We start from the raw sequence: 72,089 nt of genomic DNA, 5'->3' as shown, positions 1-72,089 counted from the left end.
AACCCCAAATTTATTAGTTTGAAGAAAAAAAAAAGATAACATGCCCCTCAATACTGTAACACGTCTGTTCTGACTCTACCGATGTGAGTGTGAGTGTTTATGTTAAAATGTTTAAGTGAAATATAAAAAAATGGTCAGCTTGAAAACGCGAACCAATACCGTGACGCTCAGTATTTTGATGTGGTAAGAAGAAATGATACAATACACAAAGAGGGCTTGTAAGTTCACATTTCAGTCTGTCTGCATTGTAATGGTAACAACGCAAAAGCATAGGGATTATTATGCCACACAGTCCTAGAATAAAACAATGCATCACCCGTTGTAAGCCATTTCATTGGCTATACTTATTTTCTTACCGCGTTCACTTCGAATTGACTTGAGTTGCTATTCACACAGTGACGAGAATGGCAATGCTTTACTGGGTCTATCCTATAGGCGATTTATATAAAAAAATATTTAAAAAAATTAAACTAATGCACGAACAATGGTACCATGGGCGATCCCATTGAAATTGTGTCCGTCTTATTGCAAAATACATCAACATTTAATTTAACCGTGCAGATCGCTAGAACAAACCTCTGATAATATACATTTTGAAAAGTGTTGTGTGACACGGATCGCCATTGTCGCTTGGTGTCTGCTTTCTTGTTCGAAAAGAGATCGTTTTGTCTTGACTATAAAAAATTAATTTGACTAAGTTTTACGCACTACTCGAACTCATAAATTTACGTTGTAGGTGTAAGCCGTCGTTCTCAGTTTTCTGGAAGTTCGTTTTTGCGTTTCTCAGATGTGATACTATTTTTTATGGACCGAACGAAATTTCTTTTGGCGTGAATTAGGACTCGTGGTTTTGTGGCATAAATGGAGAGCATTTATGAAAGCTCAGTTATGTCGTCTTCGAAATCGTTGACACGGATTTGAACTAACACTTCAGGTTTTGTGTGAGGCGATACGGTAATCGTTGCCTTTTACTTTCTTAATGAAATCTTTTCATCGTATTGCAAAATTACATTTGACTAGGTTTCATACGCAGCAGGTCCCTCTATATAGGGAGAGTGTCTTAGCGTCAGAGTATTCATTCCACTCTCAAACGATCAAGAAGATGGAAGAGTCAGCACAGATCGACCTGCTGGTCAAATATTTGCTAAAAGTCATACGAAAGCATAATTCACAGGTGAAAGTGGCAACAAAACTTACTCTTTTGGTCGTTGATTTGATGAGAGTCATACGAAAGTGTGTAAGTGTTAATGAAGTTTGCTATATCTGCAAAGGTAAATGGGTATTTGTCTCCAGAATACCTGCTTCGTCTAAGAAAGAGAGACAAAAGTTAAGATACCTAATATCGTTGTCGGGAGAAAGGACACTGGGATTCAGAGTGCCCTACGAGAAAAGAGAAGAAACAGAAACAAGACGAAAAAGAGAAGAGGGATTCAGAAGAAGAAGAAATTGAAGACGAGGAAGAACTTGTGCCAGTGAAGACATGGAAATGAAAAAAAATTGACAGTGTTAGCCGATGCATTGGCCCTGATGTGAAATTTCATACTACCTTCTAAAAGAGAATAGACCAGAAAGAAAACGTAAGTGTCTCGTGTCTTGACATTGTATAATAAGGATAGCGTGTTTTGTTTTTACTCACACTTTATGAAATTGTGCTCTTTCACCTCTCTCTATCCCTCTGGATCATGTTTTAGTTAGACTTGAAATGGAAGGATGTTTTTCTTCACGCACGCTCTTTAGGCATGCAAGTCGGTAAACAATAGTCAGTCTGTTCATCCATCATTTTGTGTCTTGATGTTTCCTAAATCACACACTGATGCCATAAAATAACGGGTTAAATGGGTTTTGTAGTGTTGGGGTGGGGTGGGGTGTAGGTGTTTCGCAGAGTTGGTCATTGCAGGTGAGGGCTTAGGTGCTTAGGTGCTTTTCTTCTTCACTCTGTGTTGATGGAATATAATGGGTTATTTTCTTCACTCTCTGTTGATAGTATATATAAAGGGTCATTTCTTCACTCATTGTGGATAGTGTATAATGATTTTCTTCTTCTCTCTGTGTGGTTAGTATATTATGGCTTTTTCCTCTTCCCTCTTTGAGGATAGTGTATATTGGGTTATTTATTTCTTCTTTCCTCTGCGTGGAGTGTAGATATGGGGTTTATTTTTTTATATCTCACCTACGTGTGGTTAGTAGGTATGGGATTTGTATTCTTCCTCTTCCATGTGCAGATAGTATATTTGGGGTTTGTATTGTCTCCCTTCTGTGTGGATAGTATATTTGGGGTTTGTTATTTCTTCTTCACTGTGTGTGTGTGTGTGTGTGTGTGTGTGTGTGTGTCTTCGCGTACGTTGTGTAGATCGTATATTTGGTTGTTTTTTTTCTTCTTCCTCCCGAGTGTGGATAGTATATTTGGTGTTCGTATGCGTTAGCGACGTTGTGTGGATAGTATATTTGGGGTTTATACGCGTTAGCGACGTTGTATGCATAGTATATTTGGGGTTTGTATGCGTTCGCGTACGTTTGTGTGGATAGTATATTTGGTGTTTGTATGCGTTCGCGTACGTTTGTATGGATAGTATATTTGGGGTTTGTATGCGTTCGCGTACGTTTGTATGGATAATATATTTGGGGTTTGTATTATCTCCCTTCTGTGTGGATAGTATATTTGGGGTTTGTTCTTTCCTCTTCCCTCTGTGTGTGTGTGTGTGTCTGTGCGTGTGTCTCTGTGTGTGTGTGTATTCGCGTACGTTGTGTAGATCGTATATTTGGTTGTTTTTTTCTTCTTCCTCCCGAGTGTAGATCGTATATTTGGGGTTTGTCCGCGTTAGCGATGTTGTGTGGATAGTATATTTGGGAATTGTATGCGTTCGGGTACGTTTGTATGGAAAGTATATTTGGGGTTTGTATGCGTTCGCGTACGTTTGTATGGATAGTATATTTGGGGTTTGTATGCGTTCGCGTACGTTTGTATGGATAGTATATTTTGGGGTTTGTATGCGTTTGCGTACGTTTGTGTGGATAGCATATTTGGGGTTTGTATGCGTTTGCGTACGTTTGTGTGGATAGTATATTTGGGGTTTGTATGCGTTTGCGTACGTTTGTGTGGATAGTTTATTTGGGGTTTGTATTATCTCCCCTCTGTGTTGATAGTATATTTGGGGTTTGTATTTTCCTCTTCCCTCTGTGTGTGTGTGTATGTGTGTGTGTGCGTGTGTCTGCGCGCGTACGTTGTGTGTGTGTGTGTGTGTGTGTCTTTGTATTGGTCTCTGTTTGTCCCTTTAAAACTCACTTATCCCTATCAGATACAGTCTACCTGTTGACACTGTTGACACTTATCCCCTAGTGTTCAGTACAGTGACGTCACTGACGCTGGAAATTTCGAGACTATAAATATGGACTTGGGGATTTCCACAGGTTGTAGCTATACATATGTACTAGAGTGCATAAACAGGAACGTCACTCAAGCTGAGGCTATAAAAAGATAGTGGGGTTTTCCAAAGGAATAACCCACAAGTTGTAGTATAAATAGATAGTGGGATTTCATAGGAATTTTAGCTGATTATAGCTATAAATAGATACATGGGTGTTTTTCCTTTAAATTCTGGGACAATTTCGTCATTTTAGTGTTACTTTTATTCACATCCATTTTGTCGTTCAGCATTTCCTTGATTATAGCTATTTATAGCATCATTACAATTATGCAACTTTTTGAACACCCCAGCAAGATTTCACGTCTTGGTAATGCTTTATATATAAATCTCACGCTTGTACTAGTGTATGTATGTCTCTGTCTCTGTTGTGTTTGACCCTCTACCATCATTGTCCCTAGACAATCCCACCATGTTCAATTCCCCTTGACGCTATACAGACCCACCATGTTCAATTTCTATATGTTAAATTCCCCTTGACGCTAGACAGTCCCACGATTTATTCCCATGTTAAATTTCCCCTTGTCCCTAGACAGTCCCACGATTTATTCCCCATGTTAAATTCCCATTGTCCCCAGATTGTCCCATGATTTTTCCCCATGTTAAATTTCCATTGTCTCCAGATTGTCCCATGAGTTTTCCCCATGTCAAATTTCCATTGTCTCCAGATTGTCCCAAGGGGTCCTATAATGGTAATTCCCATTGTCGCTAGGGTATCCCACTTCACTACTTACGTATGATGGTAATTATATTTTACTTATGATCGAAATTAATGATACTTATAATGGACATTAATGATTCATATAATGGCAATTGATCTTGTCTATTGTGTGGTAATTGCTGACGACGGGAATAGAAGGTGTGGTTTTGTTATGTGTGGTGGTCATGTTGGTGTTGTTAGAAGTAGTTGCCAATATAGTTGCTTTTGTTGCTATTATATAACCATTATTTAGACTGTGATCGTGGTTTTGTTATTGGTAATAGTAACGGTGGTGATACTGTAAGTTATGTGATAGTAAGGGTGGTGGTAGTAATAGCAGCAGGAGCATTAGTAGCAGTAGTAGTAGTAGCTGCAGCAGTAGTGGTTGTTATTGTTGTATTGTATTCATCGCCGTTTAAATGCTTCAATTGTAGTCATATATGAATAGGTATTACTACTACTAATACTAGTACTAATACTAATATTAATAATAGTTAAATGCGGCGATTGATATGACTGATGCTACAATACTGATGGTAGTTTCTTACCGAAATGAGAACGAATAGCGATATAACTAGTACAGCCACACCCGTACGAAATCATACGCTTGTATCATAGGCGTACTACAGGCATAGCCTGCACCTAAAATATGGGTTCTCTTTGTTTTATAAGACTATGAGCAAAGTGTAATACTAGCGTATCTCTGGCGTAATACTAGCGTATCTCTGGCGTAATACTAGTGTAGCTCTGGCTTAATACTAGCGTATTTTAGGCGTACACAGAGGTGAATTATTTAAATTAGTACGCCTGTATTCAAATACATCAATGTAATAAGATGTATTAAAGGCGTAAATCACAGGCATAAAACATATTCAAGTACAGGCGTAAATCATAGGTGTAAAAAATATCAAAGTAATATTACAGAGGTAGACCATACAAAGGTACAGGCGTGAAGCAAACCCAAACTTACAGGCGTAAAATGTTGGCATAAACCAGACTTTTTGTATGTGCATAGTTTACAGTCATTTCAAACAAAGCGTATTATGCAAGAGCCATGTTATTTGAAAGATGTACATCCAGCTAATTTACTCATGAAGCAATGAACACAGACAACATAGATGAACAGTGTAGTTGATTTTAATAACATCATAACACCAATACAGTTGCTGGCAGAATCATTCATAGCAATACAACCATATTCTTTGCTGAACAAAGATGTGTTATCGTGATTCATCGAAGTTTTGTCTATATTTTCTTCTCGAATAACTAACGGTTTCAGTTACAGCGTCATTCAAATCAGTCATTAATGGGTTTATTATTCCACATTTACTACACCATGCATTCACATATTCTGAAATAAAGATATATATGTTAAGAAAATGAATTTAATTCATTTAATGAAGAAAGTAGAAATATTAATTTTTAATCTATGTATTTTATATCAATTTGTTGGAATACTTTATAACAACTAATGGTTGATTTTGCTGTTTAATGGCACATTACACATGTTATTGGCTATATTATGCCACGGAAATGGAAGCTAAGTACTTTTCCCCAAGGATACACCAGGACAGCTGACTTAGTTGATTACCGAACCTGTGACTCTTGGATTACAAGGATGACCCTCACCCATCGAGCTACAGTGGCTCGCTTTTCAAAACTAAGTCATATTTTACGCATATCAATTCTGACAAATTTTAAGTAAAAAAGTTTTGGGGTTTGGTGGTTTTACAGTACAGCAACATGTTTAATGCTATATTGTGCTGAGGGAAAAGAAAGTGCCAAGGACACTAACATGTGAATCAAACTCCCACCCTGATGTCACGAGTCCAGCACCTTAATCAATAAGCCACCATGGTTCAAAACGAAGAAATGAAATCAATTAAATCAATTATTATAATATTATTAACATATGCAGATTAAGCTTATATTATTGAATATCAGTTTCATGCATTAATTATATATGCTGCCAAATATCATTCACGGAATATGATATATTTCTAATAAAAGCAAAAATGAATTATACAAATAGAACTTGAAAAAGAAAACTTTACAAATTGTGGATAAAGATATTCATCAGTAATGCATCTCACCTTTATACGCTGATATGCGTGTTTTACCTAAGGGATACCTTAGATTTCATTCCTTAGATTTCAGCAACCCTTGACCTCGGGAAAGGGCTATTTCCTTGTCAATAAACACCAACTGTATCAATCTTCTCATGAGGGCATATCCTGGACGGCTTGCTTTCTTAGCGTGGTTCAAGGCATGTCTCAGAATGATGCTGTCCACCATGACATAAGAACTTAATAGTTTTTTCTTCTTCTGAAAATGCCAAAGAATTGTATGAAAATAGTATTAAAAAACATTTGGAAATAACTGATCAAACTTAAAAAGTATGTTATATTGTTTTACAAACTATTTATACATAGGTTAGAGACAGTATTACTTAGGTTGCAAATAATATCAAGATATTTTAAATTTTCATACTACTCTAGCATTCTTGTTAATATAAAATGTTGGAAGTCAGAGGTCATAGTGACCAAGGTTTGGTGAGTTATAAATTGTTCATCTACTGATGCTCCCAATTGTAAAAATGTGCTTTACATTAAGGCAGTTAGTGTTACTAGCTACATGTTAAGAGTTTTCCTTGAAATTTCATAAAGTACATGAAAGGGCTTGATCGGGCTGTGATGTGTATACATCGATGTGACATCAGCATATTTAAATAGTGGAAATTTGTGTGCTTCATGGGAACAATATTCTTGTGCTTAAAATGCTGCACGTCGTTGCAACACAAGCATATTTATATAGCGGAAATTTGTGTACTTCATGGGGGTAATATTATTGTGCTTAAAAGGAATCATTTGATAGTGTTTTGCATACCATTTATGTAGCAATGGTTGCCCCTGCTGGCTGAGTGGCCTAAAGCACTTGTCTTTAACAATCACAGCCATCGTACCTCTGTCTTGATATGTCTGAATCTTGGGCTCAGTCAATGTGGTTACGTAAGAAAGCTAGCCAGTATCTACCAGTGGGTCAGTGGTCCTTACTGGGGTTTTCCTCAGATCTTTGTCCACCAGTTATACTGGCTACCATTTTTAGCCTGTCTTGCGCTGACAAACCCAAAACAACAGTAACATGTACCTAATAATTAATTATTTAAGAATAACAATATTATTACACAACATTTGTTGATCTTACTTCGTTTAAGTGTTTCATCCCACAGGGTTTTATACTTCCTGCAGGCTCCTGTAAACATTAACGCTAAGTTAAATATGTTTAACCCTATGTTTAATTAAAGCCATTGGAGAAAAATGAGAGACAAATGAGCACATACATATGCTCTTTAGATGGACAAACATAGTTATCCCTGCCCACATCACAAAGTGGATAGAAAATATTAGATACTTGCTGCCATCTGACTCGTCATTATCATTCTACTTACTCCTGAAGATGAAGTCCCCAAAGCTGGTGAAACCTGTGCAGCCATGAGCTTTCGTGGTGACCTCCTTGGTGATAAATGGGTGATATTTGCTGTTGTCGACGCTATCGGTGTTGGTGGTGGCAGTAGAGGTTGCTGGTTCTCCTGGCTGCTGATTGTGTGACTTGTCATCTGACAACTGTTCATTTGCTCATAATTGCAGGAGTCCTGATAGAGGCTGATATCTTCATAGTTCCTATCCATTGTTGCATCAAGGGTTTTCTTTGCCTGTTTTACAGCAGATGGGACATTTGCACTGGGCATATTTTGGGTGTTTTGTGTAGGATTATGAAGTGATGAGGGAGCTTCTAGTGTGTAGTATGTTGGCTCTTCTGACACAAATAAATTATTTTCCCATGGAGTTGAATGCTGTGTATGATTCTCTTGAGTTTTATGCACATTGAAATTAAAAATGGAATAAGCAGGTTTATTTCACCAAGTAATCAAACATATATGAAAATCTTTGTGAAAAACAAATTTTATAACGTTTTTATGAAGAACTGCCTCATCCATGTAATTTTCTGTTTACATGATTAATGCCCTATTTGTTGACTGTATTTGTTACTTCCTTTTCTGGCAAGGTAAGTAATTCTTATAAAAAGGTATCTTACTATACAAATATAGTTGAAAGAACACATTTTTTTCAAGTTTGAAGATGATTTAAAGAAAGTGTTAATCAGTCTATATGAAATAGTGAATTTGCTCAAAATGTACAATAACTTATAGTTGTATACATCATTTTACTGCTACATGCATCCATTTAAAATTGATAACTGCACATAAAAATACCAATAACCTTGCAGAGAAAAGGAAGAAACTTGTATCGTACCAAAAGAAGGAAATGCTTAATGTCTAATCTGATCTTGCTATGTATACTCTGTTTGACTTATAAACTGGTAAGTTGCATCATCTCTTATAGCTCATATGGTACAGTACTTGTTTCAGAGTAGAGGGGTCCAAGGTTTGAAACCCAGAACATGTGTCTTGATGACCTCAGAATATACATTTTTTGAAACTGAATAAATGTGTACAAGTATGGAATCCTGTCCATGTATTTAACTGTACAAAATATAGTGATTTTACTTGTGTTTTGGCAGAGCAACATTATCATCATATCTACTAGTGAAATGAGTATATCTTTTAGGTCACTTAGTACTTGTTTATATCTACAGATCACATGTATTCTCAGCTGCTGTCTGTACGTCACTTCATTTTATACTATTTTATTATGAAATCAGAAGTCTAAGCATTACATGAAAAACTTAAGAAGATCTGAGCTGCTCACTATGGGCCTGCTTCTAAAATCAACATAACTGAATGTCCTTTCCACTTCTATATATCTTTTAAAAAACGTTATTTTGCATTATCTGTCATTTATAGAAAAATAATCACCTCAGAAAGCACTCTAAGTTTCCATGGTCACAGTTCCCATGACCATCAAAATGATTGCACATGGCAGAAAGGTAGGACTGAATTTCGGGATTTATTAAAAGGCGGAACAACTTCAGGACAATTGATGGGACTGGAGTATATATGAACTAAATGTCAAGCAAGACACACACACACACACACACACACACACACACACACATATATATATATATATATATATATATATATATATATATATATATATATATATATATATATATATATATATATAAAGAATACAAATCATATGGCGAATAACAGTCCTTCAGGTGCACTGGATCCAGCAAGGGATTACGCTTGTCAGGGATTGATTAAGATAAATGTAATAAACTGACTACGAACAGTATAAAACTAGTATTTAGCTAGCCCAATTAATGAGTCTTATTCAAAGGCAAATACAAACCATCTACAAGACAGACAAATAAAACAGACAAACTGTTGTCTTTGTAAAACTTTACATGACTTTGACTTGTTGCGGATGATGAAAGATATTTTATATTGACCTAGAAACCGGTGAGCCATAGCATCATCTGTTATTTTATGTAAATTTTTGTACGCGCTTTGTCATCTGTTATTTTATGTAAATTTATGTACGCGCAAATTAATTAATTAAGTATAATTTCTTTATGCAGTCATTTTTCAAAAGAATATATCCATTTGCGAATCGTTTCCACTATGCATTTGGGAATCGTTTCAACTATGCATTTGGGAGTCGTTTCAACAATCCGTTTAAGTGCATCTGGTCATTTGGGTCCTTTTGAGAGTTAGTAGGTGCGCCATTAGTAAATTTCAAAGAGAAAATTTCATATTTGTATGAAAACGTAAGGCGAGAATCGACAAAGTTTGCTTTCCTCGACATTTCTCCAAGACTGCAAAATGTACGGAGACGTGAAAACTTAAGAATTGTAAATGTCTTTCTGAAATCGATCAGTCTCGGTTTCAACTGAGGAATACATTTCTGAGAAACAGCAGCAGGACATTATAGGTCAGGGTGTGTCAAAATGATGGAATCCTTTACCGTAGACAATATAAAATAAACAAAGTTTAGTTCAAATCGCTTTGCATTAACTAGCAAGAAGTATTAACTCAAGTTTACTATATAGAAATATTAGCTGATTGTAGTTAGTTACCGTATAGAAACATTAGCTCATTGGAGTTATTTTACAGTATAGAAAGATTAACTCATTTGAGTTAGTTTACCATATATAAAATCATTAGCTCATTTGAACTATTTTACCATATATGATTATTAATTCATTAAAGTTATTTTACCATAAAGAAACATTCGCTCATTGAAGTTAGTTTACCATATGGAAATATTAGCTCCTTGGATATATCTTACCATATATAAACAATAAAATTGACTTTAACAATGGAAAATATACATAAATACATAAATGTATAAATACAGTTTGTAACTTGTTGCTAATTAAATATCTCGCATTTATGCCAAAAAAGATTGAAAAATTACATTTATAATTAGACATTTCATGCAATTAAATCAATTTACACGAATAGATTCTCCTCTTAAATTCGGTTCATCGTTAAAATATACACACATAATGGACATACATGCATATCACAAGCGATATAAATTGAACAGCAGTTGAGAGCATACATGGAAAACAAACACCCTAGTTAATATATAGTGACAAGCAAAACTAAAGAACTGAAAACAAAAGCACTACACACACCACATTGCTAAACTATCTTATATACATCTAAAAGGGGGAGGATAATTCCTCAAATCTAAGTGTAAGCAACATAAGTCACACTGAAGATAACTAAACTAATTATACGCATCTTAAGTCACATTGAGGATACATAAAAGTTAAGTTTAAGCAACTAAAGTGATATTGAGAACAGCTTAATCTAAGTATAAGCAATATACGTTACATTGATGACTCCTAAACCTAAGTGAAAGCAACATACGTCACAATGAGGACAACTATAACTAAGTGTAAGCAACATACGTCACATTGAGGACAACTAAAACTAAATGCAAGCAACATACGTCACATTGAGGACAACTAAAACTAAATGCAAGCAATATACGTCACATTGAAGACAACTATAACTAAGTTTACGCAAAATACGTCATAATGAGGACAAATATATCTAAGTGCAAGCAACATAAGTCACATTAAGGATACCTAAAAATTAAGTTTAAGCAACAAAAGTCATATTGAGAACAACTAAATCTAAGTATAAGCAATATACGTCACATTGATGACATCTAATACTAGGTGAAAGCAACATACGTCACATTGAGTACAATTATAACTAAGTGTTAGCAACATACGTCACACTTAGGGCAACTATAACTAAGTGCAAGCAACATACATCACATTGAGGACGGCTAAATGCTATAAGCTAAATATCTACAGGATCATAGTACTAAGTTTATCCTCAAACTGACATATGGAATATAATAGTTTGATTGGTTAAAATTAGAATTCAAACTTGCCGTACACCAACATCAGAAGGTGTCACGTACAGTATATCTTCAATGTCAAGGTTACGAGTTAACATTTTAATTTCCCATTCCATATCTCTTTCACTTTATAATTTGCAAGCTAATTGAATTAAGGGATGAAGCATAATGTAAACTTATAGGTCATTATTAGAATGTGTGGTGCGTACGACACTGAGCATATTGTCTTGAAGGTCAGCCTTGCGGCTCTATTATTCCGTCCCGTTCCGTTTCGCTCTATAACTTATTAGTCTGTTGAGATTAGGTCATGAAACTTAGTATATTTTGCACATGGTCATTAGGAGATTCTCGTGAAATATATCAGGATCCTATTTTCAAGGTCATGTCGAATGTTTTTTAAAAGCTGTCCGTCGCATTAATGTTCTGATATATAACTTTACAGCCGTTCAAAACTATTTTGAAGTGTCTCATGTAACTCAACAATGTACCTATTTGCATGGTCAAAGTCGCTGTCACTTTACGTTTCCAATTGCACTCTCCCTTCAACTCTGTTAACTAAAGAGCTGTTTGAGATTGATCAATACAAATTTGTATATTTACACGTCATCATAAGAAGTGTGACCATTTTGTTTCAGTCACACTTTCCATTCGTCTCTATAATTCTTCTTTTAAGTCACTGTTACAGTCCTGTAAACAGAATGGCCTGGGATTGGGTCATATTAAACCGAAGACACTAAAAGCAATGTCGAGGATGAGATGTTGCTATGATGTATAATACCAAAGAAGACCAAAGCCAGACCAATAATCCAGCAACTGCATGTTATACATCAATTAGAACAACCAGTGAAATTTTCACAAAACCCGATTTCTGATATACGTCGACGGAGTGAGTCAGCACTTCGGGGGAAAATAATTAGATTACAGCCATGTAAACAACCTACCTTTATGTAGTTGCTTGCACGTGTTCAGTAAGAGAAAGATTTCAAATGAGTTCATACTTTATCCCTCTCCCATTTTACAGGCTGATATAATAGTTATGTCGACATTAATATCTGACTTGTCACACTTTGTTTTTCTTGACTTGTTTCATTTGCCTTTGTCGACGCTCACACCACCATCCAGTGACCCCAAAAATTGGGGCACCTTGTTGTCATTTCACTTCGTATTTTACCAAGGCCATTGCGTGAAGTTTAGTTGCATTGCAATAACAACCAAAGTAGTGACCCAGTTTATAACTACTGCTGTGGTACATTCGGTGTTTTTTTGAATCGCTAGTTACAAGGCAGAGCATTTTCAGTTTTAATATGCATTTTATAGGGTTATCTCCCTTCGACCACAAAACGAACCTTCATCTCTTCCTTTGTATTATTATATCATTTATACATCTTGTATATTCTAAGATACGTTTCATGTAGTTGTATTATATGATTCATACATCTTGAATATTCGAAGAAAATTTACATTATTATGTCATACCTACCTTTTCTTTCAATGTTATTTTACACATGCTTTCTATTTCTAGGTTGGTCAATTTGCGTGCGTCGGATATTCAAGGTTTCGACATGACTCCTGTGTTTACCCCTACGTTATACTTGATAGACACCGTTAAAAAACTTGGTACTTTTGAATTTTATTTCTCATTTCTCCACAGCCTACCTGATATCAAAGTGTCCATGATCTTTTGTTTATCGTGAGCTGTGCAATTTCGTATATATCTCAATGATCGCTTACATATCCGCTTGTTGTTCTTTAAGACACCCTGAAGTTCAATATCAGTACTAGTCTTCTTTATGTCAGCTCTGAGAAAGTTGGGTTGTGGATGATAGCATAGGAAAAGAAAGTCTGCTTCCCATTTTCTCACAATGAAAATCCTTGCCGATTTAGAATCTAACAGTATATTATCTTGTCCAGGTGTACTATTATTATTATATTTCAGTGAAGGTTCAATTTCGCATAAAGATGTTTTGTTGAAAATCTTTTCAGCGGTTCTGCTAGGTTTCAGAGCATTGCATTGATAAGTGTTATGTATATTTGATTTAATTTTTATTTGATTTAATTTAGTTGTCTCTTTGTAAGTTTTAATTTTTTTAGTTTTCATTGCATGTTAGATGAATGTAATTTTGTTTACTGGAATTCGACATTTTCCAGAAATTAGTTTGACCTGAATGTTTTGTCGTAAACACCTAAATCTGATCTGGTTCCCGACCTTGATTAAGAAACCAGTGGGTAAAGTAACAACTTTCTATTTTTATCTTATTCTGAGAGTAAAATGATTGGTTTTGTCAAGGTCATACTGGGAATACGTGACTTTAGATGTAAACAACCTCTATTTTAAAATTCTGGTTTTACCGGAATTCCTCACTAGTCATCTGTAATACCGATGTTTATAGAGAATTTAGTTAGTTTGGGCTTTTAAACTCTTAATGTCAATGTGTTCGCTTTGTTGTGACCAGTTTGGAGTTACATTTTAATTTTTATTCAAATTATTTGGATTTGAAAGGATTAATTTTTTTCCTGGAAATATTTGAGTGCTCATACAGAATTCCTGGACGAAGACATTTCCTTACATTTTATTCGGAACTCAAACACCATAATATTATTTTCTGTGGTTCACAAAGAACTGTAAACACATCAGCGCTATATTGACTACAGTATACCTCATCGCCTTCCATTTTGGATTGTTCGTCGGGACTAGAACTTGAATTCATTAGAACACTTTATTACTACGACTTCTAATTTTAAATTATATGATTATTCTTGGATTGATTTTGGATTCGATTCTTAAAACCGTAAGTGTTTTTTCATCTTTACTTTGTCTTTCCAGGGAAATAAATTATTTGTTAAATGTTACAAAGCTTGTTGTTTTCACTTTTTCTTTATTACTTCTTTCTTATTTCTTTATTATTAGAGCCTAAACACGTAACATAAGTTAAGTCTGTCACAACACGATGTGAATTTGGGGTATAGTCTAGCCATTTAAGGACACTAGTCCTTGATCGACTGATTGATACCTATTTAAGAGATAATTTTCTTATCGGATTTCTAATCATCCATCTTGGTAATTATTGATACGTATGATGGTAATTATATTCTACTTATGATCGAAATTAATGATACTTATAATGGATATTAATGATACTTATAATGGTAATTGATCTTGCTACTGTGTAATAATTGCTGACGACGGGAATAGAATATGTGGTTGTATTATGTGTGATGGTCATGTTGGTGTTGTTAGAAGTAGTTGCCAATATAGTTGCTTTTGTTGGAATTATATAACCATGATGAAGAGTAGGGGTCGTGGTTTTGTTATTGGTAATAGTAACTGTGATGATATTGGAAGTTATGTGATATTAAGGGTGGTGGTAGTGGTAGTAGCAGCAGCAGCAGTAGTAGTATTAGTAGTAAGTGCATCGGTAGTGGTTGTTATTGTTGTACTTGTATTTAGCACCGGTAAAATGATTCAGTTGTAGTCATATATGAATAGGTATTACTACTACGAATGCTAATACTAGTACTAATACTACTAATACTACTACTACTAATAATAATAATAATAGCTAAATAAGGCGATTGATATAACTGATGCTACAATATTGATGGTAGTTTCTCACTGAAAAGAGAACGAATAACGATGGAGAGATTTGCGACGTTGCTGAAGAAATAGCTAGTACAGCCACACCCGTACGAAATCATACGCCTGTATCACAGGCGTGCTACAGGCGTAGTCGGCACCTAAAATATGGGTTCTCTTTGTTTTATGAGACTATGAGCAAAGTGTAATACTAGCCTATCTCTGGGGTAATACTAGTGTATCTCCGGCTTAATACTAGCCTATTTTAGGCGTACACAGAGGCGAATTATTTAAATTAGTACGCCTGTATTCAAATACATCAATGTAATAAGGTGTATTAAAGGCGTAAATCACAGGCATAAAACATATTCAAGTACAGGCGTAAATCACAGGCGTAAAACACATCAAAGTAATATTACAGACGTAGACCATACAAAGGTACAGGCGTGAAGCAAACCCCAAATAACAGGATTATAACATTGACATAAACCAGACCTTGAGTATGGGCATATTTTACAGTCATTTCAAACAAAGCGTACATGAATATATATATATATATATATATATATATATATATATATATATATATATATATATATATATATATATATATATAAAGACTACCAATCATATGGCGAATAACAGTTCTTTCAAGTGCAATGAATCCAGCAAGGGATCTCGTTTATCAGGGACTGATTAAGATAAATGTAATAAACTGACTAGGATGAGTGCAAGACTAGTATCTAAGCACTTTCGGCTCTTAATGAGTCTTTTTGAAAGGCAAATTCAAAACATAGACAAGACCAAACAAACCCAGACAAACCGTTGTCTTTGTAAAACCTTACATGACTATGACTTGTTGTGGATGCTAAAAGATATTTTATATTGACCTAGAATTCTTGAGCCATAGCGTCATCTGTTATTTTATGTAATTGTATGTACGGGCAAGGTCATCTGGTATTTTATATAAATATATGGACGCAGAAATTATTTAAGTATGCAGAATTTCTTTATGTAGTAATTTTTCAAAAGAATATATCCATTTGGCAATTGTTTCAACTATGCATTTGTAAATTTTAAAGTGAAGCTTTGATATCTGTATTGAAACATAAGGCGAGAATGGACAGGAGGGGGGCAACAAAGTTTGTTTTTCTCGACATTTCTCCAAGACTGCAAAATGTACGGAGACATGACAACTTTAGAATTGCAGATGTCTTTCTGAAATCGATCAGTCTCGGTTTCAATTGAGGAATACATTTCTGAGAGAGAGACACCACAACCACGAGGAACGACAACAACAACAGGAAATTATAGGCCAGGGCGTGAGAAAATGATAGAATCCTTTACCGTAGACAATGTAAAATAAACAAAGTTTAGTTCAAATGCTCTGCATTAACTAACAAGAAGCATTAACTCACTTAAGTTCGCTGTATAGAAACATTAGCTTATAGGAGTTATTTTACATATAGAAACATTAGTTCACTCGAGTTAGTTTACCCTGTATAAAATCATTAGCTCAATGGAGCTATTTTACCATATAGAATTATTAATTCATTAGAGTTTATTTACCATTTATAAACATTCATTCATTGAAGTTAGTTTACCATATGGAAATATTAGCTCCTTGGAGCTATTTTACCATATAGAAATAATAAAATTGACTTTAACAATGAGAAATAGACATAAGTACCTAAATGTATACCTATATATTTACTAAGTTTGTAAGTTGTTGTTAATTAAATATCTGGCTTTTATGCTGAATATTTATTGAAAAATTAGATTTCAAATTAGAGATTTCATGCCATGAAATCAATTTACACGAATAGATTCTCCTCTTAAATTCGGTTCATCGTTAAAATATACACGCACAATGGACATACATGCATATCACATGCGAGATAAATTTAACAGCAGTTGAGAGCATACATGGAAACAAAACACCCTAATTAATAAAAACTGAGAGCTACAGGCAAAACTACAGAACTGAAACCTAAAACACTACACACACCACAGTGCTAAAATATCTTATATACATCTAAAAGGGGGAGGATAATTCCTCAAAAACTAAGTGTAAACAACATAAGTCACCCTAAGGACAACTGAACAAAGTGTTAGCAACGTAAATCATAGCGAGAACAACAAAAGGAAGTGTAAGCAACATAAATCACCCTAAGGACAATTGAACAAAGTGTAAGCAACGTAAATCATAGCGAGGACAACAAAACTAAGTGTAAGCAGCATACGTCACACTGAAGATAACTAAACTAATTAAACGCATCTTAAGTCACATTGAAGATACCTAAAAATTAAGTTTAAGCAACAAAAGTCATATTGAGAACAACTAAATCTAAGTATAAGCAATATACGTCACATTGATGACATCTAATACTAGGTGAAAGCAACATACGTCACATTGAGTACAATTATAACTAAGTGTTAGCAACATACGTCACACTTAGGGCAACTATAACTAAGTGCAAGCAACATACATCACATTGAGGACGGCTAAATGCTATAAGCTAAATATCTACAGGTTCATAGTACTAAGTTTATCCTCAAACTGACATATGGAATATAATAGTTTGATTGGTTAAAATTAGAATTCAAACTTGCCGTACACCAACATCAGAAGGTGTCACGTACATTATATCTTCAATGTCAAGGTTACGAGTTAACATTTTAATTTCCCATTCCATATCTCTTCCGCTTTATAATTTGCAAGCTAATTCAAATAAGGAATGAAACATAATGTAAACTTATGCGTCATTATTAGAATGTGTGTCGCGTACGACACTGAGAATATGGTCTTGAAGGTCAACCTCGCGGCTCTATTATTCCGTCCCGTTCCGTTTCGCTCTATAACTTATTAGTCTGTTGAGATTAGGTCATGAAACTTAGTATATTTTGCACATGGTCATTAGGAGATTCTCGTGAAATATATCAGGATCCTATTTTCAAGGTCATGTCGAATTTTTTTTAAAAGCTATCTGTCGCATTATTGTTCTGATATATAACTTTACAGCCGTTCAAAACTATTTTGAAGTGTCTCATATATTTCAACAGTTTACTTATTTTCGTGTTCAAAGTCGCTGTTACTTTACGTTTTCCATTTGCACTCTCCCTTCGATTCTGTTAACTAAAAACTGTCTGAGATTTGTTCCAGAAGTATAAAGGTAAGTAAGCATACACTGGACACAATAAAAGAAAATGATTTTCTTTAATAAGCAAGTTGGCACATAGCATAAAATATCTTTTAGTTCTTTATATATAGATTGTCTCCTTAAATGGCGAATTAAATTCTCAGTTTACGAGATGACAGTTTGAGTTTTGCCAAGGCTGATTTATCGTTATGTTTACACAAAATGTTGAAATAATCTTCGAAGCCGAGGTCAGTTTCAATATGTTTATATAGAGATAGTTTGTCAGACTTTCCGAACTTTCTATTCGAGTCTGACAGAGAAGCACCTGAATCTTATAGCTTTTAAGAATGTAATCCAGCTCATGCTATATTGTGATTCCCTTTCGATCAATAACTTCCTACCTTCAACACTTAGCATAATATTTACATATTTTTAATCCAAAATCAATATCTAGCTAGCTTAGCTAATTAACCATAGGAATTTCAATTGTATTCTTGGTAAATTTTCGTACTGAACCCAAGTCATTAGTGGTCTAGTAAATACATGAAGTGATGAACTAACAGTAGAACAGCCCATCTAAGCTGGACTGAACATATTTTAGGGCATAATATAATGATCTGTCTTGGCTAGCAAGGTAGATAAATTAAGCAATATTGTGCGACATGATAATACTTATAATAAAATTGGGCATTGGGATATTTTTATTTCTTTTGAATATATTTGTAAAATAATTATTTTATTACCTGAGTTGATTTAAATATTTTGTTTATTAGTCCCACACCTGTCTGTTCCAGATAGGTAGAACTGAACAAATAAATCTCGATGATCATAACTCATAGTTTATACGGGAAATGAATTGTTAGTAAGTAACTTGGGTAAAGGAGTAAGATTACCCATCGGAATTTCTCTTTGTGTGTAGGATACACACACAATAGTTAATTACGCGTGTTAATATAACCTACAGTACACTTTCCTAAGCCTTTATGTGCTAATTAAATTCCAACGTTTTAAATTAGTTGTTAATTATAAAAATTAAATAGGGCATAAATGATATAAGTACACTAAACTGAGCATATTTGGAAAATAAGCATGTGGATTCATTAACATACTTCTATTGTGAAGATCAAATATATGTATAAAAATATAAATAATAGTTATTGCATCGATAGATTAATACGAAATCGATAGATTTCTAAAAATAAAATGCACCGTTTTCTAACCTGAACTGAAATTAGACCGTGACTACAAATTTCGTTTTTTTTCTTCTTCATGTAATCTATATGCCTTGTACTTTAGTTCTCTCTCGTCTCTTCAGGGTACACATTTTAAGATCTTTTTCTTGGCTTTGATATCTTTCTTAATTTGTAATAATTCTTTTTCGTCATATGTAGAATGTATGTTGTGTAGGTATATTTGTAAGAAGTGTGTTATTGTTTTTGATCTTATTAGAGAATGGTAAGTATTTTGTCTTTAAATTCAAAAAGGCAAGAAGATGGCTAAAAGCAAAAAAATGTTTGAAATTGTAAGGAAAAGAAACCGTTCCATATATTGTTTACAAGATAATCCACAGAAGTAATCGAACCATATTGGAAAATAATAAAGAATATGTTTCAAGACGCTTTTAGGACAGCAAAGGAAATATAATTGCTCTTGATATGGACGTTGAGAATAAAATAGCTTATTAATATGTATCGGCCAAATGAAGATTCTCCAACATTTTCTTGAGCAACTAAGTCATTTATCAAAGAATATGAAAATCACAAGTATGTCTTCTATGAAGACTGGAACTTAGTTCAAAATAGTGATATAAATGTATATAACTAAGGAACAATAAATACCCATAAAGCAATAAGCAGATAACTGGATCTGAAGAAAAGCAATTACTTCTCTGCAAATCAAAGACAATTTATCATTCTCAGATCACAGAGTATATCTTGATTAAAAAAAATCAATTTAAAATGGCACACTTAGATTTTTTTCTACATTAATGAAAATTGTTTACGTTTGCTTGATAGGAAGAATACACACGTGTCCCATCTTTAGGTCTGATCATTCTCCGACCTTACTCACCAGTCAATATACACAGTTTAGAAAGGGACGAGGTTTCTCGAAATACAATAATTCGATGCTAAAAGATCATTTATATGTAGAAAAGATAGAGACAGAATTAGAAGAAATAAATATACTGTATACAGCAACAACAACCACAACTAATAATAATAATGATTTCGATTATTAAGTAGTATTCGAAATCCTTTCGGGACTCTCAGCTTAGAACATTCCTCTAATAGAAGAAAGAAATGAGGAAAAGAAGAAAATAAACTATTGCAGGAAATTGAACATTTTCGAAAATGTATTAAGAAGTCAACACATTTAGTTTTCGATATGCTTGAAAGTGTGAACATTCGGCTCTAAGAAATAAGGAATGGGAAAGTAAAAGGGATGCATCTACCATCAAAACATAAATGGACAGAAAAGGGAAACTAAAGAACAAAACATTTTTAACATGGAAAACGGCATTATATCAACAAAACAATAAACAATATGAAAGATATGATACATTTTTGAGTAGATAAGATAATAACATAAATCAGATATACTAGATGAAACAGTTGGAAGATTTCAGGTTCCAAAAATTGACAAAAGATAAATAAATAAAAAATGCATCAAGAAAATTAATAATAATAACAGTCATTGCAGTAATGAATTCACTATTGAATTTCGTCAATTATTGTCGAAGGATTTATCAGCATTTCTTTAATAGTTCAATATATCAAGGATTCAAAAAGGGACTTCACCTGTACCACAGAGGGAAAGAATTATTACATTATCGCTAAGAGAAAAAACTGTAGGTAATGTTTGAAAATTTGGAGCCTCATCAGCTGTAGCTAGCAGAATAAATTAATATTTCCTTAAATGAATGCATGAAACTTAAAATAGCTTTATAAGAGTTCGATATATGGAGATAGGTAGTGAGATGGATGTACGATAATATATGCTTTACAAGAGAAAATTACATGAATATTATTATTTTCCAAGTTAGCTTTGTAAAAAGATCTTGACTCTTTCTCGTAGGAATTTATACAGAAATTCCATATACATATAAATTCTTGACTCAAAATGTATATGCCTTGTATTTGTTATAGTGGACATGCTTGTGTTGAACGGCACACTTTTTCTCTTTAATTGCTTTTATTAGTAGTAGAAATCTTTGGAATTTGTTGGCAGCAAATCGAAACCACAATGATAGTTTCATCTGAATTAGTGATGGAGGAATGAATATGCATTCTATATAAAGGATAAGGCTATTGTAACTGGAACTTTAAATGGGACATATGAATACTTACAAGAATAGCACGCAGGTCCTGGTAATTGCATTTCGTTGCAATCCAGAAGATGATGAACAAAAATACAGGGAAGATAGCCTAGAAACAAGATTGACAAAGTTGGAGATTGATTGGATTTCTCGTTGGTGTTAAGAATTTTATCTAATCTTCTGATTCAATTCTGATACAGTCCCTGACCAAAACATACAATAGCTCATACATGAAACAAACAACATATATACATACATTGGATTAATTAATTAATCCATTAAAAATTGTACATGTATGCAATTAGGTTGCAAGCTGCGCGTAGAGAAATACATATGAAGGCACGAGAAATGTCGAATTCGAAATAGTATTAGTAGAAGATTTAGTGGTGGCGGTGTTGATGTTGCATTGACATTTGCAAGATTAATAGAGTAATAAGGGATAAAATTGATGGCGAAGGATGATACTTCTGACGGTAATTAATTATCCTTAAGATGGTAATTACTGATACTTCTGATGCAAATTAATGATACTTATGATGGTAATTAATGATACCTATAATGCTAATCAATCTTGTTCGTGTGTAGTAATTACTGACGACGGGAATAGAAGAGGTGGTTGTGTAATGTTTGGCTGTGTTGGGGGTACTGATAGAAGTAGTGTGTGTGGGTGGGTGGGTGGGGGTGATTGTGTAATTTGGATTTTAACTTAGCTTTAACAATTTTATAGTCATTTCCCTACGATGTCTGCAGTGTGGCAGTTTATAGTGATGTATAGCACTGGAGCATCATGTCGCATACATGTAGCATCATGTCCCGCCCAGTCATTATCCTCAACAGGTCCAACACTGACATTTAATGCTGAGCGCCAGTCTAGACAGCTGCTAGCGTCATTTTTATAAGTCTGTGGTATGACTCGGCCGAGGTTCGGACCCACGAATTCCCTCATCGCAGCCGGACGCTCTAACGACTTAGGCTACTGGAGTGGTTCACCACTACTAACACGACTATTACTACAACTACCACTACCAGTTAAATACGGCGATTGCCGTGACGAACGTTACAAAATTGATTTTAGTTTCTTACCGAAATGAGAATCATCAATAGCCATGGAAAGAATGGCGACACTGCTACATACATAATGATGACAACCACTGGACTAACTACATGAAGGATGTGATGTGCCACTATCGGCTTCTGTAGTGTGGGACTCATTACCATTTCTGCTCCTATTAAAAGATGGACGTTTTAGAAGAGAATAATGAGAAGTTATAGTTTTTGGACCTATACTTAAGTTTTGATATTGATCATTATTTTCACAACAGTCAGAATTGGAATCACTTCGGAAAATATCCTCAAGAAAACGACTCGATTCATAAAATTAAATACCATTGACAATTAAAATAAAGATCTTGAGAACAGTTTTGCAAAATGCGGTTGGTGTTGATTTTTGGGAGCTTAATTTTCTTCGGAAATGATAATAATTATTCAAAATGCGGAAAGAGCCGAAAAAGTCACCTGGTGTAAGTGGTCTACTACAGTGTAGTGAAGATGTTACCTTGAACGGCACATTATTTGCATTCCCAGTGTTTAATAGTTTTCAATGTAGTCACTAAACACATTATATTTAATGTACCATTATTTTCTTATTGGTTTTAATGTGACCGTGTTACAAGTCTATGGCCTAAACTGAGTAACAGAAAGAAGCAAAAGGAGCAAGTTTTCTGAAACTTAACAAAATGATTTGATTATCAAAGTTATAAACGAAAATTTTAGAGGAACGTACGGTATTATGAATTTAATCCAAAATAATCTTAATAGGTTATAATCAAGTCCAAAAGAATCGAATGAGGTTTAGTTCCTCGAATGTTCTGGTATGCCAAGAGTCCTGATGCATCAAAATGGCATTGTCCAGAACATCTTTGAATAATTCACAAAAGTCCAAGAATACTATATTAGTCTATTACGTACTTTGTAGTTCCAAAGAATAATCTAAACAAAGTTTCCATCACAAATGACATCTAAACATAACGTTAAATACGACTGAAGACTGGTGTAACAACAAGAACATAGGAATAAAAATAGAAAAGTGTTCACCTCCAAGCACAAAGGTTGGAAATGCATTTTTCTCCTTCTTGCTACGTGGCATTTGCAAATACCGTCCATAGTAAAGGAATGCACTTGACCAAACCCATCCAATGGGAAATAACTTAATTCTTCTGGAAACGAACCTGACACCACCAGTCAGTGATAAATTATACCAAACTTGTCAACGGCTTTATTATTAATATTAGTACTGTTCGTTATCACCTATTTATAGATCCAACGCAATATTCCCTCTTCATATCATAAATAGAACGTTATCCCCGTGTATCAAAGTTAGTTATATAAAATCATGATTACAGATGATCATTAAAGTATACAGTTATGAGCAAAAATTATACATAGACGCAATCATGTACCAAGAGTTACAAGAACGAAAGATATACATAACAGACAATTACCTATGACCTTTACAAAAACCTATTTGTGGGAAACGTAGTAACGCATGTCGTGAATCGGTTTGATTAATTTGCAGTCGTGATTTTACTTTTTCATTTTGCAGATTTGGGTGACTTGGATAGGATATATATTATACCTATGCAACCATAAAGTGATAAGAAGAAGATCATTTTTAGGAAAGGTTAATAAGCGGTCATACCTAGCAGACATGAAATATCGGAATCAAAATAATCACAAAATTGTGATGATATTTCTACAAATAGCTCTTACATATTCAGGTAAACGAAAATTTTCCAACTTTAAAGTGCCATCCTAGTATATATAAAGTAAATACAATTTAATATTATTTGAATAGAAAATCAAGTCTGGAAGCGGTATAAAAAACGCGATGAAAACATTCGCCATAATAACTGAGAAATAGGCTCAGGTGTGTTTTCGAAAATAATACACATCGGACCAATTTTATCGCTCGGTAATTTCAGGAGTGTGTAGATCGCCTGACGTAATATTTTGAACACACACATTACTTCCGTTTCTCTCGAAACATAAACAAAGCACTTGTTCCGTTCCATATTAGCTAGTTTGAAAAGTTTTATCATCACAGTCATGCCAAGAGGAGATCGTGGAGATACAAGCAAGGGCAGCGGAGTCAGGTGTGTTACAGCAAATTGTTGGAATTCAAATGCTGATGGTTTTCCATGCATTCCTTTCCGAAAGACCAAGCACTTCGTCGCAGGTGGACAGATTTTGTAACAATCAAAAGAGCAAACTGGGATGGTCCGACTGAGTTTTCTGCCCTCTAGGCTCTATTCCTTTCAGTTCACACCAGAATGCTTCCCATTTAGGTATAAATTTGATGTTGAGGATATGGGTAGGGCACGAAAAGAAAGTCAAACTCAGTGCTGCTGCCGCTCCGTCATTCCACTGAGTGAAGGAAACTGACAACCAAGCCAAGGTAACTGCGAATTTATCAGAAACTTCAACACCAAAGCAACAACTGTGTAGGCTTGAAATGTTGTTACCATCAGAGTTAATAACTTGTTAAGTGTCACCACCAAAGAAAATAAGAAGGGGCTATTCAAAGAGAAAAGTTGCAAGGGTGAGTTTTTAATGACAGGTACCATATTATATATATGATATTCAACAGATCAGTCACTGCAACATTTCCATTTCTACCCTATAGAACGTTTTTTCATAGTTTTCAAAACAAATGCATTAAATATCTAATTAATCAATAACTGAGATATAAACAGTGGATAAATAGTCACAATTTTCATGTTGCCTTCAACTTTGTTTGACCATGTGAATAGAAAAATCTTTCTGCTGGTAGATTTAGAAGTAAAACATATTTTTCATTGTCGGACAAATGTGTGAATCAGATTACATATAGATACTTACAAACGTGACGAGGTTTATTCCCATCCGCAATGAATAAAAATCTGACTAACACAAAATATAGTAGAAATTTTACAATATTGTTTTATGATTTTTTTCAGTGGTGGTGGTGTTGTCATGTTCAACAATTTTTCAGTTGTATCATGGCAACAATCATTTAAGTCCATCAAGTTTTTCAATTAGTAGATTTATTTCTTATTGATCAATGATATTTGGTATGCAAAAGCATCTTATGGAGCACATTTCATATAGGTATGTGACTTTGATTTAACTGTATTGGTCTAGTAATTTATTGAATTTGGAAACATTTTTGTTAGTGCACACTTTAATTTTCATGCAAGATAGCAGAAAACCAAGCTTTGGTGAATATATTTTATAACTTATAGGATCTAAAGTGTTTGACAAGCTTGAAGAGATTGTGACAGCAGACAAATGAAAAAATATGTACCAGTGCTGTCATCTGGACAACAAGCTTCAAGTATACAACTCTGTCATCAATTATTTTGCACCAAAGCTGACTGGTTTCTCCTATCATGGAATGCTTTCAAGGTAAAGCCTAAATTATTGCACACACAAAAATTCTGATTCAGGTTTTTCAGTGTTTTATTTATAGTCCAGTATATTCATATTCAAATTAAATCATATATATCAAGACCTGATCTTTTGATATCCTACAATGTAAAATTGTATAACAGTTTTTAGTGTTTTGGAATGTTTGCAAATAAAGTATCTATAAACATAAATTATCTGTATTCTGATAGAATTATATACTGTATTTTGCATCTTTATTTACTTGGAAATAGGCTTTAGCTAGCTGCATTGCATTTTAATGAAAACAGCCAAAGAGAGAAAGCATGCACTAAGGATGTGAGAGACAGATATAAAATACTGTATCCAAAGTACAAGAAAGGAGAATACATTGTCAGGAAAATCCTTGTCGACTCAACATATGGCAAGAATATACATTAGTAATTAATGAGCATAAAGGCATATATCACTTAGAAATATAAATATTGTTGTACCAAGTGTATGTACCTATATTATTTTTTTAAATTATTAAATTCAAACAGTAAAGGCAAAATATTTGTTAAAGTTGACACTCCTTTAATTTTAAAGGTCACGAATTTTCCCTGTGGTAAAATAGTAAAAATATATAAACAATTGTAAAGACAAATACTTTTAATTCATGTATTAACTTCAACAAAAGGTTGCAGTTTTTGGCTTGTACAATACAATGCATATTAAATTAAATTTGCAGATTATGTCAAATGTCTGATGAAAACAGCATTCACAATTGGACAGGTGTCTCACATGAATGATGAAGGAGTAAAACATATGGTAGATATATCACCACCAATATGTAGTCTGTATAAGAGGCTTGACAAGGATATTGTTACTCAAAATCTTCCTAGCATGTTTAATTGCTGTCAGCCTCATGAAAGCCAGTGTAGTTCAGGTTTTGATCAGGAAAGGCAGTACGGATCCTCTGAAGAACACATGATAGAATGATGACCCTCACTTCCTTGCCCAAGAAGTGCCAACACCACAGAGCAAATTGTCTATATGCTGTATACCGATGGTTTCTGAAATAATAATTTGAAAACTGAGTTGAAATAAAATATGCTTTATGCATTAGATCAAATTTGGAAATCAAAAGTTTTAGTAGATAGTATTAGTAGTGACCCAGTGTGATTTATCATTACTTTGTATATTGTATATCAATAAAGTTCAATGATTCCAGTATAATCTGCGCATATATATATATATATATATATATATATATATATATATATATATATATATATATATATATGACCATCTTATTTTGTGACACAAAAAATGAAATAAAACAATATTTGTACATGTATATGTGCTTTTTTTTATCATGATTCATCAGTATCACTGGTATAAAGGTTAGACAGTGTAGGCCTCCAGAACATGGGTTCAATCCAAGAAGATGTCATAAAATGACTTGAAAAAGTGGTTTATTTATTTGCTGTATTAATAACCCCAATACTATGCTGTCATGTATAGATCATGAAAGCAAAATTTATGAAAACAAAAGAACATGAAAAATTACTCCGATATTTTACTTACTCATTTCCTTGTTCTGGATGTTCTCCAAATTGTTGTCTATACTGGTAGTATGCAAATTTTAAAACATGGATGTCGAGACAAACTGCAGTGAACCCTGGATGGTGTGCTATACACTGTATCCCCTGGTATTCATTGCGGATACTTGTGACATTCTCTATGCCACAACAACATACACATTCCCTTGCTGTAGGCATTACCAAACAATGTCCACATTTACACGTAAAATATAGTTTTCTTCTTTAATGCATTGTGCTGTGCTTGTCAAATTTAATCTCCTATTTATGAACACATCAATAGCACAGTAGAATGACACAAACTGACTAAAGTCAGGAACAGATAAAACGTTTAGTACAGCACTGTAAAAATAAATTAGATATGAAAGAAAATAGAAGTTGCAAGAAGATGCTTACCACAGACAAAAAAGGTTTATTTCATAGTTTATCAAAATCAACTATTAGCATATATGAGAAATTCGAAATCTTAACTTATAATACAGCGTACAGAATATGAATTCAATTTTAATGTCATGAGAGTATATTATCCTGCCTATTTCAATAGTTGTACAAAAGAGAACCTCCTCTCCTTGAAATCGTAAATACTTCTAAATCATATCAACTTGTTCACAGGTTTTCAAAGCTTACAACTGTGATCCGATGTACCTTTTACTTATCAACGTATAGATACGTCTCTAACCATGAAATACTATACACTTGTGCAGCCTTTATTACAGGTGAGAAAAAATCCAAATTTGTAAAGGAACAGGAGACTGTCAATATCGTCGGATACACATATTTATCGTAACTTAGGCCGTAGACATATTCAGAAAACAATTACCATGAATTGTCCGTCAATCTATCTTGTCTTTCTTCTTCGTCATCTTCATCTGCAACTTCGGATTGTTCGGTATTGGAAATATAGGGTTCAAACTGGTACGGATTAATTTGGGTGACGATACCAACTGAGCCTTTGTTTACAACAAGTGTTCATAATGTGACGTCACGCTTTGTTTTCACTAAATACCGGAAGCCGTCGGCGGTTGCCTTCGGTTATGATCGTAAACAGGTGCAAACGCGATATTAGGTAGGCTCCCACGCAGTTATTACTGAAAATTTTTCAATCGGATTTTTTACATTCGTATTTTGAATATATAATCTCTTTTACCAAGAAATAAACTGAATAAATGTAGATACACTGTTATGGAACTTTAAGATTAAATATCTGCACATATTTTAACTGTTGCGAGTCTAAGATTTCAAACAGTGAAACATAAAAAAGGAAGACAAACAAGTTTAATAAAAATCAGCAAATAATTTATTTTCTTCGATACAAAGTGAAAATTTAAAAATAACATAGAGTATTGTGAATTCAGTCACTAATAATACTAAAGGTTCTATCAAAAAATATAAAATATTCCGAACGAATACCAGTGGCGTTTTGAATCAAGTCCAGTCTTGAATGTGTTGAGTACAAATAGTCTGAAACAGTGTTGATGTGATTAATCGAACACGTTTCTAAATGAATGTATAATTATCTCAAAATACTGACTGAATCCAAAAGTATCGATGAGCACTTTGTAAAGCCAATGAATAATTTAAATGAATAAATCATCGCAGATTAAGACTGAGCACTACTAAAAGACTAATTCCACTCGTCTGATGTAGGAATGAGTAATTCTAATGCAAACAACAATAACATCATAATCTACGACACAATAAGAGGACCGGGATCATTTCTAGAACATAATACGTTGTTAAAAAAATTAGGCGTTTTATCTAAATTTTAATAAATAACATAGCTAATATTAGGTACATTAGGAATTCCAATGCGGGAAACCAATTTCCTGAACTCAAATCCAAGTTAACATGCTTAACTAAAGCTAATAATTATCGCAATATTACGCTCTACAGTCATAGAAAAATATTAGCTATATAATACCTTCTTTATAATAAAGAACTAGTCACGTATGTCCCAAACTCCTACCTTCTATTACAGAATAGAAATCAGAGATACAAAACATAACAAACAAGGAAATTTTGCATTAAATGTCAGGTGTGATCATAAGTCTCTTCTATTTAAGAATACGATTATTTTGAAAGTATATTATAACATTATAATAATGTGAATTTATGGTTTAAAAAAATGGAGAATTTTATATTAAATTACCCAGCCCTGATATCGACTCATAATAACATGTGCCTGTTTTGAAGCAGATATATACAAATCTTTGAATTACTCTTGTGCAAACACCAATTTTGTTTTCTTCAAAGGAAAGCTACTAACTTTTATTCCTTTAAGGCATTCTATGAATAAAACATGAAATTGTGAACACTATATGGCACCTGCCAATGATGACGCTTTTGTGAAAAAAACGTGCGCTATATTTCTATATTAACAATTTGACTATCGGCAAATTGAGGATCACTTTTTATCTCTTCCTTCTTGTTGCTATTTTTAATTTGGTTTTGTATCCTTCAGATGGACTTCTTGCATTTCTAACATGAAAGTATTACAATCGGGAGAATTTGTTACCCTAGGCACCTGTTGCAGAATTATCGTACTTACGAAGAAAGTTATTCCCGGCGCTCATGCTGGTATATATATTTTACACAGCTGCCCCAATGAATAAATTAGAATCGTGGATCTGTAAAAATACAGGAATATACCATTTACTTTGATAGATTAAATAATGTTATTTTAAAGTTTTCAACATTACTAAGGAGATCATATCGAATGGATTCACTCTAAGTCATCAGCTTATGAAAGGTACGATAGGAAGAATATACACCGAATCTCTAAATAGACATAGCAGATAAATGACTTACAAATTAATTGTATGTTTACATAATCTTCTGCAGCATATTTTTAATAATTATAAAACGTTTTCTTTCTGTTTCTGCTCAGACGAAAATGCTTCAGTTTAGTAAAGTCATCTTTCTATCGATACCAATCTTAAACAATGTAATTTACATTATTTTATCTCCTTTTTTGACCTAAGAAAATCCTAATTTTTTGGTCAATTTTTGAAAAAAGGCAGTTAAACACTCAACTAATAATTTGGGTTTTGTGTCATTGCGTACTTTTGAGGAAGTTTATCAACAATTGTTTACTATGGAACCGTTTACTCAATGATACAGGTATTAAGATATGTTTAAAAATACTTAAATATATAATTATATTGGATACCAGCAATTTAATTTTCCGGGGCATGGACATCGTTTATTGTTTTTCATGTCCGGGTCTCAAATAAGTTCCAAAAATAGTTTGCTCTGATTTAAAGCCATATGACACCATGCTATCTCCATTATATTCAATATTTATATTTAGATAAAGGAAACAAACTATCTCTGCTCAAAAGAATATCGCAACCCCCTAATTAAATGGTCAGTAAATTACACTTACAGTAGACTACCTCGCTCTCTTTGTGTAAACTGTTGTATACGTTGTCATCTAAAAACTATATCGAAGTGTGGATGACTAAATAGACTACAGCTGACAACCAATAAAATTCTTTTTTCTGACATTAAAAAACTTGTTGATTAAGGGCTAATGGCTCAACGGGTGGATGGAAATAATATAGTCAAATATTACGTATAGTACGTACGGAGTTAAAAGAAATATAATATTAACTTTATAAAAATGTCATTGAAATGTTTAGGTACAGGCTGTTTTTGCGGTAAATATGATTATATGAGTTAAAATAGGCAATATGATTTTGTTTTTATACGCTGTAAATCAAGGCATTGAAATATTATTGAGCTATTGCATTGTAAGTGTCATTTTTTATGAAGACTAAGCAAGATGTAACGAGCGTTACGCTTATCATATGCATTGGGCCTTACAGACAATGAACGTGGCAAATATCACTAAACCAAGCAATGGGACTAGAATGACGTCAATATTATTACGAATTACAAGACTGCATGAAGATGTGTGTTACTGTCGTCATCATAAAATGTTGCTTATGGCCAATACAATCATTCGTACCTTGTTTTAGGAAGTACGGTCATGGTTGTTCAGGGCTGACTAGAATCAGTTTTATATGCAAACAGTATGTACCTAAAAAGAGTTCCTATTCATTGTCATTTCGTTTATATACATACAGACTCCAAATTGCTGTATACTGCATCAAAAGACTTTGGTAACAATTTATGAAATTGCTTTTTGTTATAAGTTATTCTTTCAAACTCACTGCTTAATGGCACATGATACTTAACTGAAAGAAATCGGACATTACTATTGCCACATGTTTTAGAAATTTCTTTACAATCAGAGTACCATCCGCCACCCACCTGTACTGAATTGAGCATTACCAATAGCCCTTATAATAGGAAGTGTTTATAGCGAAGCTTACAATTTACAAGTTACACTATTGATATAGCTGTTTATCAAAGAGAGAAAGAGAGAAAGAGAGATAGAGAGACAGCACGTTTCTAAACATAACGACACTCACTCAGCAAAAGAGAAATTATTTAGTGCATTTGAGAAATTAAGTAACATTCAAACAGAAGAAAACATCTCTCTAAAATCATCTGACGATTCCTGGTCTTGCAAAGGAATACATGTACTAAACACATAAACATATGCTATTAAATAAATTGTTTTTTGGATTTTGCCCAAATATGTTTCACGACATCCCATTAAGGCCGCAATGCTGGCATATTTGATACGTGTCAAATGTGATTAAAGTATAAAAAATATAATTATTTTTTTAAGATTTTAAATTAAACCGTGAGAACAAAAGTATTTCGTAAAGAAGCAAGTAATAATTTTGGCAATTATTTAGTCATGCAAAATGAAAATAGGTATTTAGTATCAGCAATTTTGTAACGAGTTTACTCGGGAATTTCCGTACATTTCTTACTGCGGAAACTACTGAAGTACCGGTACAATGAAATAAATACCGCGGTATACCGGTAATACCGCGCATTTCTACTATAAAACGTTATCAAAAACCACGGCCGAAAACCCGGTACGCTCTTTAGCATCGTAAATTTGTTTCGCCTGTTGCTAGCGATGTTAATATTATGTGGTTTTAAATTTGACGCGATTGTCCACTCATCGTTTAGGATTAGACCCAGTGAACCAATTTTGAACTTTTTTCTATAACACTAAATATAAACAAATATGGCTGTAAGCTGAGATCGAATTGACAATAATCCCATTTTACCTCTTACATTTCATTTTGCTAATACATATTTGTTTTAAGAATTGTTGATCGGTGAATTTAAGCAAAATTATCTCCGTAAATGATCTCATATACATACAAGTTCGGCTATTCAGGATATGACAGAAGATAAATACAATAACGAAATGACAGTATTTTCATTTTACCACTTTCATTTTATTTTGCTATTACATTTTGCTTTCAAGACTTGATGATTAGTGAATGTAAGAAATATTATTTCCGTTAATAATATCACATAAAAACATGCTCGACATCTTTGGAAAAAAGAGAAAATTAATACACTTACACGCAGTGCAGAATCATGAGACAGACAGACAGAGATATGAGAGCGGACACGGAGATTGTGTCAATCTACTGGCTATAAGTGAGATTGTATTGATTCATTTATATATTATGTGTTTTCATGCTCGCTTGGTTTCAAAATGGGTTCACATCGTGAACATGTATCCCTTTAACTGGATAGATCTGTCGGGTTCCGGTAGAGTTATCTCTCTAAAGCGTCGTGGGGTATATGGTTATCTACTTGGTATATAAAACGATCTAAGGCTGCTAACAATTATAAAATTTGGCCCATGCCCAATCAGATTGGAGGGGTGGCAGGAGGGCATGGCCTGGACCTCAACCCTGATTGGCCTCCAAAAGCATTATTTCAATAAATACATCTGAAAATAAGAAAGATACTTCGTTGTGTACTTAGTTGTCTTTTAAATCTGAATATAGTAAATTATGTGGGTCTGTTTGGCATTGGATCCATTTCCAAAACTGTAATATAAACAGGGCTTTGAGGCTCCAAAATCTCGAAGTGACCCGATCCTCTCTGAGTCTTGAATGGTCCTGTGTGCCATACATGCTGAACTAAAGTATACAGTTATACAGTATATTTATTTCACAAAACGTCAACATTGAGGTCTATGGAAAAGCGCTTGGCACTGTATTAGATCTTAGTTTACGTCCGACCTTATCAGGTCTTGCTTACTAACTCAAACGATACCATTGGATTAAACTAACACAAAAAGCCATCGAAGTTTAGCCGGCATAATAATGTCTATATCATATTTTCAATACTCATCTGCAATATTAACGTAGAACACATTATTTTGTATCCATTAGGCAATAGTTATTTATCAAAATTAGCGTAACATATTCTTCATAACTTTCTCTGTTTACAAGGAAACGAAATAAAGCAGCTGTGAAACGATATAAAAGTACGAATAATATAAATTAATGTCTTTCCAAATCTAGTGACTATAAAATGTTTTATGCATGATCTATACAAATCACATCACAATACCTTTAAACTTATTCGGGCAATTATATAGCCCTCGAAGGTCGTGTTGACTTCAACTTGACACTTTGAAATTTCAGTCCTGGTTCAGATGGGTCCGATTGCGTTGGGTCATGAGGATTTAGTTCCACACGTGTTTATACTTTAAGCGAAATATCATCATCATTATCAAATTCTTTTACCGGTCTCGAATCATTCCCCTATTCACTGAATCTTTTCGCATTTGTTACGTTTTACTCATACCATCGTTCAATCTACAACGACACGATTAACCATTTTGCTCACAACCTTGAAAGGATATGGGTTGAATGGAGTAGAGAGCAGACTACTCTATATGGAGGCTTAAGGACGGTATCTTCTTCCTTTAAATTACTTTCACAAGATTTTCGTATCGTATCCACATATACCTTTCCTTTTTCTTTTCTTTTGCTATCGCGATCGTGTAGTTTTGTACGATCTGAAGGCCATAATTGGATTAGGCTGGGTGGTATGTACCTCCGTACACAAACTAATACGACTGGATATCTGACTTCTAATGACGATGTTTTGCGTGCGCTACTTTTATGCAATACAATCTTTTCATTAGCTTGTGGCCACAACGGGGTTGTTTTGCGGTGAGTAATACCGTTTTGAGCCAGACGGTTTTTATAATGCTTACTTATAATCTGAGGACCGTTATCAGTTTCAACAGAAATTGGTCAACCATGAGTAAGAAATATATTTGATAACAACGATATTATATTCTCGGAAGTTATTTATTTCTTAAACTCAGTATCAAAAACATAGATTAGTTATCTGTAAAGTATCGATTTTTGAATTGTATTGAACCGTAAACTTGAATGCATTGAGAATTAAAATTTTATCACATTTTAGCCAGAAAAGTCTTTGTGAAGGGTCTCTTCGACATTTCTTCTTTTCTCACTCATGTCAGTGTTAACACTTGAAGGCTAGAACTTATGACAGAGCGAGATTGGCCATGGCATTGCTGCGCTGTCCCGATGAAGTAAACATTTGAGCTACCAACTATAACCGCTTAATAGGAACACATGTCAAATTATCATTTGCGAAGGGAAATTGATATGCCTCATACTTCACAGGTTCTATGCTGTCTGAAATCTGACGGAAGAAATGAAACTTTAGGAACCGCTGCTTGCGATTGGCAAGAGTAAATTAAGGCGTACCCTTTGAAAATAATATGAATTTAAAGTGACGATCTTAGTCGAAATTCTTTAGTCTTAATATTCCAGAGAGTAGTTTGTCTTTGAGGACGCCTAAAAAGATTAATGCTTTCCTCGTTAAACAAGAAACGGGGTCCAGATGGCTGTCTTGTAAGAAAAGACAGGGTTTATTGCTAGGACGCACAATTTCTGAAAGGGAGCAACATTAAGGTACGCAAATTTAATTTCCCACGTAATTTTCTATTGTTCGATTGTTTTTTTTGTGCAAATGTGTTTGATATGACTAGGATCAATATTATGTATCGTTTATCCAATTACATGGAAATCTGTTGATGCTAGAGTTGTTATGCAATTGATCTATTTAATTTTACATTTGCTAGTTCATTGATAGAATTGACGATTGCATGCTATCTAAGTTTTCATATGAGTAGGATTTGATAACGTTATATGAAATAATTTCTTTGCCTGTTATGACAATATTGATTATCATGAGCTAACGATAATCGCATCTTAATAACTGACTTTGCAATGTTTAAACAATCTTGTAAGTTAGAGATTGCTGTGAACTAGAATTGTGTGAGTTTTATGCAATAGTAACCGAGCATGTGGTAACCGAGGTAAAGAGATACGGTAACGTTGGATATATCGCTAACGTGTTAATTATGGCTTGTCTCTGTAAAGCGAGGGTGATGTTCTATAGAATTAGTTCAGTATTTATGCAATGTGGATAGCTAGTATGATTCTGAGTAACGTAAGTGAGAGATTTTTGTACGTGTAGAAAGTGGTACATACAGAGATTTAAGGGTAATTTTATCCTTTAAGAACAGCTTTCTTCTTGGGAGAGACGGGGCAGTCCGAAGACGGAAGTCCAAAGAAAAGAAGTGACGAATTCAGAATGAAGAACTAGGAAGTCCAGAAAGGGGTGAAGTGTGGAGAATTGGAAGGCTCGAGGAAACAGGAAGACGATGATACAAGGTCACGGAATAACGGTGATGCAATCAGTCGTAGACATTGCGCTCTTTTAACCACTCGTTATTATGGCGAAATAAATCCAAATTCGACACTGCTTATTAAATTATGTTGACGTAATTTAGATTGAATTGGAATTGCCGCTGTTAATTTGCTTTCATTAAATTTGTTATTTTTCTTGTCTAAAGGACCTCGTATTGTATTATTTCTTCCAAATATTCTTGCTCAATTCTCTGTTGAAATTCTATATTTCCACTCACAACGGTCTGTAATATCAAGGGAGATCATCCTCTAGATAACGCCAGCCCAATCAAATTAACCACCCCTCTTACTAAGAAGGCGACCTTACACTATCCTTGACTACAAATATGTACGACTGCAAATATGTAATCACCGGCGGGAAGCGGTCACAGAAAATCAGGCGCAAAATTTTGATGCAGCCTGGTTGATAGTACAGTTACATCGGTTCAGGTTTACTAATGTTTGTCACTAGCTGGAATCCATAATGACCTTTAGAAAAATTCACAAATTATTTGCTGATATTAGGCTGCAATACTTTTGGTCATAACCAATGCTTTATGCTTTCAATACCTGTGCCAACTCAAGCATCTGTTCACGCAAAGATTTTGGAATTGCAATCCGTGTTCCACATGGTGCAAGTTTGCCTACAGCATTCAGTTCACTGCGAATTGGTAAATACTCTTTGCATAATACCATTCATTGTCTGATAATCTCTCCCGAATTTCTCCCAGATTATGACCAACGCACGATGCCTTATCATTTTCATGCGTATTCATCCCTACTGGTGTAGCGTCCTGAGCTACAAGACATGTGGATTCTTCGGTACCATATCTTGCAATGAATTTCTCCGTGACTCTTTCAGCAGACGCGAAAAAGTATCCGCGATATTGTTTTCAACCGTTAATGTATTTGTCGTTACATTCTCAAAACCCGTCTTTCGATTCGTGCAAGAGGATTATGGTTTGTAATGGTCCAACTCAATTCCATATAGGAACATATGGAACGTTTCACGGGCCCAGACTAGAGCCAAAACATTTTCCATTTCGTGAATATTATTTCTCAGTATTGCTCAAAGTATGGCTTGCAGATCTTTTGAATCTGTGTTTATTTCCCTGTTGCTGAAAAGGGACTGCACCTCTTCTTACCAACGACTCATCTGCAATTAATTTTTTGTTTTGCTTTGCCGTTCTCCAAATTCTTCTCATGGTGATGCTGCACGTCCTTGTTGTATTTTCGTCATTTTGTTGCTGCTGCAATAGTTGTTGATTTGTCGTGGCATTTTTTACTGTTGTGTTTGTTATCTTGACAATTATTGTTGCTGTGTTTGTAATTCTTGATGCTGAATCATCGGTTTGGAGGGTAACAGCAGTCTCATGTAGTCTGCACATGCTTCCTCACCTTCAGTTCTTCCGTTCGTATATTCATTAAGCCTTCTTACTGTTACGAGTCTATGCTCTTAAAATAAGTAACAGAAAAGATTGATAAGCAACAAGCTTTGTAAAATTCAACAATTAATTTATTTCCCTAGAATACAGAGTGAAAATGAAAAAAGAGGAACTTACTGTATTGCGAATTAAATCCCAATATAATCAAGACACAAGTCCTAGTAATTAAGGTCCGGAATAATATTTAGTAGAAGTCCAAAATAAATCCAAAGCTGAAGGTGAAGAGGTGTCTGTGGTAGCTCGTAGAGCGTTGATATGCCAGCAGTCTGTTGTTGAGTTTGCAGGTTTGAATTCACTCTAAATTCCATTGAATGTCTCTATCAGATAATTTTATCAGAGCACTTGTAGTTCCAGAGAAAATAATCACTTGAATACAGTAATTTGAAGAAATACATTTATTGCCAACTGGACACAACATATAACACAGCTTGAAAATGCTAGATCTTAAAGCATGACTGGAAGATCCGCTGTTACAAGATTGTATATTTCTCTACTTGACCTCAGGTCACAATGTGCATTGTATCAACATAACTATTACCTGATGGAAAATAACCTAGAATGATCCAGACGTTTACAAAATAAAAATGTTAGTTATTATTAGAAACCAGAACCGTTATTATGTGAAATAAACTAAGGAAATCCAAAACCTAGGCCTAGACCATAATGAACATATTTACTTCTATTTAAATAAATATTTAATTTTATTAATACTAATTCTGATTTTAAACCCATACACATATCTAATAATTAGGCTATGTATTTGTTGTTTACAATAAAAAAGTCGATACAGGTCAAGCAGGAATAAACTCAGTTTTGAACAAGGTCATGTCCAACACACAATGATATATTATAATAGCCTGTGTGCGTATCGTTGAGTCAAAATAGATCACATCGGTGTTTTTGTGTCTGTCTCTTGAAAATATTACTCCGGGATTGATTTCTTTTTCAAGCATCACATCGTCGCAGACTACAATTGTTTTTAACTTTGAATCCAAAACATCAAAGGTAGGTGCTTCATCTATCGTTGAAAATTAATCGGTGATAGATGACACTTTGCCACCTGCGCTTTCTTTAAATCCTTGAGACCTTCATACCATGGTTGATAATCAGCCCACGCTGCAATCACGTTACAACAATTTCACGGCAGCCACCGTAAGATCATAGTCAACAACAGTTCAGTTTTTCCTGATCCAGCAGGACTAATGCGCAAACTGATTCTGGAAACACGGACTTGGTTCCACCATGTGCTAGTTGTGCAGCTAAATCGATGACCTTGACTTTCCTTTATCGTCATGCCATTGAATAATGCAATTGTTGTTATAACAACGAAAATTCTTAGTGCAAATCGTTACACGTAATTGTAGATCAGCGGTCGCTGCAATTTGTGCTTTATAAGGGGCAATGAAGATTATTTTTTTTACTGGCAAGCACGGTCGCAAACGGCAAAACCATCTTACTTTCAAGTCTATCAGTGGATGGCAAAGCCGTCTAGCTGATATATCCGGTTTAAAATATAGTCGCCAGCTGTGATGTCGCTACTGCGTTAACACAATTACCAGAAACATCATGGAGTAAATATCCTGCTGTAAAACTCACCTGACTTTCTCCAGGACATAGATCTATTTACCATGCGCCTAGTGCACAACCTGATTCTAACAACCAACGAAAAGCCCAGTGAATCACCCGTAAATCGGATCGATGCCACATGTTACCGATATGACCTTGTTTACAAATCATTCAACGTTATCCGTGCACATCAATGTGCCTATAAAGATATCAATCTTGACCTGAATGTGAGCAGGTGTCAGAGAACGAATCGCTAGATGGATCATCAAAAGCGTTATCATCACCAAACTTGATCTGTGTGGAAATTAAAGGAAAACTATATTGATTCAAACAAATATGGTTACCGAACCTATTGTATTCATATAATATTATAGTTCTTGCCATTATTATAGAGGCGAAACCCGCTGTCTAAAATTTAGCAAACAAGGCAAAGGTCACTCACAGTCCTCCTCGCAAATGGTTGGTCAAACAAGCCCTGTAGCCTACGTTACCTACCTTCGCACCGGTGTCCATATACCAAATTGCGGTTCATCAAGCTGATGTCTTTTTAGATGTTCATGGTGCAATATTAACAATACGTAACAGTTATAACTGTTTTTATGACCCTATTGAAGGTCCAGGTTTCCTTTCCCCAACCTACATCTCAACCACCACGCCTAAAATGTTCCTGGACAGTTACTTTCTATCCTGTATTGTGAATAGTTGCATGAACAACAGGAATATTTCCCATCGGAAGCAAACTGGGACAAAATTATCCCTTATTTAGGAAACAGACAGAAAGTAAACATAAATCAGACTCAGATATGAAATGCTTTAATCACTAAAAGAATTACAAGGGTATTGAGTACTTATATTGGAAATATGGGTGAGAATAAGAGCAAAAAAAGATTCATTTAAAGCAAATATATCAACATACAAATATAAGAGTGTAAAAAGAATCTTGCATGTAAAGCAAATAAATCAATGTACAAATATAACGTTTTGTAGAAAGTAGATGTGTATTAGTTAGAAAGTAGATGTGTATTAATTAGACATTAGATGCGTATTACTTAGAAAGTAGATGTATATTAAATTTGAAGAAGATGTGCATTAATTATGCAGTAGATGTGTATGAATTAGAAAGTAGATGTGTATTAGTTAGCAACAGCAAAATACATGTTGATGATTTGCGGTATTTCTGTCAGGGCGAATTCGCATCTGTGTGCCAATTAATGGAGGCATCTCTTGCCTTGCCTGTCGAATACAGAATTTAGTTTGATCTCATATAGTGTCTCTTAGTGATTCATTTTATTATTATTATTATCATTATCATTATTATTATTATTATTATTATTATTCATAAGTATTAACACCTAGCACTATGTTCAAGATGTTTTTCTTCAAACAAAACGAAACATCCTTTATTTGAGTTTCATTTCTAGCTGCCTTATGTACAGTGTTAAAGCGGCAAAACTCATAATGCTTTTATCAAGCGATGCGTTTCATCAGAAGACATCTAAGCGTTGTGTAACGTCGTGTGACCTGCTTTTCAAATGCATTTTTCATTTAATTAGTAAGGTATCTTATTTCTTCTTTCTTTTTTAAAAGTTCTATGCTTACGTTGACATTTTTGGACGGTTTTCAATGAAAGCATTATAAGGCTGCGGAGAAGGAATGTTTTCGGTTGTATATTCGTTGCTTGGGGATGGGCGGGGATGAAACAACTATCTGAATGCACTTGCTCTCTTTGTAAAAGTTTCGATATTAGTCATACAATAAAAGAAGTAACCTTGAATAATAACTTGATAGTAAGTTAGCTTCAGATGCAAATCTAAATAAACGTTGCATGAAATAACATTTCACTGACAGGCATTCCTAAATGCAGATTACAGCTCCCTCAATGCTGTGTAATCAGCTATTACATACATTCCTGAATGGAGATTACAGCTCATTCTCTGCGGAGTTGTGAGAAATTTTAAAATTCATCATCTCTGCAAACATATTTGGTTCCAAATGAAGAGAACATTAGATCATTACAATTCATGAGTAGGAAAATATACCAGGGAATGCACAAAACCAGAATAACATAAACAACAGCACCTGTGAAAAGATAGTACAGTAATATTAATAATAAGAATAGAATGTTGCAGCTCAAAAAAGTAGGTTTTACAGAATTCCTAAATTGAGTTCTCAGTTGATTACCTTGATAACGATTCAAAGTTATCTGATATATTCTTTGTCTTAAAACAAAACAACCTAAAGATTAAGAAAATGGACACAGCTGTATTTTTCAACATTAGTGCTTAAGACAAAGATAAGGTTTTCCATACAACATATGTATCTTTGTTGGCAACCATCCTTATCCAATATATCTATAATTTCAAATGGATTTTGAGTTATATAAATTCTAACGTTGTAGTTTTATTGCAGCCATGGCAGATGAAAATACGTAAAATTCTTGACAGCTTTGTATATTTTGTCTTAATTATCTAGCAGGATAAGAACAGTTCAGGATATATACCTTATCCCTAATATTTAGTTGACAAAACTCTACATATTAAAAAACAGTTCGCGAAACGTTCACTGGGAAATAGAATGTGGCGAGGGTGTATTATTTCAGTGCAAAAAATAGGATACAATGTTTTAATCACCACTCTTTATCTCTTTAAAAGTGAAAAGAAAACGTTACTAACATTTTACATTCTAGCTTGCCTGTGTAACACACGGCTGTGCTTGTAACGTTCACCCATTGGTGGAACAAAACTGAATGTCAAATTTGTGCTCAGGAATTCTACATTTAAAGGAAACATACACATCACATTCAATGCCAATATTTTTTCATCGTGCAACAAATTAATTTGCATTCGATTATCGTCACTGAATTCCTTATGAATAGCAATGGTTTGTGACCATAACCTTAATCATCATTACTTTTATAACGCTGGGGATAGGTTGATAGAAAAAAGATCGAAATTTTTATTCCAAACCATATGCATATTTCCCAGAAAAAATTATATGACATTTGGTATCGAGTTTAAAAAAACTGAACAACAAGGGTTGATATTTTCCAGTTGTTACAGGTCTCCGTATAAGTTGTAAAGCTAGTCTAAAGATGTTAAATTAAAGACTGCAATGACCTATAATCAACAAAGTATGCATTACATTTAATTAAGTATGCCTGTTTATCGTTTCGAAACAAATCAAACATAACCTTACTTAATGTTTCAGCTGACTCAGAGCTGCTTCTGAACTATGTTACCATGAAAATATATTCTCTCTGGTAGTTGTATATGCAACAAAAGCAAACTATCATTGTTAATTTGTTTTATCCACTCCTTCGTCCCATACGAAATTTTCAGATATTTTCTATAAGAATCCTGACATTTTTGGGAGGGGATATGCTGCCTTGTGGAATTATTTTCCCGGTTGACCGGATTGGGACTGTTTGCTATATCGAAATATAAGTGTTTCGTCCATACATTTTGAGAAAATTAAAATCAGTACTTGATGTTTTTCAAACTGTTAAAGACTGTGAGATTCTTTTAGTGACACTACCCGTTTGCTAACTTACTCTGCTTATATAAATTGTAAATTTGCTGCTAAACATTGAAAGTGAAAACATGCATACAGTTTAATAATTGCAATGTTTAATCAAGCCTTTGTAACAAGAATTTGGATTGGATAAAATCGCATCATGTGACTCCGGAAACTAAGCGTTTTTCATTCATATCACTGTAGAAGAACAGCGTAAGTATTCATGCGTCCATCTAGTGTGATTTGACAATAGTTGCAAGTTATTAACAATGTTTAAAATGTAGATGTATTATTTATTAGCTGATATTCAGGTGATATCTATTTACGATAATAAGAATTGAATTTCGTATTTTTGATAAGCTATTATAAAAAGGGAAAGGATAAAAGAATGAATTGAAAACTTGGAGGCCAATATCATTGCTAAATGTAGGTTACACAATTCTGAGCAAATTCCCAGCATAAAGAATCAACGGGGGAATGTAGAAAATTATGAATAACAACCAGAGTTGTTGGGATAAGGTTCGGAACATACCAAATAACATACTAGCTATCAGAACAAAATTTGGCTATATTAACATGCAAGGCAACAATGGAGCATTAGTACTATTAGACCAGGAGAAAGCATTTTACCGCCTAAAGCATAACTATATAGAATAACTGCTAAATACATTTTATTTTGGACCAAAATTTAGGAGATGGACACAAATCTTGTGCCATAAAATATTTTCCAAAGTACAGATAAATGGACCAATAACCAAATATTTTGCAGTATAGAGATCAGTACGACAGGGATGCCCCTTGCCTATGCTATTATACGTAATATCAATAGAAAGCTTGAGCTCCAAAATCAGAGATAATATGGATATAAAAGGCATTCCTATACAAAATTGTGCTAAAGAATTAAAATTGGTATAACATGCGGATGATTGTACAAATTCGTAACTGATCCAAAGTCTTCTAAACATCTACATTAAGAGTTTGAAAATTTCGGTAATGCATCAGGACCAAGAATAAATCATAATAAGACGGAAATACTACTAATAGGAAACTGGCGAGGGAAATACCCAGGGCTCCCTCCCACCCTAATTAAAGAGAAAGTAACATTGCTAGGAATCTATTGTGGGAAACAAAACATGGTATTAAACAAGAAAAAAGTATAGAAAAAGTTGAACATATCATTTCAATCTGGGCATTAAAGCCCCTATGCATAATTGAGAGGGTAAATTATGAGAAAACCTATATATGTACCAACATAAAGTACATGCCATACACAAACGATTTTGAAAATAAACTAATTCACAAACTAGACATGACTATAATAAACTACATATGGAATTAGAAACTACATTCCGCGTGAAATGACTACCTGTTTAGAGGAAGAAATAAGTAAGGGTCAATCAACACAATCACTACTACAAGCAAATATCAAATATGATAAATAGATTAAGCAATTTAAAGGACCAACCCCAACACTCATGGTAAGTCCTTTATATATACAGGTTTGGCTTGACACTGAGAAATAAATCCGATATATACAAAACAATAAACTGATGTTAAATACAAGGACCTAGGAACATTGCATATATTAGGCTGATGATAACTAAACAGAGGGATACGAAAAATATATGACAGGAAAAGAACGACGGCAACATATATAATATAATAAAGGGTGAACCTATAAAAACAACAATAATAATGGTACAGTGGAGAAATATTAGAGTAAAGTGGGGAGAGGTATGGAAAACATGGGCACAAATTAAATCCATGAAGATACATAGTCTGATTTACAAATGCCTGCAAGACGTAACGGGGGAGGTAGCCATGCACAGACATATGATCAGAATTATGCTTAAATGCCCGCTATGTAAAAGAGATATATTTACGAAAATCCATGTACTTATAAATTCCAAAAGCAAATGAAAAAGAAAAGGGGGAGATACAAAAACACCTAGCATCTAAAGGGGGATATCATGAAAACCATTTACTGTATTTAGACGGGATACCAAATGAAGAAATATTACACGTAATAATTGAATTGATAATAAAAAAATGAGGCAATGCAGGCAAGTAATTATCCTGTAAAAACGAAATGACGCCCCTATCTAAACCCATGCTAAGAAATAAACTAAAGAATGCAAAATAGAGTATATTAATACACTGCCAGGCCACTGGCAGGGGACCACTGCTGGGGGGGGGGGGGGGCAGTTCCAGCCAGACTGCGGGCTGAATACTGTTCTCTCACATGTCATAGGGCTCGGAGGTCTCGGAGGCTGAGTTTGTTTAGTATACCCAAGTTATTAATAAAACTAACAACTAACCACACAATAGGGAAACCTGCTAATCAAATATGGATTTTAACACTAACCCAGCTAGGAACAAAAGTGCAGACGGGGACAGGGAACCTGCGTTCCGGGATAAGTATTGAGCAGGGCTATGTCACAGGGCGCTTAGCCAAGTGAACGGGCCTGTAGAGGAGCTCAAGAGAACCCCTGACGCAGTACATGGACAAAAAACAAAAGCACAGTGATAATATTAACACAATACTAATAAAAGGTTTCCCTTGGAAAAAAGACACACAGCAAACATAATACAATGACACACAGGGAAACGAACCTTTCCCTTGGGGGAGGGGTTTGGGAACTTTTGGCTATACGTTGTTTATATTATCTTCAACATTCAGAAAACGAGGGTAAAATTATACCCCAGAAAAGAGCATCAAAGTTTTACATAAAGTAATGCTTTTTACATTAGGCTAGAAAATACTCTCAATATGAGATTGAGATATCAAAAAAACATGCAGCATACAAAACATAAATACACATAATAGGTCCTTATTTTGTACATTTCATCAAAATAGAAGATACCAAAATCTCTCAGTCATTAAACTAATTTCTAAATTTACAAATTGGAATTCTCGTTATTTTTCTTTCTCAGAATATTTATAGCACACAAACAATATAGCAAATACACATATAGCAAACACAGGACATAGGAGATCTTTGGGAAAGATCGCAAAGAAACAGGGGAAGGGAAGTCGCCTTGGACAAAAAAAATACTTTGTTGGATGAACAACCCTTTAGATAGAGGAACCAGCCTGAGTTCCTCAACACTAGGACATTCCCCGCTTCGAAAATATATTTAAATATTTTTTCTCAAAATTCTGTTTAATGCAAACCAGAACACTACAGACCTTAGGGGGTACACAAAACATTTAAAAAATTCGGCAAGTGGGGGCATCTGTCTAGTGTCCCCCGCCCCCCCCCCAAAAAAAGAAAAATTACAGGATACACTAAGTCATGAAACTTGAAGGTTTGTTACATATTTTGCATAAACAACCTCCTCTTCACCACGGCCATTCGCGCAGTGTGCGATCGATTTATAATTTTCATTTTATGATTAATCCCGTAAAATAATAAATTCACTTCTTGATTAACATTTTCCTTCTTTAGAACACCATGAAATGTCTCAACTAGTTGTCCTGAGGTCTTATAATGTCTCAGCTAATTTTTATTCCATTTAACTTGAGAAACAGATGAAAGCTAAATACAAGTGGATCATATATTGAAGCAATTTGAAATGTACAATTAATTCATTTTCATGAATTAAGGCCTATATCATATAGACTTGGCCTCTGGCCATTGAAACGTTACAATTGTCACTCAGTTGGCACTGGTTTATTAAAAATGACTGGAGGCAGCCGTATGCCACGAAGGTCGTTAAATGTGACTGGTGCCTCGTATGGGGACATGTAGCGCAGATCTTGCACGGACAGCCACATTTCGAGCAGACTTCCAGATTCCGTAAGTCGCAAAAAACGGCGAGCTGAGACTCAGTATGATTAATTGTCCGTCATTGAATAGCGAACATAGGATGCAAAATGGGAAAAATACAAGGAACCACAGCGTACTGATAATGTACTATCTCAAATAGCTTTTCTTTGATGCAACTTTAGAAAAAAAGAAATTTTATACAAATGGATTAACTATTTAATCCCTCTCAAAAGTAATATTAAATTATTTTCATGATATCACATAAACTTAGTCCCTTGCCACTGAAACATTATCGTTAGCACTTATTCTATATTGGTTGAATATAATTGGCTTGAGACAGTCGTATGACATTAATTTCTGCATACGCGTCAGGTGACTCCACGTTGGACGGGATGCTACGAAGTACATCGTAGTGTTCGCGTTTGGCAAGTCTTTCACTGAGAACGACTTTTCGGGCAGACTTCCAGATTCCGTAAGTCGCAAAAAACGCCGAGCTGAGACTCAGCAAGCCGGTGATAATGGCAACCAATATGATTAATTTTCCGTCATTCAATAGCGAACATAGGATGCAAAATGGGAAAAATACAAGGAACCACAGCGTACTGAGTAGAGCGTTAAAGTGGACCTGAAATAAGATAAAATACATCACGTGCAATTTAATGTGCATGAAATAGAACTCATTTACCCTCATTAATATATTATTATACAATTTAATTGGTTATTCTCACCAGCATGCACGTGCGCATAGAGTACATGATCGAAGTATTGCGTGGTTATCAAATAATGTACGTTTAATTTTAGCCAGAAACTCAGATGTGGTAATGAACAAACGCTGCAAATGAAACAATGGGTACATTTAAATAAACTTATAATAAATGATTGAATAGAACAATCTCTCCGTTTTTAAACCCAAAAATGAATCTATTGAACGTAGTGTTTTCTTATAACTAGTAGTGTGAAGCTGAATATTCATGGATGGTTTGTTCCAGAAGTATTTTTAATTAAGTTTACAGCTACGTTAGTATACACTGGACACAATAAAATAAAATGATAACTATAGGTTACTGCATTTATATGGGAAAATATGAACGAGTTTTTCGGATGGAAATACCGCACGACCATGGTAGCGCAGTATATTCGTCGAAAAAATAGAGTTAATATTTTCCTTTACAAATGCAATAGCTTTTTTATTATATGATCATATTTGTATTCTGTCTTAGGTTTAATTGTATAAACAAAAATACACTAAATGAAACAAAGTAACTGAATGCATGCCGTATTCCATACTAAATACACATACGCAGATTCATCATTACACAGCAACAACATTATTAATGCGCACATAACTCTACCCAGATAAATTTGAACTTAGTCACGGGATAGACATCACTTTAGAAAGAAAATGGCCTTTTGGTCTACTTAAATTTGAAATTTGGACTCATATATTGAATGAATGCGAATTACATCAACTTTTCCATTTGATGTAGAATTAATAGATTTTGGTATTTTTGGCGATCCTACGAAATTTCGGATGATGGACTGGATTTATCTGTGCCAATTCTAAATGAAATACATTGGGTTGAAGCAGCGTGAGAGAAGCGTGTTAACATCTGCAAGTGTGTTTCTGTTCTGTCATTGAATGTTCGAAATCATAATGTGGGGGAAAATATGAAGTCTGTCGATTGCAATTATCACAAAGGTGCTATTGAACTTAATGTTTATTTCATTTTAGTGCAGTAAGGAGGATGTAATTGCACTTGGAATTAAGAAGAAATTACAGTACAATTTCAAAATGTGTAATCAAATTTGAGAACCCATGGCACGGTTCATGAAATTCGGGTTTGAAGAACTAAGAAAGCACATTTTGAGGAAATTCAAGATGTAAGACTGTAAGTATATATTTTGCATTCTTATTATCAACTAAGGAAGACATTTTATACCTTGTCACTTGCATGTTATTTGTAAGGACCAGTCTGGCGTTTATAGGCAACCTAGATCTAAAATATTGTATCAAAAATTTAATCAACCAAAACGAAAGCGTCTACTACGGGAGTGTAAATGATTTGTTTACATCGTAGTCCCCAATACACTATTGAGCACACGTGAGTTCAAAAATATGTTGCGCGCGAGTGCAATGTCGTAAAATACTGAACGATTCTTATTATATAAATAAAGTTAACGGAGAAAAATATGAGCATATAATAATCCTTAATGTCGTTGCTGTCACATATTATATACTATCTTTTAGATTGTTTCCATAAATACAATTTTATGTTCTCAGATTTTGTCAAAACATTTTTATCTGTATGTTTACACTTTAAAATAATCTTTCAGACGGAGGTCAGTTTCCATATGTTTATATGAAGGGAGTTTATCAGAATTTTCTAAGTTATTATTGGAGTCTGGTGGAAGAGTATCTGCATCTTGGAGATTTTAGGAATGTAACCCAATTAATACTATCATTGGATTCACTTTCGATACATATCTTTGTCTACTGTATACGTAGCATAATATTTACATAACTTTTAACCTTCACCAATATGTAGCTTAAACAAAGTGACCTTAGGAATTTTAATGGGATTCCTGGGAAGTTTTCATATTGAATCGATGTTGATCATTAGACAGTAAATAACTAAGACCAAGTGAAAATAAATCTGATTAAGCATTTAATTGCAATTTGATTTTGTCTAAATGACCGGTTGATTTTATTTACAATCTTTAACCGTTGATACTTCAATATGTTGTACTAGTCCTCATAAGGACTTTGCATGAGATCAGTTTTTAATTAAATAAAACGAAATGAAATTTATTTGTCCGAGGTCCTTTTAATTAAACTGCAACAATTGTTCTTTGCCTTTTAGTTGTCTGATTGATAGCTTGTTGTATATCTTCTTTTCTAAGGGTGGGTGTGGGTGGGGCTAATTAACTGTGAATAATATTGCGTTGATCGTAACAATATCCAGGATTTTAATGACTTGAATTTTTCGAAAATATGTTCTTTTCATAATGGGCTGGTACAAATGTCATGGCCACCACGACAGAGTTAAGATCGGTCTTCTACAACGAACGATATCTTCTTTTGTAACGACATCTTTTGGGAACTGTAAAATATTGTTGTTTCCTGTTAAAATGTAAGAACTATTACATTTCTGACTGGACTTCGTATTAATTTTCTTCTTCATGTTTAAGTAGTCTTTGGAATGTGTATTTTACTCACAGAGACATATCAATGTCTACTCTCGTGAAAAATGTTAGAAGAATTAAAGCATAACATTTCAAAAGAGACTGGTGGTCAGTGGAATGATTTGGGAAATTTACGTGAAGAAATTTTGAAACTATTTCGAAGAATCGATAAGCTGGATACAGAAAATAACATAATCAGGGAGGAAAATAATGGAATACGTTTCTCGATTGCTTCACTGAAGAAGATTAGTTGATTTTGATCAATATATCTGGAAAGAAGTTATTAATCTGTACGGGTTAGATGACTCGTACATAGATGAAACCTCTCAACAGAGTATAGAGAAGGTCATATCGTTTTGTAAAAATAAAATCAACATCGGTATTGAACCACAATATATTGCTATAGTACTTCAACTGGGTCAATTTGACGAAGACACAAATATACCGATAAAAACTGCTGATTGATGAGGCATGTGACCGAACTGTAGGTAATACTGCCTAGTAAATTGTTCAATGGATGCGGAATCCTTTTACGAAAGAACATTACCTAAGCATCTTTTGTATTCACGTTGAAAGTTGGAAAAACAAACTCCGTACAAAGTACGTGGGTAATCTGCAAAGGCGGGCACCGTTCGCCACTCTGCTACACGGGGCCCCATGAATTTAGGTGTATGTGCAAGTGATTAATGGACTAGTAAATACATGAAATGATGAACTGATAGTACAACTGTCAATCTAAGCTGGACTAACCCGGGAGGGAGGGGAGGTTGGGTATGAAAACTTTCTAGTAACTGATCAAACATATTTTACGGCTCATTAGAAATATTTATACTGGCTTACAAGGTACATAACTGTGCAATTGTTTAAATGTATAATCTGCTTCGCAGGGCATTTAACTTTTACGTGGATATCTTACGTAATATGATGCGAGGTGGTATTCTTATAATAAATTTGGACAGTGGTATATCTTTTTTTCTTTTAAAAGATATTTGTAAAATAAATTTCCTTCTTACCGTGTCAGTTCTCGATATGTAGAACTGTACAAGTAAATCTCTATTATCAGAACTCTTAATTTATCCTGTAAATGTATTGTTCGTCAGTAACTTGTGTAAATGACTCAGAGAATGAAGTACAATGTCTCTTTATGTATAAATTTGTGTATTTGGAACGGAAACATACACAATAGTTAACTATTCGCATGAGTATAACTTACAATACACTTTCTTGGCGCTTTAAGTGATATCACTCCAGTGCTAATTAAATTTCAACATTTTACAAAACTTGTTGTTCATTATAAAATTTAATATGGTGTTATGCATATTTAATTTGTATTTTTGTTTGTTATTTTTTAAGACATAGTCCAAGTTATAAATTCTTGATTTTACTCAGAGATTTAGAATAATAACTAACAATATTATTTTGTAAACATCAGCATTATTCTAGAAGGTTATTTTCCATTAAGTATATTTGTTTTAATAGAAAATGATAATCCTGATCTGAGGTCAATTAGAAAACTATATACTCTTGTAACTGAGAGTATTATTGATTCGTGCTTTAATATTTAGCACAATCAAGTAGTATTATATGTTCCAATTGGACAGAAATTTATTTTTTCAAGTTATTTAATTCAAGTGATTATTTTCTCTAGAAATATAAAAGTGCTGTCATACAGTTCTTGGACAGAGACATTCAGAGGAATTCAGATTGCACAGACACATCATCACCTTCAGCTTTGGATTTAATGAAGATTATCCTACATTTTCTAGTGCGGCCAGGCAGTTATCAAAGAATATAAAAATTCCACCTCTTTCCACTATGAAGACTGGAAATTAATTAAAATGTAGTGACATAGATGAATATAACTACGCAACTATACATAACCCTAAAGGAACAAACAGAATACTGGATCTGGAGGAAAAAAATCACAGACTATATCTGGAATCAGAAAAGCCAGTTAAAAATGGCACACTTAAATGTTTTTCTTAATAATGAAGAATGTCTAAGTTTTATTGATAGGAAGAATACAGACATGTCCCAGATGCCCTTACCCACCGTTCAATTTATACAGTTTAAAAAGAGACAAATTTTCAAGAAATCAAATAATTCTATGCTAAAAGACGACTTATATGTAGAAAAGGTAACGAAAAAGATAAGAAATAAATATACTGTATACAACAACAAGACCAACAACAACAAATAATAATAATAATAATAATAATAATAATAATATTAATAATAATAATAATTAGAATTATGAATTAGTCTTCGAAATCCTTGCATAAGAAATCGGCGTTCTCACCTCAGAACATTCCTTTTATAGAAGAAAGGACAAAGAAAAAGATAAAATGAAACTATTGAATGAAGTTGAACGTTTTTGAAAATGTATTAAAAACAATGCTAATGCATTCAGTTTGGATATACTTGAAAATGTGAACATTATGCTCGAAACAAAAGACAAAAAATGTTAAAGGGATGAATCTGGTATCAAACAGTAAATGAATACAAAAAGGATACAAAATAACAAAACATTTTAACATGGAGAAAAATGACATGATATGACTGAAACAATAACCAATATGAGATATGAATCAGAAAAAAAAGTTTTGAATCAGGTAAAGAAGTTATATGATACATTATTTACTACAGAAGATAATAATAAAAGTCAAATCAAACTAGAAAAGGCAGTTGGAAGATTTGAGGTTCACAAATTGACAGAACATGAAAAAAATGTTAGAGGGTAGCATAATATTTGCTGAAGCTTCAGAAACAATGAATAAAATTTGTAATAGAAACAGTCCTTGAAGTGATGGATTCCCTATTGCATTTTTATCAATTCGTTTTGGAAGGAATTATGGCCAGTTCTGATTAATTCAATAAATCAAGGATTCAAAAATTAATAATGGGGAATGGATATGCATTTTATATAATGGATAAAGCTATCGTTATTGGAACTTAACACGGATCAGATGAATACTTACAAGAATAGCTCGCAGGTCCTGGTAATTGCATTTAGAGGCAATCCAGAAGATGATGAATAAAAATCCAGGAACGATGGCCTTCAAAAAAGATTGACAAAGTTGAAGATTGATTGGATTTCTCATTGGTATTATGAATTGCATTTCAGCTTCTAATTTAATTTTGATACTGTCCCTGACCGATACATACAAGAACTCATACATACATACAAATATACATACATACATACATGCATACATATATACATACATACATACATACATACATACATACATACATACATACATACATACATACATTGGACGCATTCATTCAATAATTTATTCACTGTAAGTTGTTTATGGTATGGAATTAGGTTGCACTTTGCGTGTAGAAAAAATACCTATGAATACAGGAGAAATGTCAAGTGTGAAATAGTAATAATAGCAGTGTTAGTAATGGTGGTGGTGTTGCACTGAAATTGGCAAGATCAATGAAGTGAAATTTAACACAAATGATGGCGAAGGACGATCCCTATGACGGCAATTAATTATATTTATGATGGTAATTGCTTGTGCTTATGATGATAATTAATGACACTAATAGTGGTAATCATATTTTACTGGTGATGGTAATTAAAATGATACTTAAAAAGGTAATTTTTATTTTACTGATGATGGTAATTAATGACACCGAGGATGTTAATTATATTCTACTCATCATGATAATTTATGATACTTATAATGGTAATTAATCTCGGGAATGTGAAGTAATTGCTGACTACTGGAATATAAGGTATGGTTGTGTTATATGTCGCTATTTTGGTGGTGCTGGTAGAAGTAGTGTGTTTGTGTGTGTGTGTGTGTGTGTGTGTGTGTGATTGGATTTTTAACCTAACTTTAAAAACATTCAGTCATATCGCTACGATGTCTGCAGTGCGGCAGCTTACAGTGATTTCTAGCACTGGGGTAACATGCAGCAGACATGTGGCATCATGTCCCACCCAGTCACATTATCTTGACACCAGGCCGACCAGTCCTAACACTAACATCTTAATGCTGAGCGGCAAGTTAGACAGCTGTTATTAATATATTTTATAAGCTTTTGGTATGACTCGGTCAGAGTTCGAACCCACATCCTCCTTCATCCGAGGTGAATGATCTAACCACTTAGGCACCAGAGCGGACAACTACTACTGATACTACTTCTTCTAGTAGTAGTAGTAGTAGTAGTAGTAGTTAAATACAGCGATTCCTGTGACTGACGCTACAACACTGATTGTAGTTCCTTACCGAAATGAGAATCATCAATAGCCACTGAAATAATGTCGACGCTGCTGCATAAATGCTGATGACAACCAGTGGACTAACTACTTGAAGTATGTGATGTACCACTATCGCATTCTGTAATCTAGGATTCACTTCCATTTCTGCTCCTATTAAAAGATGAAAGTTTATAAAGAGAAAAAAAGAGAAGTAATAAATATGTCAGGACTTACTGTTTATGTTTTAACATTGGTTATCATTGTCATAATCGTCAGTATGGGAATCACTTCGGAAAATATCCCCAAGGAAAGACTTGATTTGTAAAATCACATGCCACAAACTGTTTAAGTAAAGATATTGAAAACAGCTATGCCGAAGGCGGTTGGTGTTGAATTTTGGGAGCTTAATTTTCTTCGAAAATGATTATGATTATTCAAAATGCGGAAACAGCCGAAAAAGTCACATGGTCTACGTGACAGGATAAGAGTAACTACTAAAGTATGGTGAAGACATTACATTGTTTGATTCCTTGTGTTTACTACATTTGAATGTAGTCACTTAACACCACATATTTAATGTATCATTATTTCCCCATTGGTCTTAATGTGACCGTGTTACTAGCCTATGGTTATAAACTGAGTAACAGAAAGAAGAGAAAGCAACAAGCATTGTAAAACTTAACAAAATAATTTAATTATTAAAGTTATAAAATGAAAATTTGAGAGGAACGAACAATATTTGGAATTGAATCCAAAATAATCGTATAAAGTTATATTCAAGTCAAAAAGAATAGAATGTTCCGAATGAAGTTCAGTTTCTTGAATGCACTGGTCTGCCAACAGTCCCCATGTGTCAAATTGGCATTGTCCAGAATTCCTTTGAATAATTCACACTTGTCCCGGAATAATAGTTTAGCTAATAAAACACTTAATAGCTCCAACGAATAATCTAACCAAATGTTGCCTCTCAAATAGCATCTAAACATTACATTAAATACATCTGCAGACTGATGTAACAACAACATAAGAAAACAAATTAGAGAGGTGGCCAGCTGAACGTACGTGGATACAAGCATGAAGGGTGAAAATGCATTTTGATCCTTCTAGCTACGCAACATTTTGCAAATATCCCATATAGTCAAAGAACTCACTTTACCAAACCCATCTAAAGGGAAGTATCTTTATTCTTATGGGAACGCACCTGACACCACCAGCCAATGAGGAATTAACCCAAACATGCCATCGGGTTTTATTATTAATATTATTAGCAATCGTAAACACTTATTTATAGATCTTACGCAATCTGCACTCATAGTATCTTAAAATAGAATATTATACCAGTGTACAAATAATAGCTATATAATATCATGATTTCTGATGATCATTAAATTTTACAATTATGAGCAAAACGTATACATAGGCACAATCATGTACCAAGAATTTTTAAAATATACAGATATAGATAACAGCCAATATACATGTGACCATTAGAAAACTATTTGTGGAAAACTAGTCACGAATATTATAAATTGGTTTAGTTTAGCTTGCAGTCGGGGTTTTCCTTTTTCATTTTGTAGAGTTGATTGACTAGGAGAGGATATGTAGCCATAAAGAGATAAGAAGAAGATCATTTTTGGGAAAAGATTTAAAAAAAGGTCAAACCTAGCGGTCATGACAAATCGGAATGAAATTAATCAATTTATTTTGATGATATTTCTAAAAATGCCTCGAACATATTTAGGTGAACGAAAATTGTCAAACTTTAAGATTAAATGTCTGGACATATTGTAATTGTTAGGACTCTATTGTCTTAAATTAAGCAACAGAAAAGAGTGAAAACAAACGAGTTTAGTAAAAAAACAAGAAATTATTTATTTTCTTTGATACAAAGCGAACATTCTGAAAGAGCATACAGTATTGTACATAAATCCAAAAGTTGTCCTGAAGGTTCTATCACATGACCAAAATTATAGAATGTTCCGAATGAATACCAGTGGCGTTCCGAATCAGTTCCAATTTTGAATGTGTTCATGTGCCAATAATCTGGAATAGTGTTGGTGTGGATATGAATTCACAATTATCTCAAAATAGTGATTGAGTCCGAAAAGTATAAATGAGCACTTTGTAAACCCAAGGAATAATTTACATAAATAATTCCGCTTAAATTAAAAAAAAAAAACAGTACTAAAGGACTAATTCTACTAGTCAGATGTAGGAATGAGTAATTCTACTGCATATTGTATTTTTTAACATTAAATTGTTAAATTACCCAGCCCTGACGTCGACTCATAAGAACGTGTGCCTTTGTTTTGAAGACGATTTGTTCAAATCTTTGAATTACGTTTGTGAAGAAATCTTTGAATTACGTTTGTGAAGATGCCAATATCGTTTTCTTCTAAAGAACGCTACTAGCTTTCATTCCTTAGGGCATTTTGTAGATAAAGCATAAATGTTTGGACACTATATGGCACCTGCGATTTAAATAAAGCCTTTGTGAAAAACATTGGCTGTTTAACTATCTTGACAATTTAAATATCAGCAAAATAAGGAATACTTTTTATCTCTTCCCTAGTGCTGCTATTTTTTATTTGGTTTTGTATTCTCTGAATGGACTTACAAAAACTATGCAAAATCGGAAGCAGTTAAGACTGCAGTTCGAACATGAAATTATAGCAAGCAGGAGAATTTGTTACACTAAACACCCATTGCAGAATTCATCGTACTTACGAAGGAAGTTATCCTGGACATTCATGTTGGTATATATTTTAATAAAGCTGCTCCAATGAATAGACTATAATCGTGGATCTGTAAAAATACATCAATATGCTATTTACTTTGAAAGATTAAGTAATGCTATTTTAAAGTTTTCAACGTAACTGAAAAAGATAATATCGAATCACTAAGAGATCATATCGAATCATTAATGGGTTCACTCTTTGTCACCAGTTTATGAAAGGTAAGAGTACTATAGATTGCGTCTGTAGATAGACAAAACAGACAAAATTGCTATGAAATTAATTTTAATTTAAAAATCGTCTTCAGCACATTTGTAATAATTTTAAAAACTTTTGTTTCGTGTTACTACTCTGGCAAAAATGCCTCGGTTTAGTAAAGTCATCTTTGCATCGATAATATTCTTAAGGAATGTAATTTACATTATTTTATCATATTTTTGTTTAATAAAATCCTCATTCCTTGACAACGTTTCATAAAAAGGCAGTTAAACTCTCAAATAAAACTTTGGATTTTGGGTCATATTGCACGCTTTTGAGGACGTTTATCAACAATTGTTTAGTGTTGAACCATTTATTCGATGATACAGGTGTTATCAAGATACATCGTATTTGTAAATGAGTCCATTCACTATCAAGTAAATATGTGTACCCTGAAGAATTTTGTACCGCGTTATATTTGAATATACTGCGATATGTACCACAATATACCGCACTTATATCGGGGACAAGCAATTTAATTTTCTGGGGCAGAGGCATCGCATTTTGTTTTTAACTATCTCCATCATATTAGTTGAAGAAAAATAAGTATCTTGTAATGAAGGAACATAAACTATCAATGCTCAAAAGAATATTGCAACAACACCACCCCCTAAAATTAAATGGTCAATACATTACACTTACAGTAGAAGAATTCGCTCTGTGTATTGTAACTGTTGTATAAGTTGTCATCTAAATATTATACCGAAATGTGGATGATTAAATAGGCCACAGCTGACACCCAGTCAAAGGAGTTGTGCTGACATTACAAAACTTGTTGATTAAGGGTTGTTGGTAATGCGAAATGGCTTAACGGGTAGGTGGGTTTAGTATAGTCAAATATCACGTAAAGTATGTTAACAATTAGATAATATTAATTTTGAAAAACATTGAAATGTTTAAGTAGTATCTGTTTTGCGGAAAGTATATTTATTTGAGCTAAAATAGGCAACATGATATTGTATTTTACGTCCAATAGATCAAGGCATTAAGATAGTATTGAGCTATTGCATTGTAACAATCAAGTTGTATGAAGACCAATCAAGATCCATGGAGCATTATGTTGTTCATAAACATTGGGCCTTACGTACAATGTACGTGGCAAATATCACTAAGCCGAGCAATTGTGGTTAACATATTGGTCTTCTGCCAGTCAACCCGGTACCTTGATTGACAGTCATATTACACGCATACATGTAACCCTATGGCTATCAAACTTTCCGTGTTATAGTTGGTACCGTTATTATCAAAATTAATCGAAAAACATTTCTGATATACATACTATAAATGATTGATTTGCTTTTTTACATTTTACTTCTGTTCATCACAGTTTTCACGTCATGTACCTCTTTAAGTATTAATCCCTCAAAGTTATATTATTCCTTTGTTTTTAATACCAATCTAAAGTTAATGAAAAATAATTGCCATTAGCTAGGTATCCTAAATAAACCTTTAATGTATGTATAAATGGAATGTATATGGAATTTAATTTCAGTTATAAGAACTATTCTAGTTGTGGTATGCGTTTCCGCTAGTGTGTGAGAAGGCACTTCCCACAAAACAAGGGCGTGAATCAAATTAAGAAAAACACAAATTTGAAAAACAAGTTACAAGATGATCAGGTAAGATACATCAGCAGCTGCATACTTTACAAGATGTTTGAGTTCTGTTGTCTGTCACGATTATCACTAATCGTTAAGGTTCAACGAAGTATATCGTAACATGTTTAATAACGGTGAATCTGACATGTATTCATGTAGATACCAATGTGCGTTAATTCTACGCTGTGTTGAATAAGCCACGTATAGGAAAATAGTTTACACCTGCATGTACAAATATGCTTACATATTAGGGGCGATTTTGTGATATTTTTATGCATTTGTGATAACTAGTTATCGTTTTGTATGACATGTGAACACTTGACTGGATATTGTAGTTATCGTTTTACAGTCTAGTCATTTGCAGAGACATGAGTACCGTAGAAACCAGGATACAATGAGGCAGTTTACTGTGGATGGAGGTCTACATAAAGGGAACATATTAGACCAACATTTTAGAATTCGTACCTTAGGCCTTTAACCCAATTTAAGGTGAGAAATTTAAATTAAAAATTATTTAATTAATTTAGATTAAAAAACTTAATTACCAACTGTTGTACAATATATAGTTCAGCAGAATCAGAAAGACATGTGAGTAGAAAATATGAATATTCTTGCCTCTTGATTGTGGGGAACATGATAATGTTTTGGACTAAAATTATATCAAAATGCATGAAGAAATGTGTTATTATCGTCATCATAAAGTGCTGCTTTTGGCAAACATAATCCTTCGGACCTTTGTTTTAGAAAATGGTGTCAAGTTTGTTTAGTAATGACTAGAATCCATTTTATTTGCAAACAATGTGTGCAGAAAACGAGTTCATATTTCATTTCACCAAAGTTTGTTAAAAATTCACTTCTCCTTGCCACTATATTGATTATTCAACAGTGTGATGGACATTTCATTTTCATCACATATATACTCCATATTGCTGTAGACTGCATCAGTCTGTGAAGAAAAAAGTGCTTGAATTTGTTTTTATTATAAACTTTTCTTTCACACACTTACTTTTAAATGGTGCATGATACTTAACTAAAACTAACCGGATATCAATATTGCCATAAGTTTTAGTCATATTTTCACCATCAGAATACCATCCCCCACCCACTTGTACTGAATTGAGCATTACCAAGAGCCCTTGTAATAGGAAGTGTACATAGTAAAGCTTGCAATTTACATGCTACACTACTGATATAATTGGCAGGGAAGCTTTAACTGGGACGCTTACATCCGGAGCTAGCTGTTTATCAGAGAGAGAGAGAGAGAGAGAGAGAGAGAGAGAGAGAGAGAATAAACATAACAACAATCACTCAACATAAGAGAAATTACCTAGTACATTTGAGGCATTAAGATTTAAAACAAAAACAGGACACCTATGCTAAAAAATACAGGATGATTGTTGGTCTTGCAAACGAATACATGTACTAAACACATAGACATATGCTATTAAATATTACATTTTCTTCTTCTTCCTTTTAGTTCGGTTTACTTCCAATATTTGTCACAGCATCCCATCCAGCCGCCATGTTGGCATATTTAATACGTGTCAAATGTGATTAAAGGTTAATAAATATAATTATATTTCTAGTATTTGAAATCAATCCGTGACAAGAACAAGAAGCAAGTAATAATTTTGGCAAATATTTAGTCACGAAAAATGAAAATATGTTTTTAATAACATTACATTGGTAACGAGTTTACTCGGTAATTTTAGTACATTCCTTACTGACGGAAACTACCGAAGTACCAGTACAGTAAACATGTACCGTACTATGTTACACCAGAAATACATACCACTGTATACCAGTAATACCGCGTACCTCTACCATACAGCATTATCAGAAGCCACAGGCGAAAACCAGGTACGCTGTTTAGCATCGTAAATGGGTTTCGCATGTTGCTAGTGATGATAATAGCATGTGGTTTTATTTTTGAAGAAATTTCCCCCTCACCGTTTAAGATCAGACGCAGTGGACCGATTTGAACTATTTTTACAGCTCTAAATGCGAACAAATATGGTTGGAGGCCGAGTTTGTATTGACATTCAACCCTTGGGGGCCTCCAACAGTGTTTTCTAAATAAATATTCCTGTAAAGAAAAATTACACTTCGTTGTGTACTTAGTTGTCTTTTAAATATGTATATATTAAACTTTTTGGGTTTGTTTTGGCATTCAATCAATTTCCAAATTAAAATTGAAACATGGCTTAGGGCTTCAAACACTTGAAGTGACCCGTGCCTCTCTGAGCTTCTGAAAGGGTCTGAGTGTCACAATTGCTAAACTGAAGTATACGTTATATTTATTTCACAAAACTTCAGCATTAAAATATATTGAGAAATACTTGGCACTGTGATGGAAGCTTAGTTGAAGTGGGACCTTAAAACGTCTGGTTTTCTATGAACTGAATCGATATATTCGGATTAAACCAACACAAAGTGAGATAGAAGTTTAGCCGACATGGCAACAACTATATTATATTTCAATACGCTTCCGCAATATTGACAGAAAAGACTTTATTTTATATCCATTAGACAATACTTATTTATCAAAATTAGCGTAACAGATTTTACATGACATCCTCTGTTAAGAATGAAACGAAATAAAGCATCTGTGAAAACGGTATAAAAGCACGAATGATAGAAATGAATGACTATCCAAAACTAGTAACTATAACAATTTGTTTGCTTTGTTACAAGTTATGACTAGGTAATAGAAGAATGCCATAAATGTTCCTCATTTCACTCATCATTAATATATACAAATCACATCACAATGCTTTTAAACTATTCGGGTAATTGAAGGTCGGGTTGACTTCAACTTGTCACTTTGAAAATTCAATCATGGGACAAATGGGTCTGAATACGTTGGTTCATGAGGAGTTTATTCCTCACGTGTGTATACTTTAACCGAAATCTCATCCTCAATATCAACTTCATTTCCCGATCTCGAATCAATCTCCTCTTTATGAATCTTTTCGCATTTGTTAGTTTTTGCTCATATCGGCATTCGATTATATAATAACACGATTGCCGTTTTGCTCACCATCTTGAATTGATATGGGTTGAATGGAGATGAGAGCGAACTTCTTTATAGTGAGCATTAAGATCAGTATCCTGTCTTTAAATTACGTTCACAAGCTTTCGTACCGCATCAGCATATACTTTTCATTTTTCTTTTCTTTTACTATCGCGATCGTGAAGTTTTCCTCGAATTTTACGACCGTCATGGATATTGGCATGGCTAATGCTTCTCGTTGAGCAGCGAGGTGTAAGTCTCTACATAAGCGAAAATACGATTCAATATCTGACATCTAATCACGATGTTTCGCTTGCTCAATTCTTATATAATTTAAGATACTGCGCATTCATCTCTCACCATTTCCATTATCCTGTGGCTACAATGGAGTTCTTTTATGGTGAGTAACACAGATTTCGTCCAGACAAATGTTGAAATGCTCACTTAAAACTGAAGAATGTTAACGGTTTCAACAGAAATTGGTAAACCACGAGTAAGGTATATCTTGGATAAGAACAATGTTATATTCTCGGAAGTTATTTATTTTGTTAATCTCAGTCTCAAAAATCATAGAATAGTCATCCGTAACTACAAACTTATAATCACCGGAGGAAAGCGGTCCAAGGAAATCAGCAGCTTACTGTAGTTACTTCAGTTCGTGCCATTCGTTCAAGTTTACTCATGTTCGACACTAGCTGGAACCCATAACAACCTTTAGAAAAATTCACGAATTATTTGCTGATATTGGGCTACAATACGTTTGATCATAACCAATGCTTTTTGCTTTCAATACCTGTGCCAACTCAAGAATCTGTTCACGCAAATTGTTTGGAATTGCAATCCGTGTTCCACATGGTACGAATTTTTGTACAGCATTCAGTTCACTGCGAATTGGTAAATACTCTTTGCATTATACCATTTACTGTATGGTATTCTGTCTCGAATTTCCCCCAGATAATGACTTTCGTACGATGCCTTATCATTTTCATGCGTATTCATCACTACTGGCGTAGCTTCCTGAGCTACAAGACGTGTGGATTCTTCGGTAACATCCCTTACCGTGAATGTCTCCTCGACTCTTTCAACAGACGCGAAAAAGAATCCGAAATATTGTTTTGAACCGTTAACGTATTTGTCTTTATACCTGTAAGGTTACATTCTCAAAACCCGTCTTTCGATTCATGCAAGAGGATTATGGTTTGTAATGGTCCAACTCAATTCCATATAGGTACATATGGAACGTTTCACAGGCCCAATGGCTCATTTGCAATTTTTTTTTTTTGTTTTGCTCTGTCGTTCTCCAAATTTTTCCCATGGTGATGCTACACGTGCTGGTAGTATTTTCGTCCTCTTGATAATTTATATTGTTGTTTTTGTTGTTGCTGCCATAGTTGCTGACTTGTCGTGGCATTTTTTACTGTTGCGTTTGTTATCTTAACAATTATTGCTGCTGTGTTTGTAATTCTTAATGCTGAATCATGGGTTGGGAGGGTAAGAGCAGTCTCAGATATTCTGCACATGCTTCCTCACCTTCATTTCTTCCGATCGTATATTCATTAAGCGTTGTTACTGTTACGAATCTATGCTCTTAAAATAAGTAACATAAAATAGTGAAAAGCAACCAGCTTTGTAAAATTCAACAATGAATTTATTTCCCTAGAATAGAAAGTGAAAATGAAAAAGAGGAACTTGCTGTATTGCGAATTAAATCCCAATATAACCCTAGAATTACAGACACAAGTCCTAGTAATTAAGGTCTGGAATAATATTCAGTAGAAGTCCAAAATAAATCCAAAGCTGAAGGTGAAGAGGTGTCTGTGGTAGCTCGTAGAGCGTTGATATGCCAACAGTCTGTTGTTGAGTTTGCAGATTTGAATTCCATCTAAATTTCAGTGATTGTCTCTATCCAATAAATTTATCAGAGCACTTTGTAGTTCCAGAGAAAATAATCACTTTAATACAATAATTTGAAGAAATAAGTTTATTGCTAACTGGACAACACAGCTAGAAAATGTTAGATCTTAAAGCATGACTGAAAAATCCGCTGTTACAAGATTGTATATTTCTCTACTTGACCTCAAGTCACAATTTGCTATATAAACTAGAATGATCCTGATGTTTACAAAATAAAAATATTAGTTATTATCAGAAACCAGAACTGGGATTATGTCAAAAAAAACTAAGGAAATTCCAAAACCTAGGCCTAGACTCGAAAGAACATATTTACTTCTATTAATACTAATTCTGATTTTAAACTCATACACATAGATAATAATTAAGCTATGTATTAGTTGTTTACAGCTAAAAAGTCAATTCAGGTCAAGCAGGAACTAAGTCAATTTCGGACAAGGTCAGGTCCAACATACAATGATATATTACAATAGCATGTAATGAAATAAAAAATATTTTTAAAAAGCCTAAATAACAAACAATGCAAATTAAATACACATACAATTATGTTACGAATCATTTCCTGGTGTTCAATAGTGGCTTTACGGCGTCACTTTGCATTCTCTTCTAAGACATCACCGCCAGAAAGCGGAGGTTTATCGAGAAGAGCTCTCTCAAGACACATTTTAAATGATTATTATTTGGATTAAGTTCGTGTCAAACATTTTATCCAAGCCCGTAAACAATAGGTATGTATGTATATATATTGGTATGTATGAATGTATGTACGTATGCATATATGTCCTTATGTATGTATGTATGTATGTATGTATGTATGTATATATATATATATATATATATATATATATATATATATATATATATATATATATATATATATATATATATATATATATATATATGTATATACATACATACTTACATTCATACATACTAATATATCTACATACATACATACATACTTCACATACACACATACATACATACGTGCATATATATATTTATTCATACAAAAGTATGTACGTACGTACATACAAACATACATGCTTACATGCATTAATTCATGCATATATACATACGTATATACATACATACATTCATACATACATAAATACATACGTACGTACATACATATATTCATACATAAGTTGGATAACATCCAAAACTTTTGCAATAGAGAGGGATGCCCCCGTCTTTGCTATTATACGTAATAGCAAGATAAATCTTGAGCTCCAAAATCAGAGATAATATGGATATAAAAGGCATTCCTATACAAAATTGGGCTAAAGAATTAAAATTAGTACAACATGCGGATGATTGTACAAATTCATAACTGATCCAAAGTCTTCTAAACATCTACATTAAGAGTTTTAAAAAAAACTTCGGTAAATCATCAATGTCAAGAATAAATCATGATACGACGGAAATACTACTAATAGGAACTGGCGAGGGAACCACCCAGGTCTCCCTCCACACCTTATTAAAGAGAAAGTAGTAATACTAGGAATCCATAGTGGGAAAATGACATGGTAGAAAACAACAAATAAGTAAAAGGAAAAGTTGAAAGTAGCATTTCAATCTGGGCATTAAAGCCCTTATGCATAATTGAGAGGGTACAGGATGCAAAAGCCTATATATGTAGCAACATAACCTTCATCCTATACACAAACAATTTTGAAGATAAACTAATTCACAAACTAGACATGACTATAATAAACTACATATGGAATTAGAAACTATGAAATGATTACCTGCTTAGAGGAAGAAATAAGTGATGGGTCAATCAACACAATCATTACTACAAAACAATGTCAAATATGATAAATAGGTTAAGGAATTTAAATAAAGGGCCAACCCAATCACTCATGGGAAGCCCTTTATATACTGTTTGGCTTGACGCTGAGAAATAAATCTGATATATAAAAAACATATACTGACGCGTTAAATACAAAGACCCAAAAAATTTGCATATATTAGGCTAATGATAACTAAATATAGGGATGAGAAAAATATATGAGAAGAAAAGAACGACCGCAACATATATAATAGAATAAAGTGTGAACTTAAAAAGCAACAATAATAAAGGTAGAGTGGAGAAATATTATAGTAAAGTGGGGTGAGGTATGGAAAACATGGGCACAAATTAAATCCATGAAGATACATAGTCTGATTTACAAATACCTGCATGACGAAACGGGGGAGGTAGCCATGCACAGACATATGATCAGAATTATGCTTAAATGCCGGCTATGTTAAAGAGATATATCTACGAAAAACCATGTACTTATAAATTCCAAAAGCAAATGAAACAGAAAAAGGGGAGATACAAAAACACCTAGCACCTAAAGGGGGATATCATGAAAACCATTTACTGTATTTACACAGCATACCAAATAAAGAAATGCTACACGTAATAATTGACTTCATAACAATAAAAATGAGGTACTGCAGGCAAGTAATTATCCTGTAAAAACGAAATGATGCCCCTATATAAACCCATGCTAAGAAATAAACTAAAGAAAGCAAAATAGAGTATATTAATACACTGCCAGGCCACTGGCAGGGAACCACTCCTGAGAAGGGGGGGGGCGGTTCCAGCCACACCGCGGGCTGAATACTGCTCTCTCACATGTCATAGGGCTCGGAGGTCTCGGAGGCTGAGTTTGGTTAGTAATCAAGTTGTTAATAAAACTAACAACTAACCACACAATATGGATTTTATCACTAACCCAGCTAGGAACACAACTGCTGACGGGGACAGGGAACCTGCATTCCGGAAGAAGTATTGAGCGTAGATAATGCAGGGCTATGTCACAGGGCGCTTCGCCAGTTGAACAGGTCTTTAGACGAACTCAAGAAAACCCTTGACGCAGTAAATGGACAAATAAACAAAAGCACAGGGATAATATTAACACAATACTGATGAAAGGTTTCCCTTAAAAGAAGACACACAGCAAACATAATACAATGCCACACAGGGAAACAAACCTTTCCCTTGGGGAAGGGGTTTTGGAATCGTTGGCTACTTGTTGTTTATATTATCTTCAAAATTTCGGGAAAACGATGTTCACATTATGCTCAAAATAGAGCAGCAAAGTTTCAAATAAAGTAGTGCTGCTTTTTACATCAGGCTAGACATTACTCTCAATATAAGATAGAGAGATCAAAAAAACATACAGCATACAAAACATAAATACACACAATAGCTTCTTGTTTTGTACATTTAATCAAAATAGAAGATACCAAAATCTCTCACTCATTAAACAAACTTCTAAATTTGCAAAGTGGAATTCTCGCTTTTTTTGTTTTTTTTTCTTCTGTTTCTTTCTCAGAATATTTCTAGCACACAAACAATATAGCAAATGGCGACGAATATGATTAAATTTCCGTCATTCAAAAGCGAACATACGATGCAAAATGGAAAAAATATAAGGAACCACAGCGTACTGAGGAGAGCGTTAAAATGGACCTGAAATAAGATAAAATACATCACGTGCAAATTAATGTGCATGAAACAGAACTCCTTTACCCTCATTATTATATTAAAATACAATTTAATTGGTTATTCTCACCAGCATGCACGTGCGAATAGGGTACATAATCAAAGTATTGTGTGGTTATGAAATACAGAAAGTATAATTTTAGTCAGAAACTCAGATTTGGTCATGAACAAAAGCTGGAAAGGAAACAATGGACACATTTAAATAAACTTATAATAAATGACTGAATAGAGCAATCTCTTAGTTTTTAAACCCAAAACTGAATCTACTGAACGTAAAGTTTTCATAGAACTAGTAGTGTGATGCTGAATATTCATGGATGGTTTGTTCCAGAAGTATTTTTAATTAAGTTTACAGCTAAATAATAATAATAATAATAATAATAATAATAATAATAATAATGATAATAATAATAATAATAATAATGTTGTTGTTTTTGTAGTGTTTAACGCCATTTTTCAGCACACGATAGGCTATACATGGCGGCCAGTATTAATGGTGGAGGAAGAACCCGGGAAAACCCCAGAAAGAACCACCGACCCACGAGAAGCTACTGACAAGCTTTCTCACATACCGACATTGGCTGAATCCGAGACTCGAACACACGCAGGCAGAGGTGAGATGGCAGTGATCTGTAACGGAGAGCGCTTTAGACCACTCGGCCACTCGGGGCCGCTAATAATAATAATAATAATAATAATTTCGATTATTCATTAGTATTCGAAATCCTTTCGTAAGAAATAGGGACTCTAAGCTTAGAACATTCCTCTAATAGAAGAGAGAATGAGGAAAACAATAAAATAAACTATTGTAGGAAATTGAACATTTTGGAAAATGTATTAATAAATTCAGTTTGCGATATACTTGAAAGTGTGAACATTCGGCTCGAAGAAATTAGCAATGAGAAAGTAAAAGGGATGCATCTACCATCAAAACGTTAAGGGACAGAAAAGGGAAACTAAAGAACATAACATTTTTAACATGGAATACGACATTATATCAACAAAACAACAACCTATATGAAAGATATGATACATTTTTAGTAGATAAGATAATAGCAAAAATCATATAATACTAGATGAAGCAGTTGGAAGATTCCAGGTTCAAAAAATTGACAAAAGATAAATAAAAAAATGCATAAAGAAAATCAATATAAATAACAGTCATTGCAGTGATGGCTTCACGATTGAATTTCGTCAATTCTTTTCGAAGGAATTATGAGCATTTGTTTTATTAACTCAATACATCAAGGATTCAAAAAGGGACTTCACCTGTGCCACAGAGGGAGAGAATTATTACATTATCGAGAAGAGAAAAAACTGTAGCTAATGTTTGAAAATTTGGAGCCTCATCAGCTATAGCTAGCAGACTCAAATAATATTTCCTTAAATGAATGCATGAAAATTAAAATAGCTTTATAAAAGTTCGATATATGGAGATAGGTAGTAAGACTGATGTACGATATTATATACTTTACAAGAGAAAATTACATGAATATTATTATTTCCAAGTTAACTTTGAAAAAGATCTTGACTCTGTCCCGTGTGAATTTATACAGAAATTCCTTATACATATAAACTTTTGACTCAAAATGTACATGCCTTGCATTTGTTATAGTGGACATGACTGTGGTGAACGGCACACATTTTCTCTTTATTTGCTTTTATTAGTAATATAAATCTTCGGAATTTGTTGGCAGCAAATATAAACCACAATGATAGTTTCATCTAAATTAGTGATGGAGGAATGAATATGCATTCTATATAAATGATAGTGCTATCGTTACTGGAACTTAACGTGGAACATATGAATAATTACAAGAATAGCACGCAGGTCCATGTAATTGCATTTCGATGCAATCCAGAACATGATGAACAAAAATACAGGGACGATCGCCTAGAAAAAAGATTGACAAAGTTGGAGATTGATTGGATTTCTCGTTGGTGTTATGAATTTCATCTTATCTTCTGATTCAATTAAGATACAGTCCCTGACCAATACAGACAACAGCTCATACATAAAACAAATATACATATCTACAAAAATAAATACATTGGAGTAATTAATTAATCCAGTGAAAATTGTACATGTATGCAATTAGGTTTCAAGCTGCGGTTAGAGAAATATGTATAAAGGTAAGAAAAAAGTCGAATTCGAAATAATATTAGTAGCAGATTTAGTGGTGGCGGTGTTGATGTTGCACTGCAATTTCCAAGATCAATAGAGTAATAAGGGACAAAACTGATGGCGAAGGGTGATACTTATGACGGTAATTAATTACCCTTATGATGGTAATTACTGATACTTCTGATGTAAATTAATGATACTTATGATGGTAATTAATGATACTTATAATGCTAAATAATCTTGTTCGTGTGTAGTAATTGTTGACGACGTGAATAGAAGAGGTGGTTGTGTAATGTGTGGCTGTGTTGGTGGTACTGATAGAAGTAGTGTGTGTGGGTGTGGGTTTGGGTTTGGGTGTGGGGATTAGGTGTGTGTGTAATTTGGATTTTAACTTAGCTTTAACAATTTTTCAGTCATTTCCCTACGATGTCTGCAGTGTGGCAGTTGATAGTGATGTATAGCAATGAGGCATCATGTCTCATACATGTAGCATCATGTCCCGCCCAGTCACATTATCCTCAACAGGTCCAACACTGACTTTTAATCCTGAGCGCCAGTCAAGACAGCTGCTAGCGTCATTTTTATAAGTTTTTGGTATGACACGGCCGAGGTTCGAACCCACGAACTCCCTCATCTCAGGTGGACGCTCTAACCACTTAGGCCACCGGAGCGGTTCACCACTACTGACACGCCTACTATTAGAACTACTACTACTGCTATTACTGGTTAAATACGGCGATTGCGGTGATTCACGTCACAACATTGACTGTAGTTTCTTACCGAAATGAGAATCATCAATAGCTATAGAAGGAATGGCGACACTGCTACATACATAATGATGACAACCACTGGACCAACTACATGAAGGATGTGATGTGCCACTATCGCCTCTATAGTGTGGGACTCACTTCCATTTCTGCTCCTATTAAAAGATGAACGTTTTTGAAGAGAATAATGAGAAGTTATAGTTTTTGGACCTATACTTAAGTTTTGATATTGATCATTATTCTCACGACAGTCAGGATGGGAATCGCTTCAGAAAATATCCTCAAGAAAACGACTCGATTCATAAAATTAAATACCATTGACAATTAAAATAAAGATCTTGAGAACAGTTTTGCAAAATGCGGTTGGTGTTGATTTTTGGGAGCTTAATTTTCTTCGGAAATGATAATAATTATTCAAAATGCGGAAAGAGCCGAAAAAGTCACCTGGTGTAAGTGGTCTACTACAGTGTAGTGAAGATGTTACCTTGAACGGCACATTATTTGCACACCCCGTATTTAACAGTTTTCAATGTAGTCACTAAACACAATATATTCAATGTACCATTATTTTCTTATTGGTTTTAATGTGTCCGTGTTACAAGTCTATGGCCTAAACTGAGGAACAGAAAGAAGCAAAAGAAACAAGTTTTGTAAAACTTCACAAAATTATTTGAATATCAAAGTTATAAATGAAAATTTAAGAGTAACGTACAGTATTATGAATTTAATACAAAATAAACTTAATAGGTTATAATAAAGTCCAAAAGAATCGAATGAAGTTCAGTTCCTCCAATGTTCTGGTCCGTCAAGAGTCCTGATGCATCAAAATGGCATTATCTAGAATATCTTTGAATAATTCACAAAAGTCCAAGAATACTATATTAGTCCAATGAGCACTTTGTAGTTCCAAAGAGTAATCTAAACAAAGTTTCCATCACAAATAATATCCAAACATAACGTTAAATACGTCTGAAGACTGATGTAACAACAAGATCATAAGAAATAAAAATAGAAAAGTGTTCACCTCCAAGCATAAGGGATGAAAATGCATTTTTCTCTTTCATGCTACGTGGCATTTACAAATATCGCCCATCGTAAAATAATGCACTTGACCAAATCCATCCAATGGGAAATAACTTACTTCTTCTGGAGACGAACCGGACACCACCAGCCAGTGATAAAGTATCACAAACTTGTCAACGGCTTTGATTATTAATATTAGTACTAATCATAAGTACCTATTTAAAGATCCAACGGATTCTTCCCTCTTCATATCATAAATAGAATGTTATGCCCGTGTACCAAAATTAGTTATATAAAATCATGATTACAGATGATCATTAAAATTTACACTTATGAGCAAAAATTATACATAGACGCAATCATGTACCAAGTGTTACAAGAACTACAGATATACATAACAGACGATTACCTATGACCATTAGAAAAAAAAAATATTTGTAGGAAACTTAGTCACGAATGTCGTGAATCGGTTTGATTAATTTGCAGTCGTGATTTTACTTTTTCATTTTGCAGATTTGGTTGACTTGGATAGGATATATATTCTACCTATGCAACCATAAAGAGACAAGATGAATCCGTTTTAAGAAAGGTTAATAAATGGTCACACCTAGATGACATGAAATATCAGAATCAAAATAAGCACAAAATTGTGATGATATTTCTACAAATAGCTCATACATATTTAGGTAAACGAAAATTTTCCAACTTTAAGATTAAATGTCTGCACATATTTTAACTGTTACGAGTCTAAGGTTTCAAACCGAGCAACACAAAAAGGAAAATAAATAAGTTTAGTAATGATCAGCAAATAATTTATTTTCTTCGATACAAAGTGAAAATTTGAAAAGAACATACAGTATTATGAATTCAATCACTAATATTCCTAAAGGTTCTATCAAAAGTGCAAAATTATAAAATATTCTGAATGAATACCAGTGGTATTTTGAATATATTCCAATCTTGAATGTCTTGATGTACCAATAGTCTGGAATAGTCCTGATGTGTTGATGTGGTGATGTGTTTAATCCAAGAAGTTTCTAAATTAATTTATAATTATCTCAAAATAGTGACCGAGTCCGAAAAGTATCGATGAGCACTTTGTAAAGCTAATGAATAATTAAATTGAATAAACCCTCTCAGATTAAGAATGAGCACTACTAAAGGACTAATTCCACTCGTCTGATGTAGGAATGAGTAATTCTAATCTACGGCACAATAAGAGGACCGGGATCATTTCTAGAACGTAATACGTTGTCAACCTAAATTTTAATAATGAACATATACTAGGTACATTAGGAATTCCAATGGGAAAACAAATGTCCTGAACTCAA

General features: G+C 33.9%; 1 protein-coding gene and 1 long non-coding RNA gene across 3 annotated transcripts; one reads left to right on the top strand and one right to left on the bottom strand.

The window, feature by feature from the left end:
- Nucleotides 1-25,830: 25,830 nt before the first annotated feature.
- On the top strand, nucleotides 25,831-26,904 carry LOC149799080 (uncharacterized). The gene is made up of 2 exons (XR_016420866.1): nucleotides 25,831-25,944; nucleotides 26,654-26,904. It is a non-coding gene; the product is annotated as an uncharacterized LOC149799080 (long non-coding RNA).
- Nucleotides 26,905-39,938: 13,034 nt separating this feature from the next.
- LOC149799079 (uncharacterized) lies at nucleotides 39,939-59,956 on the bottom strand. Of its 2 annotated transcripts, XM_089958064.1 has the most exons (5): nucleotides 59,873-59,956; nucleotides 56,554-56,631; nucleotides 53,855-53,997; nucleotides 52,586-52,663; nucleotides 39,939-47,049 (listed from the first exon to the last, which is right to left on the bottom strand). In XM_089958064.1, exons 2-5 carry the CDS (start codon nucleotides 56,576-56,578, stop codon nucleotides 46,732-46,734), a joined length of 564 nt encoding a protein of 187 aa, XP_089814190.1. In that variant the 5' UTR covers nucleotides 56,579-56,631; nucleotides 59,873-59,956; the 3' UTR covers nucleotides 39,939-46,731. The 2 variants fall into 2 exon arrangements, with proteins under 2 accessions (XP_089814190.1, XP_089814191.1); XM_089958065.1 differs by lacking the exon at nucleotides 56,554-56,631 and having other exon boundaries at nucleotides 59,873-59,950.
- Between the last annotated feature and the right edge of the window lie 12,133 nt (nucleotides 59,957-72,089).

The sequence above is a fragment of the Sinohyriopsis cumingii genome, chromosome 5, assembly GCF_028554795.1.
Source record: "Sinohyriopsis cumingii isolate HCF-2022 chromosome 5, ASM2855479v2, whole genome shotgun sequence".
Classification (NCBI taxonomy): domain Eukaryota; kingdom Metazoa; phylum Mollusca; class Bivalvia; order Unionida; family Unionidae; genus Sinohyriopsis; species Sinohyriopsis cumingii.
This window is presented reverse-complemented; position numbering and strand designations above follow the sequence as displayed.

Bases quoted from the DNA above. Each gene is read 5' to 3' on its own strand.
- LOC149799079 (XM_089958064.1), bottom strand. From the start codon at position 56,578: ATGAATGTCCAGGATAACTTCCTTC. The intron at 53,998-56,553 runs GTAAGTACGATG...ATCTTTTAATAG, and splicing joins TGTCCAGGATAACTTCCTTC to GAGCAGAAATGGAAGTGAAT. The intron at 52,664-53,854 runs GTAAGGAACTAC...TCTTTTTTGAAG, and splicing joins TATTGATGATTCTCATTTCG to GCCATCGTTCCTGGATTTTT.